We start from the raw sequence: 70,577 nt of genomic DNA, 5'->3' as shown, positions 1-70,577 counted from the left end.
GCGTCTCCCATCTCTCCCCCCCTGCATCTCCCATCTCTCCCCCCCTGCATCTCCCATCTCTCCCCCCCTGCATCTCCCATCTCTCTCCTCCCTGCATCTCCCATCTCTCTCCTCCCCTGCATCTCCCATCTCTCCCCCCTGCATCTCCCATCTCTCCCCCCCTGCATCTCCCATCTCTCTCCCCCCTGCATCTCCCATCTCTCTCCCCCTGCGTCTCCCATCTCTCTCTCCCCCCCTGCGTCTCCCATCTCTCTCTCCTCCCCTGCATCTCCCATCTCTCTCTCCCCCCTGCATCTCCCATCTCTCTCTCCCCCCTGCATCTCCCATCTCTCCCCCCCTGCATCTCCCATCTCTCCCCCCTGCATCTCCCATCTCTCTCCCCACCTGCATCTCCCATCTCCCCCCCTGCATCTCCCATCTCTCTCTCCTCCCTGCATCTCCCATCTCTCCCCCCTGCATCTCCCATCTCTCCCCCCCTGCATCTCCCATCTCTCCCCCCCTGCATCTCCCATCTCTCCCCCCTGCATCTCCCATCTCTCTCTCTCCCCCCCCCTGCATCTCCCATCTCTCTCCCCCCCTGCATCTCCCATCTCTCTCTCCCCCCCTGCATCTCACATCTCTCCCCCTGCATCTCCCATCTCTCTCCCCCCTGCGTCTCCCATCTCTCTCCCCCCTGCATCTCCCATGTCTCCCCCCTGCATCTCCCATCTCTCCCCCCCTGCATCTCCCATCTCTCCCCCTGCATCTCCCATTTCTCCCCCCCTGCATCTCTCATCTCTCCCCCCCCTGCATCTCCCATCTCTCCCCCCCTGCTTCTCCCATCTCTCTCCCCCTGCATCTCCCATCTCTCCCCCCCCTGCATCTCCCATCTCCCCCCCTGCGTCTCCCATCTCTCTCTCCCCCCCTGCATCTCCCATCTCTCCCCCCCTGCATCTCCTATCTCTCTCCCCCCCTGCGTCTCCCATCTCTCTCCCCCCTGCGTCTCCCATCTCTCTCTCCCCCCCTGCGTCTCCCATCCCCCCCCCCTGCATCTCCCATCTCTCTCCCCCCTGCATCTCCCATATCTCTCCTCCCCTGCATCTCCCATCTCTCTCTCCCCCCCCTGCATCTCCCATCTCTCCCCCCCCTGCATCTCCCATCTCCCTCTCCCCCCCTGCATCTCCCATCTCTCCCCCTCTGCATCTCCCATCTCTCTCTCCCCCCCTGCATCTCCCATCTCTCTCCCCCCCCTGCATCTCCCATCTCTCTCTCCCCCCTGCGTCTCCCATCTCTCTCTCCCCCCATGCATCTCCCATCTCTCTCCCCCCTGCATCTGCCATCTCTCCACCCCTGCATCTCCCATCTCTCTCTACCCCCCTGCATCTCCCATCTCTCTCTCCCCCCCTGCATCTCCCATCTCTCTCTCCCCCCCTGCATCTCCCATCTCTCCCCTGCATCTCCCATCTCTCTCTACCCCCTGCATCTCCCCCCTGCATCTCCCCCCTGCATCTCCCATCTCTCTCCTCCCCCCGCATCTCCCATCTCTCTCCCCCTGCATCTCCCATCTCTCTCCCCCCCTGCATCTTCCATATTTCTCTCCTCCCCTGCATCTCCCATCTCTCTCTCCCCCCTGCGTCTCCCATCTCTCTCTCCCCCCCTGCATCTCCCATCTCTCCCCCCCTGCATCTCCCATCTATCTCCCCCCCTGCGTCTCCCATCTCTCTCCCCCCCTGCGTCTCCCATCTCTCTCTCACCCCCTGCGTCTCCCATCTCCCCCCCTGCATCTCCCATCTCTCTCCCCCCTGCATCTCGCATCTCTCTCCTCCCCTGCATCTCCCATCTCTCTCTCCCCCCCTGCATCTCCCATCTCTCCCCCCCTGCATCTCCCATCTCCCTCTCCCCCCCTGCATCTCCCATATCTCCCCCCCTCTGCATCTCCCATCTCTCTCCCCCCCTGCATCTCCCATCTCTCTCCCTCCCTGCATCTCCCATCTCTCTCTCCCCCCTGCGTCTCCCATCTCTCTCTCCCCCCATGCATCTCCCATCTCTCTCCCCCCTGCATCTGCCATCTCTCCACCCCTGCATCTCCCATCTCTCTCTCCCCCCCTGCATCTCCCATCTCTCTCTCCCCCCCTGCATCTCCCATCTCTCTCTCCCCCCCTGCGTCTCCCATCTCTCCCCTGCATCTCCCATCTCTCTCTCCCCCCTGCATCTCCCCCCTGCATCTCCCATCTCTCTCCTCCCCCGCATCTCCCATCTCTCTCCCCCTGCATCTCCCATCTCTCTCCCCCCCCTGCATCTTCCATATTTCTCTCCTCCCCTGCATCTCCCATCTCTCTCTCCCCCCCTGCATCTCCCATCTCTCATCTCCCCCACCTGCATCTCCCATCTCTCTCTCCCCCCTGCATCTCCCATCTCTCTCTCCCCCCTGCATCTCCCATCATTCCCCCCCTGCATCTCCCATCTCTCCCCCCATCTCTCCCCCCTGCATCTCCCATCTCTCATCTCCCCCACCTGCATCTCCCATCTCTCTCTCCCCCCCCTGCATCTCCTATCTCTCACCCCCTGCATCTCCCATCCCCCCCTGCATCTCCCATCTACCCCCCCCTGCATCTCCCATCTCTTCCCCCCTGCATCTCCCATCTCTCTCTCCCCCTCTGCATCTCCCATCTCTCCCCCGCTGCGTCTCCCATCACTCTCTCCCCCCCTGCATCTCCCATCTATCCCCCCCTGCATCTCCCATCTCTCTCCCCCCCGCATCTCCCATCTCTCTCTCCCCCCCTGCATCTCCCATCTCTCTCTCCCCCCCTGCATCTCCCATCTCTCCCCCCCTGCATCTCCCATCTCTCTCTCCCCCATGCATCTCCCATCTCTCTCCCCCCTGCATCTCCCATCTCTCCCCCCCTGCATCTCCCATCTCTCCCCCCCTGCATCTCCCATCTCTCCCCCCCTGCATCTCCCATCTCTCTCTCCCCCTGCATCTCCCATCTCTCCCCCCTGCAACTCCCATCTCTCCCCCCTGCATTTCCCATCTCTCTCTCCCCCCTGCATCTCCCATCTCTCCCCCCCCTGCATCTCCCATCTCTCCCCCCTGCATCTCCCATCTCTCTCCCCCCCCTGCATCTCCCATCTCTCCCCCCTGCATCTCCCATCTCCCCCCCCTGCATCTCCCATCTCTCTCTCCTCCCTGCATCTCCCATCTCTCCCCCCTGCATCTCCCATCTCTCCCCCCCTGCATCTCCCATCTCCCCCCCGGCATCTCCCATCTCTCTCCCCCCTGCATCTCCCATCTCTCTCCTCCCCTGCATCTCCCATCTCTCTCTCCCCCCCTGCATCTCCCATCTCTCCCCCCCTGCATCTCCCATCTCCCTCTCCCCCCCTGCATCTCCCATCTCTCCCCCTCTGCATCTCCCATCTCTCTCTCCCCCCCTGCATCTCCCATCTCTCTCCCCCCCTGCATCTCCCATCTCTCTCTCCCCCCTGCGTCTCCCATCTCTCTCTCCCCCCATGCATCTCCCATCTCTCTCCCCCCTGCATCTGCCATCTCTCAACCCCTGCATCTCCCATCTCTCTCTACCCCCCTGCATCTCCCATCTCTCTCTCCCCCCCTGCATCTCCCATCTCTCTCTCCCCCCCTGCATCTCCCATCTCTCCCCTGCATCTCCCATCTCTCTCTCCCCCCTGCATCTCCCCCCTGCATCTCCCCCCTGCATCTCCCATCTCTCTCCTCCCCCGCATCTCCCATCTCTCTCCCCCTGCATCTCCCATCTCTCTCCCCCCCTGCATCTTCCATATTTCTCTCCTCCCCTGCATCTCCCATCTCTCTCTCCCCCCTGCGTCTCCCATCTCTCTCTCCCCCCCTGCATCTCCCATCTCTCCCCCCCTGCATCTCCCATCTCTCTCCCCCCCTGCGTCTCCCATCTCCCCGCCCTGCATCTCCCATCTCTCTCCCCCCTGCATCTCGCATCTCTCTCCTCCTCTGCATCTCCCATCTCTCTCTCCCCCCCTGCATCTCCCATCTCTCCCCCCTGCATCTCCCATCTCCCTCTCCCCCCCTGCATCTCCCATCTCTCCCCCCTCTGCATCTCCCATCTCTCTCTCCCCCCTGCATCTCCCATCTCTCTCCCTCCCTGCATCTCCCATCTCTCTCTCCCCCCTGCGTCTCCCATCTCTCTCTCCCCCCATGCATCTCCCATCTCTCTCCCCCCTGCATCTGCCATCTCTCCACCCCTGCATCTCCCATCTCTCTCTCCCCCCCTGCATCTCCCATCTCTCTCTCCCCCCTGCATCTCCCATCTCTCTCTCCCCCCCTGCATCTCCCATCTCTCCCCTGCATCTCCCATCTCTCTCTCCCCCCTGCATCTCCCCCCTGCATCTCCCATCTCTCTCCTCCCCCGCATCTCCCATCTCTCTCCCCCTGCATCTCCCATCTCTCTCCCCCCCTGCATCTTCCATATTTCTCTCCTCCCCTGCATCTCCCATCTCTCTCTCCCCCCCTGCATCTCCCATCTCTCATCTCCCCCACCTGCATCTCCCATCTCTCTCTCCCCCCTGCATCTCCCATCTCTCTCTCCCCCTGCATCTCCCATCATTCCCCCCCTGCATCTCCCATCTCTCCCCCCTGCATCTCCCATCTCTCATCTCCCCCACCTGCATCTCCCATCTCTCTCTCCCCCCCCTGCATCTCCTATCTCTCCCCCCCTGCATCTCCCATCCCCCCCTGCATCTCCCATCTCCCCCCCTGCATCTCCCATCTCTTCCCCCCTGCATCTCCCATCTCTCTCTCCCCCGCTGCATCTCCCATCTCTCCCCCGCTGCGTCTCCCATCACTCTCTCCCCCCCTGCATCTCCCATCTATCCCCCCCTGCATCTCCCATGTCTCTCCCCCCCGCATCTCCCATCTCTCTCTCCCCCCCTGCATCTCCCATCTCTCTCTCCCCCCCTGCATCTCCCATCTCTCCCCCCCTGCATCTCCCATCTCTCTCTCCCCCATGCATCTCCCATCTCTCTCCCCCCTGCATCTCCCATCTCTCCCCCCCTGCATCTCCCATCTCTCCCCCCCTGCATCTCCCATCTCTCCCCCCCTGCATCTCCCATCTCTCTCTCCCCCTGCATCTCCCATCTCTCCCCCCTGCATCTCCCATCTCTCCCCCCTGCATTTCCCATCTCTCTCTCCCCCCTGCATCTCCCATCTCTCCCCCCCCTGCATCTCCCATCTCTCCCCCCTGCATCTCCCATCTCTCTCCCCCCCCTGCATCTCCCATATCTCCCCCCTGCATCTCCCATCTCCCCCCCCTGCATCTCCCATCTCTCTCTCCTCCCTGCATCTCCCATCTCTCCCCCCTGCATCTCCCATCTCTCCCCCCCTGCATCTCCCATCTCTCCCCCCCTGCATCTCCCATCTCTCTCCCCCCCGCATCTCCCATCTCTCTCCCCCCCTGCATCTCCCATCTCTCTCCCTCCCTGCATCTCCCATCTCTCTCTCCCCCCTGCATCTCCCATCTCTCCCCCCTGCATCTCCCATCTCTCTCCCCCCTGCGTCTCCCATCTCTCTCCCCCCCTGCATCTCCCATCTCTCCCCCCCTGCATCTCCCATCTCTCCCCCCCTGCATCTCCCATCTCTCCCCCCTGCATCTCCCATCTCTCCCCCCCTGCATCTCCCATCTCTCCCCCCCTGCATCTCCCATCTCTCCCCCCCTGCATCTCCCATCTCTCCCCCCTGCGTCTCCCATATCTCTCCCCCTGCATCTCCCATCTCTCCCCCCCTGCATCTCCCATCTCCCCCCCTGCGTCTCCCATCTCTCTCTCCCCCCCTGCATCTCCCATCTCTCCCACGCTGCATCTCCCATCTCTCTCCCCCCTGCGTCTCCCATCTCTCTCCCCCCCTGCGTCTCCCATCTCTCTCTCCCCCCCTGCGTCTCCCATCTCCCCCCCCTGCATCTCCCATCTCCCTCTCCCCCCCTGCATCTCCCATCTCTCCCCCCTCTGCATCTCCCATCTCTCTCTCCCCCCTGCATCTCCCATCTCTCTCCCCCCTGCATCTCCCATCTCTCTCTCCCCCCTGCATCTCCCATCTCTCTCTCCCCCCATGCATCTCCCATCTCTCTCCCCCCTGCATCTGCCATCTCTCCACCCCTGCATCTCCCATCTCTCTCTACCCCCCTGCATCTCCCATCTCTCTCTCCCCCCCTGCATGTCCCATCTCTCTCTCCCCCCCTGCATCTCCCATCTCTCCCCTGCATCTCCCATCTCTCTCTCCCCCCTGCATCTCCCCCCTGCATCTCCCATCTCTCTCCTCCCCCGCATCTCCCATCTCTCTCCCCCTGCATCTCCCATCTCTCTCCCCCCCTGCATCTTCCATCTTTCTCTCCTCCCCTGCATCTCCCATCTCTCTCTCCCCCCCTGCATCTCCCATCTCTCCCCCCCTGCATCTCCCATCATTCCCCCCCTGCATCTCCCATCTCTCCCCCCCTGCATCTCCCATCTCTCATCTCCCCCACCTGCATCTCCCATCTCTCTCTCCCCCCTGCATCTCCCATCCCCCCCTGCATCTCCCATCCCCCCCTGCATCTCCCATCTCCCACCCTGCATCTCCCATCTCTTCCCCCCTGCATCTCCCATCTCTCTCTCCCCCGCTGCATCTCCCATCTCTCCCCCGCTGCGTCTCGCATCACTCTCTCCCCCCCTGCATCTCCCATCTATCCCCCCTGCATCTCCCATCTCTCTCCCCCCGCATCTCCCATCTCTCTCTCCCCCCTGCATCTCCCATCTCTCTATCCCCATCTGCATCTCCCATCTCTCCCCCCCTGCATCTCCCATCATTCCCCCCCTGCATCTCCCATCTCTCCCCCCCTGCATCTCCCATCTCTCATCTCCCCCACCCTGCATCTCCCATCTCTTTCTCCCCCCATGCATCTCCCATCTCTCCCCCCCTGCATCTCCCATCTCTCATCTCCCCCACCTGCATCTCCCATCTCTCTCTCCCCCCCTGCATCTCCCATCTCTCCCCCCCTGCATCTCCCATCTCTCCCCCCCCTGCGTCTCCCATCTCTCCCCCCCTGCATCTCCCATCTCTCCCCCCCTGCATCTCCCATCTCTCCCCCCCTGCATCTCCCATCTCTCTCCTCCCCTGCATCTCCCATCTCTCTCCTCCCCTGCATCTCCCATCTCTCCCCCCTGCATCTCCCATCTCTCCCCCCCTGCATCTCCCATCTCTCTCCCCCCTGCATCTCCCATCTCTCTCTCCCCCTGCGTCTCCCATCTCTCTCTCCCCCCCTGCGTCTCCCATCTCTCTCTCCTCCCCTGCATCTCCCATCTCTCTCTCCCCCCTGCATCTCCCATCTCTCTCTCCCCCCTGCATCTCCCATCTCTCCCCCCCCTGCATCTCCCATCTCTCCCCCCTGCATCTCCCATATCTCTCCCCCCCTGCATCTCCCATCTCTCCCCCCTGCATCTCCCATCTCCCCCCCCTGCATCTCCCATCTCTCTCTCCTCCCTGCATCTCCCATCTCTCCCCCCTGCATCTCCCATCTCTCCCCCCCTGCATCTCCCATCTCTCCCCCCTGTATCTCCCATCTCTCCCCCCTGCATCTCCCATCTCTCTCCCCCCCCTGCATCTCCCATCTCTCTCCCCCCCTGCATCTCCCATCTCTCTCTCCCCCCCTGCATCTCACATCTCTCCCCCCTGCATCTCCCATCTCTCTCCCCCCTGCGTCTCTCATCTCTCTCCTCCCCTGCATCTCCCATGTCTCCCCCCCTGCATCTCCCATCTCTCCCCCCCTGCATCTCCCATCTCTCTCTCCCCCCTGCATCTCCCATCTCTCTTCCCCCTGCATCTCCCATCTCTCTCTCCCCCTGCGTCTCCCATCTCTCTCTCCCCCCCTGCGCCTCCCATCTCTCTCTCCTCCCCTGCATCTCCCATCTCTCCCCCTCTGCATCTCCCATCTCTCTCTCCCCCCCTGCATCTCCCATCTCTCTCCCCCCCTGCATCTCCCATCTCTCTCTCCCCCCTGCGTCTCCCATCTCTCTCTCCCCCCATGCATCTCCCATCTCTCTCCCCCCTGCATCTGCCATCTCTCAACCCCTGCATCTCCCATCTCTCTCTACCCCCCTGCATCTCCCATCTCTCTCTCCCCCCCTGCATCTCCCATCTCTCTCCCCCCCTGCATCTCCCATCTCTCTCCCCCCCTGCATCTCCCATCTCTCTCCCTCCCTGCATCTCCCATCTCTCTCTCCCCCCTGCATCTCCCATCTCTCCCCCCTGCATCTCCCATCTCTCTCCCCCCTGCGTCTCCCATCTCTCTCCCCCCCTGCATCTCCCATCTCTCCCCCCCTGCATCTCCCATCTCTCCCCCCTGCATCTCCCATCTCTCCCCCCCTGCATCTCCCATCTCTCCCCCCCTGCATCTCCCATCTCTCCCCCCCTGCATCTCCCATCTCTCCCCCCCTGCATCTCCCATCTCTCCCCCCTGCGTCTCCCATATCTCTCCCACTGCATCTCCCATCTCTCCCCCCCTGCATCTCTCATCTCCCCCCCTGCGTCTCCCATCTCTCTCTCCCCCCCTGCATCTCCCATCTCTCCCACCCTGCATCTCCCATCTCTCTCCCCCCTGCGTCTCCCATCTCTCTCCCCCCCTGCGTCTCCCATCTCTCTCTCCCCCCCTGCGTCTCCCATCTCCCCCCCCTGCATCTCCCATCTCTCTCCCCCCTGCATCTCCCATCTCTCTCCTCCCCTGAATCTCCCATCTCTCTCTCCCCCCCTGCATCTCCTATCTCTCCCCCCCTGCATCTCCCATCTCCCTCTCCCCCCTGCATCTCCCATCTCTCCCCCCTCTGCATCTCCCATCTCTCTCTCCCCCCTGCATCTCCCATCTCTCTCCCCCCTGCATCTCCCATCTCTCTCTCCCCCCCTGCATCTCCCATCTCTCCCCTGCATCTCCCATCTCTCTCTCCCCCCTGCATCTCCCCCCTGCATCTCCCATCTCTCTCCTCCCCCGCATCTCCCATCTCTCTCCCCCTGCATCTCCCATCTCTCTCCCCCCCCTGCATCTTCCATCTTTCTCTCCTCCCCTGCATCTCCCATCTCTCTCTCCCCCCCTGCATCTCCCATCTCTCATCTCCCCCACCTGCATCTCCCATCTCTCTCTCCCCCCTGCATCTCCCATCTCTCCCCCCTGCATCTCCCATCATTCCCCCCCTGCATCTCCCATCTCTCCCCCCCTGCATCTCACATCTCTCATCTCTCCCACCTGCATCTCCCATCTCTCTCTCCCCCCTGCATCTCCCATCCCCCCCTGCATCTCCCATCCCCCCCTGCATCTCCCATCTCCCCCCCTGCATCTCCCATCTCTTCCCCCCTGCATCTCCCATCTCTCTCTCCCCCGCTGCATCTCCCATCTCTCCCCCGCTGCGTCTCGCATCACTCTCTCCCCCCCTGCATCTCCCATCTATCCCCCCTGCATCTCTCATCTCTCTCCCCCCGCATCTCCCATCTCTCTCTCCCCCCTGCATCTCCCATCTCTCTCTCCCCATCTGCATCTCCCATCTCTCCCCCCCTGCATCTCCCATCATTCCCCCCCTGCATCTCCCATGTCTCCCCCCCTGCATCTCCCATCTCTCCCCCCCTGCATCTCCCATCTCTCTCTCCCCCCTGCATCTCCCATCTCTCTTCCCCCTGCATCTCCCATCTCTCTCTCCCCCCTGCATCTCCCATCTCTCTCTCCCCCCATGTATCTCCCATCTCTCTCCCCCCTGCATCTGCCATCTCTCCACCCCTGCATCTCCCATCTCTCTCTACCCCCCTGCATCTCCCATCTCTCTCCCCCCCCCTGCATCTCCCATCTCTCTCTCCCCCCTGCATCTCCCATCTCTCCCCTGCATCTCCCATCTCTCTCTCCCCCCTGCATCTCCCCCCTGCATCTCCCATCTCTCTCCTCCCCCGCATCTCCCATCTCTCTCCCCCTGCATCTCCCATCTCTCTCCCCCCCCTGCATCTTCCATCTTTCTCTCCTCCCCTGCATCTCCCATCTCTCTCTCCCCCCCTGCATCTCCCATCTCTCATCTCCCCCACCTGCATCTCCCATCTCTCTCTCCCCCCTGCATCTCCCATCTCTCCCCCCCTGCATCTCCCATCATTCCCCCCCTGCATCTCCCATCTCTCCCCCTCTGCATCTCCCATCTCTCATCTCCCCCACCTGCATCTCCCATCTCTCTCTCCCCCCTGCATCTCCCATCCCCCCCTGCATCTCCCATCCCCCCCTGCATCTCCCATCTCCCCCTCTGCATCTCCCATCTCTTCCCCCCTGCATCTCCCATCTCTCTCTCCCCCGCTGCATCTCCCATCTCTCCCCCGCTGCGTCTCGCATCACTCTCTCCCCCCCTGCATCTCCCATCTATCCCCCCCTGCATCTCCCATCTCTCTCCCCCCCGCATCTCCCATCTCTCTCTCCCCCCTGCATCTCACATCTCTCTCCCCATCTGCATCTCCCATCTCTCCCCCCCTGCATCTCCCATCATTCCCCCCCTGCATCTCCCATCTCTCCCCCCCTGCATCTCCCATCTCTCATCTCCCCCCCCCTGCATCTCCCATCTCTTTCTCCCCCCATGCATCTCCCATCTCTCCCTCCCTGCATCTCCCATCTCTCATCTCCCCCACCTGCATCTCCCATCTCTCTCTCCCCCCCTGCATCTCCCATCTCTCCCCCCCTGCATCTCCCATCTCTCCCCCCCCTGCGTCTCCCATCTCTCCCCCCCTGCATCTCCCATCTCTCCCCCCCTGCATCTCCCATCTCTCCCCCCCTGTATCTCCCATCTCTCTCCTCCCCTGCATCTCCCATCTCTCTCCTCCCCTGCATCTCCCATCTCTCCCCCCTGCATCTCCCATCTCTCCCCCCCTGCATCTCCCATCTCTCTCCCCCCTGCATCTCCCATCTCTCTCTCCCCCTGCGTCTCCCATCTCTCTCTCCCCCCCTGCGTCTCCCATCTCTCTCTCCTCCCCTGCATCTCCCATCTCTATCTCCCCCCTGCATCTCCCATCTCTCTCTCCCCCCTGCATCTCCCATCTCTCCCCCCCCTGCATCTCCCATCTCTCCCCCCGGCATCTCCCATCTCTCTCCCCCCCTGCATCTCCCATCTCTCCCCCCTGCATCTCCCATCTCCCCCCCCTGCATCTCCCATCTCTCTCTCCTCCCTGCATCTCCCATCTCTCCCCCCTGCATCTCCCATCTCTCCCCCCCTGCATCTCTCATCTCTCCCCCCCTGCATCTCCCATCTCTCCCCCCTGCATCTCCCATCTCTCTCCCCCCCCTGCATCTCCCATCTCTCTCCCCCCCTGCATCTCCCATCTCTCTCTCCCCCCCTGCATCTCACATCTCTCCCCCCTGCATCTCCCATCTCTCTCCCCCCTGCGTCTCCCATCTCTCTCCCCCCCTGCATCTCCCATGTCTCCCCCCCTGCATCTCCCATCTCTCCCCCCCTGCATCTCCCATCTCTCCCCCTGCATCTCCCATCTCTCCCCCCCTGCATCTCCCATCTCTCCCCCCTGCATCTCCCATCTCTCCCCCCCTGCGTCTCACATCTCTCTCCCCCTGCATCTCCCATCTCTCCCCCCCTGCATCTCCCATCTCCCCCCCTGTGTCTCCCATCTCTCTCTCCCCCCTGCATCTCCCATCTCTCCCCCCCTGCATCTCCCATCTCTCTCCCCCCCTGCGTCTCCCATCTCTCTCCCCCCTGCGTCTCCCATCTCTCCCCCCCTGCGTCTCCCATCTCCCCCCCTGCATCTCCCATCTCTCTCCCCCCTGCATCTCCCATCTCTCTCCTCCCCTGCATCTCCCATCTCTCTCTCCCCCCCTGCATCTCCCATCTCTCCCCCCTGCATCTCCCATCTCCCTCTCCCCCCCTGCATCTCCCATCTCTCCCCCTCTGCATCTCCCATCTCTCTCTCCCCCCCTGCATCTCCCATCTCTCTCCCCCCCTGCATCTCCCATCTCTCTCTCCCCCCTGCGTCTCCCATCTCTCTCTCCCCCCATGCATCTCCCATCTCTCTCCCCCCTGCATCTGCCATCTCTCCACCCCTGCATCTCCCATCTCTCTCTACCCCCCTGCATCTCCCATCTCTCTCTCCCCCCCTTCATCTCCCATCTCTCTCTCCCCCCCTGCATCTCCCATCTCTCCCCTGCATCTCCCATCTCTCTCTCCCCCCTGCATCTCCCCCCTGCATCTCCCCCCTGCATCTCCCATCTCTCTCCTCCCCCGCATCTCCCATCTCTCTCCCCCTGCATCTCCCATCTCTCTCCCCCCCTGCATCTTCCATATTTCTCTCCTCCCCTGCATCTCCCATCTCTCTCTCCCCCCTGCGTCTCCCATCTCTCTCTCCCCCCCTGCATCTCCCATCTCTCCCCCCCTGCATCTCCCATCTCTCTCCCCCCCTGCGTCTCCCATCTCTCTCCCCCCCTGCGTCTCCCATCTCTCTCTCCCCCCCTGCGTCTCCCATCTCCCCCCCCTGCATCTCCCATCTCTCTCCCCCCTGCATCTCGCATCTCTCTCCTCCCCTGCATCTCCCATCTCTCTCTCCCCCCCTGCATCTCCCATCTCTCCCCCCCTGCATCTCCCATCTCCCTCTCCCCCCCTGCATCTCCCATCTCTCCCCCCTCTGCATCTCCCATCTCTCTCTCCCCCCCTGCATCTCCCATCTCTCTCCCTCCCTGCATCTCCCATCTCTCTCTCCCCCCTGCGTCTCCCATCTCTCTCTCCCCCCATGCATCTCCCATCTCTCTCCCCCCTGCATCTGCCATCTCTCCACCCCTGCATCTCCCATCTCTCTCTCCCCCCCTGCATCTCCCATCTCTCTCTCCCCCCCTGCATCTCCCATCTCTCTCTCCCCCCCTGCATCTCCCATCTCTCCCCTGCATCTCCCATCTCTCTCTCCCCCCTGCATCTCCCATCTCTCTCCTCCCCCGCATCTCCCATCTCTCTCCCCCTGCATCTCCCATCTCTCTCCCCCCCTGCATCTTCCATATTTCTCTCCTCCCCTGCATCTCCCATCTCTCTCTCCCCCCTGCATCTCCCATCTCTCTCTCCCCCCTGCATCTCCCATCTCTCATCTCCCCCACCTGCATCTCCCATCTCTCTCTCCCCTTGCATCTCCCATCTCTCTCTCCCCCTGCATCTCCCATCATTCCCCCCCTGCAACTCCCATCTCTCCCCCCTGCATCTCCCATCTCTCATCTCCCCCACCTGCATCTCCCATCTCTCTCTCCCCCCCTGCATCTCCCATCTCTCTCCCCCCTGCATCTCCCATCTCTCTCTCCCACCTGCATCTCCCATCTCTCTCTCCCCCCATGCATCTCCCATCTCTCTCCCCCCTGCATCTCCCATCTCTCTCTCCCACCTGCATCTCCCATCTCTCTCTCCCCCCATGCATCTCCCATCTCTCTCCCCCCTGCATCTGCCATCTCTCCACCCCTGCATCTCCCATCTCTCTCTACCCCCTGCATCTCCCATCTCTCTCTCCCCCCTGCATCTCCCATCTCTCTCTCCCCCCCTGCATCTCCCATCTCTCCCCTGCATCTCCCATCTCTCTCTCCCCCCTGCATCTCCCCCCTGCATCTCCCATATCTCTCCTCCCCCGCATCTCCCATCTCTCTCCCCCTGCATCTCCCATCTCTCTCCCCCCCCTGCATCTTCCATCTTTCTCTCCTCCCCTGCATCTCCCATCTCTCTCTCCCCCCCTGCATCTCCCATCTCTCATCTCCCCCACCTGCATCTCCCATCTCTCTCTCCCCCCTGCATCTCCCATCTCTCCCCCCCTGCATCTCCCATCATTCACCCCCTGCATCTCCCATCTCTCCCCCCCTGCATCTCCCATCTCTCATCTCCCCCACCTGCATCTCCCATCTCTCTCTCCCCCCTGCATCTCCCATCCCCCCCTGCATCTCCCATCCCCCCCTGCATCTCCCATCTCCCCCCCTGCGTCTCCCATCTCTCTCTCCCCCCCTGCATCTCCCATCTCTCCCCCCCTGCATCTCCCATCTCTCTCCCCCCCTGCGTCTCCCATCTCTCTCCCCCCTGCGTCTCCCATCTCTCTCTCCCCCCCTGCGTCTCCCATCTCCCCCCCTGCATCTCCCATCTCTCTCCCCTCTGCATCTCCCATCTCTCTCCTCCCCTGCATCTTCCATATTTCTCTCCTCCCCTGCATCTCCCATCTCTTTCTCCCCCCCTGCATCTCCCATCTCTCATCTCCCCCACCTGCATCTCCCATCTCTCTCTCCCCCCTGCATCTCCCATCTCTCTCTCCCCCCTGCATCTCCCATCTCTCTCTCCCCCTGCATCTCCCATCATTCCCCCCCTGCATCTCCCATCTCTCCCCCCTGCATCTCCCATCTCTCATCTCCCCCACCTGCATCTCCCATCTCTCTCTCCCCCCCTGCATCTCCTATCTCTCCCCCCCTGCATCTCCCATCCCCCCCTGCATCTCCCATCTCCCCCCCTGCATCTCCCATCTCTTCCCCCCTGCATCTCCCATCTCTCTCTCCCCCGCTGCATCTCCCATCTCTCCCCCGCTGCGTCTCCCATCACTCTCTCCCCCCCTGCATCTCCCATCTATCCCCCCCTGCATCTCCCATCTCTCTCCCCCCGCATCTCCCATCTCTCTCTCCCCCCCTGCATCTCCCATCTCTCTCTCCCCCCCTGCATCTCCCATCTCTCCCCCCCTGCATCTCCCATCTCTCTCTCCCCCATGCATCTCCCATCTCTCTCCCCCCTGCATCTCCCATCTCTCCCCCCCTGCATCTCCCATCTCTCCCCCCCTGCATCTCCCATCTCTCCCCCCCTGCATCTCCCATCTCTCTCTCCCCCTGCATCTCCCATCTCTCCCCCCTTCTTCTCCCATCTCTCCCCCCTGCATTTCCCATCTCTCTCTCCCCCCTGCATCTCCCATCTCTCCCCCCCCCCTGCATCTCCCATCTCTCCCCCCTGCATCTCCAAACTCTCTCCCCCCCCTGCATCTCCCATCTCTCCCCCCTGCATCTCCCATCTCTCTCTCCCCCCCTGCAACTCCCATCTCTCCCCCCCTGCATCTCCCATCTCCCTCTCCCCCCCTGCATCTCCCATCTCTCCCCCCTCTGCATCTCCCATCTCTCTCTCCCCCCCTGCATCTCCCATCTCTCTCCCTCCCTGCATCTCCCATCTCTCTCTCCCCCCTGCGTCTCCCATCTCTCTCTCCCCCCATGCATCTCCCATCTCTCTCCCCCCTGCATCTGCCATCTCTCCACCCCTGCATCTCCCATCTCTCTCTCCCCCCCTGCATCTCCCATCTCTCTCTCCCCCCCTGCATCTCCCATCTCTCTCTCCCCCCCTGCATCTCCCATCTCTCCCCTGCATCTCCCATCTCTCTCTCCCCCCTGCATCTCCCCCCTGCATCTCCCATCTCTCTCCTCCCCCGCATCTCCCATCTCTCTCCCCCTGCATCTCCCATCTCTCTCCCCCCCTGCATCTTCCATATTTCTCTCCTCCCCTGCATCTCCCATCTCTCTCTCCCCCCCTGCATCTCCCATCTCTCATCTCCCCCACCTGCATCTCCCATCTCTCTCTCCCCCCTGCATCTCCCATCTCTCTCTCCCCCTGCATCTCCCATCATTCCCCCCCTGCATCTCCCATCTCTCCCCCCTGCATCTCCCATCTCTCATCTCCCCCACCTGCATCTCCCATCTCTCTCTCCCCCCCTGCATCTCCTATCTCTCCCCCCCTGCATCTCCCATCCCCCCCTGCATCTCCCATCTCCCCCCCTGCATCTCCCATCTCTTCCCCCCTGCATCTCCCATCTCTCTCTCCCCCGCTGCATCTCCCATCTCTCCCCCGCTGCGTCTCCCATCACTCTCCCCCCCTGCATCTCCCATCTATCCCCCCCTGCATCTCCCATCTCTCTCTCCCCCCCGCATCTCCCATCTCTCTCTCCCCCCCTGCATCTCCCATCTCTCTCTCCCCCCCTGCATCTCCCATCTCTCCCCCCCTGCATCTCCCATCTCTCTCTCCCCCATGCATCTCCCATCTCTCTCCCCCCTGCATCTCCCATCTCTCCCCCCCTGCATCTCCCATCTCTCCCCCCCTGCATCTCCCATCTCTCCCCCCCTGCATCTCCCATCTCTCTCTCCCCCTGCATCTCCCATCTCTCCCCCCTGCATCTCCCATCTCTCCCCCCTGCATTTCCCATCTCTCTCTCCCCCCTGCATCTCCCATCTCTCCCCCCCCTGCATCTCCCATCTCTCCCCCCTGCATCTCCCATCTCTCTCCCCCCCCTGCATCTCCCATCTCTCCCCCCTGCATCTCCCATCTCCCCCCCCTGCATCTCCCATCTCTCTCTCCTCCCTGCATCTCCCATCTCTCCCCCCTGCATCTCCCATCTCTCCCCCCCTGCATCTCCCATCTCTCCCCCCCTGCATCTCCCATATCTCTCCCCCCCTGCATCTCCCATCTCTCTCCCCCCCTGCATCTCCCATCTCTCTCCCTCCCTGCATCTCCCATCTCTCTCTCCCCCCCTGCATCTCCCATCTCTCCCCCCTGCATCTCCCATCTCTCTCCCCCCTGCGTCTCCCATCTCTCTCCCCCCCTGCATCTCCCATCTCTCCCCCCCTGCATCTCCCATCTCTCCCCCCCTGCATCTCCCATCTCTCCCCCCTGCATCTCCCATCTCTCCCCCCTGCATCTCCCATCTCCACCCCCTGCATCTCCCATCTCTCCCCCCTGCATCTCCCATCTCTCCCCCCTGCATCTCCCATCTCCACCCCCTGCATCTCCCATCTCTCCCCCCCTGCATCTCCCATCTCTCCCCCCTGCGTCTCCCATCTCTCTCCCCCTGCATCTCCCATCTCTCCCCCCCCTGCATCTCCCATCTCCCCCCCTGCGTCTCCCATCTCTCTCTCCCCCCCTGCATCTCCCATCTCTCCCACCCTGCATCTCCCATCTCTCTCCCCCCTGCATCTCCCATCTCTCTACCCCCCTGCGTCTCCCATCTCTCTCTCCCCCCCTGCGTCTCCCATCTCCCCCCCCTGCATCTCCCATCTCTCTCCCCCCTGCATCTCCCATCTCTCTCCTCCCCTGCATCTCCCATCTCTCTCTCCCCCCCTGCATCTCCCATCTCTCCCCCCCTGCATCTCCCATCTCCCTCTCCTCCCCTGCATCTCCCATCTCTCCCCCCTCTGCATCTCCCATCTCTCTCTCCCCCCCTGCATCTCCCATCTCTCTCCCCCCTGCATCTCCCATCTCTCTCTCCCCCCTGCATCTCCCATCTCTCTCTCCCCCCATGCATCTCCCATCTCTCTCCCCCCTGCATCTGCCATCTCTCCACCCCTGCATCTCCCATCTCTCTCTACCCCCCTGCATCTCCCATCTCTCTCTCCCCCCTGCATCTCCCATCTCTCTCTCCCCCCTGCATCTCCCATCTCTCCCCTGCATCTCCCATCTCTCTCTCCCCCCTGCATCTCCACCCTGCATCTCCCATCTCTCTCCTCCCCCGCATCTCCCATCTCTCTCCCCCTGCATCTCCCATCTCTCTCCCCCCCCTGCATCTTCCATCTTTCTCTCCTCCCCTGCATCTCCCATCTCTCTCTCCCCCCCTGCATCTCCCATCTCTCATCTCCCCCACCTGCATCTCCCATCTCTCTCTCCCCCCTGCATCTCCCATCTCTCCCCCCCTGCATCTCCCATCATTCCCCCCCTGCATCTCCCATCTCTCCCCCCCTGCATCTCCCATCTCTCATCTCCCCCACCTGCATCTCCCATCTCTCTCTCCCCCCTGCATCTCCCATCCCCCCCTGCATCTCCCATCCCCCCCTGCATCTCCCATCTCCCCCCCTGCATCTCCCATCTCTTCCCCCCTGCATCTCCCATCTCTCTCTCCCCCGCTGCATCTCCCATCTCTCCCCCGCTGCGTCTCGCATCACTCTCTCCCCCCCTGCATCTCCCATCTATCCCCCCCTGCATCTCCCATCTCTCTCCCCCCCGCATCTCCCATCTCTCTCTCCCCCCTGCATCTCCCATCTCTCTCTCCCCATCTGCATCTCCCATCTCTCCCCCCCTGCATCTCCCATCATTCCCCCCCTGCATCTCCCATCCCCCCCTGCATCTCCCATCTCCCCCCCTGCATCTCCCATCTCTTCCCCCCTGCATCTCCCATCTCTCTCTCCCCCGCTGCATCTCCCATCTCTCCCCCGCTGCGTCTCCCATCACTCTCTCCCCCCCTGCATCTCCCATCTATCCCCCCCTGCATCTCCCATATCTCTCCCCCCGCATCTCCCATCTCTCTCTCCCCCCTGCATCTCCCATCTCTCTCTCCCCCCCTGCATCTCCCATCTCTCCCCCCCTGTATCTCCCATCTCTCTCTCCCCCATGCATCTCCCATCTCTCTCCCCCCCTGCATCTCCCATCTCTCCCCCCCTGCATCTCCCATCTCTCCCCCCTGCATCTCCCATCTCTCCCCCCCTGCATCTCCCATCTCTCTCTCCCCCTGCATCTCCCATCTCTCCCCCCTGCATCTCCCATCTCTCCCCCCTGCATCTCCCATCTCTCTCTCCCCCTGCATCTCCCATCTCTATCTCCCCCTGCGTCTCCCATCTCTCTCTCCCCCTGCGTCTCCCATCTCTCTCTCCCCCTGCATCTCCCATCTCTCCCCCCCTGCATCTCCCATCTCTCTCCCCCCCCTGCGTCTCCCATCTCTCTCTCCCCCTGCATCTCCCATCTCTCTCTCCCCCCTGCATCTCCCATCTCTCCCCCCCTGCATCTCCCATCTCTCTCCCCCCCCTGCATCTCCCATCTCTCCCTCCCTGCATCTCCCATCTCTCCCCCCCTGCATCTCCCATCTCTCCCCCCTGCATCACCCATCTCTCCCCCCTACATCTCCCATCTCTCTCTCCCCCATGCATCTCCCATCTCTCCCCCCTGCATCTCCCATCTCTCCCCCCCTGCATCTCCCATCTCTCTCTCCCCCTGCATCTCCCATCTCTCTCTCCCCCTGCGTCTCCCATCTCTCCCCCCCTGCATCTCCCATCTCTCTCTCCCCCTGCATCTCCCATCTCTCCCCCCTGCATCTCCCATCTCTCCCCCCCTGCATCTCCCATCTCTCTCTCCCCCTGCATCTCCCATCTCTCCCCCCCTGCATCTCCCATCTCTCTCTCCCCCTGCATCTCCCATCTCTCCCCCCTGCATCTCCCATCTCTCTCTCCCCCTGCATCTCCCATCTCTCTCTCCCCCTGCATCTCCCATCTCTCTCTCCCCCTGCGTCTCCCATCTCTCTCTCCCCCTACATCTCCCATCTCTCCCCCCCTGCATCTCCCATCTCTCTCCCCCCCTGCGTCTCCCATCTCTCTCTCCCCCTGCATCTCCCATCTCTCTCTCTCCCCCTGCATCTCCCATCTCTCCCCCCCTGCATCTCCCATCTCTCTCCCCCCCCCTGCATCTCCCATCTCTCCCTCCCTGCATCTCCCATCTCTCCCCCCTGCATCTCCCATCTCTCCCCCCTGCATCTCCCATCTCTCCCCCCTACATCTCCCATCTCTCAATCCCCCATGCATCTCCCATCTCTCTCCCCCCCTGCATCTCCCATCTCTCCCCCCCTACATCTCCTATCTCTCCCCCCCTGCATCTCCCATCTCTCCCCCCCTGCATCTCCCATCTCTCTCTCCCCCTGCATCTCCCATCTCTCTCTCCCCCTGCGTCTCCCATCTCTCTCTCCCCCTGCATCTCCCATCTCTCCCCTCCTGCATCTCCCATCTCTCTCTCCCCCATGCATCTCCCATCTCTCTCCCCCCCTGCGTCTCCCATCTCTCCCCCCCTGCATCTCCCATCTCTCCCCCCCTGCATCTCCCATCTCTCCCCCCTGCATCTCCCATCTCTCTCTCCCCCTGCATCTCCCATCTCTCCCCCCTGCATCTCCCATCTCTCCCCCCCTGCATCTCCCATCTCTCTCTCCCCCTGCATCTCCCATCTCTCTCTCCCCCTGCGTCTCCCATCTCTCTCTCCCCCTGCATCTCCCATCTCTCCCCCCTGCATCTCCCATCTCTCTCTCCCCCCTGCATCTCCCATCTCTCCCCCCCCTGCATCTCCCATCTCTCTCCCCCCCTGCATCTCCCATCTCTCCCTCCCTGCATCTCCCATCTCTACCCCCTGCATCTCCCATCTCTCTCCCCTGCATCTCCCATCTCTCCCCCCTACATCTCCCATCTCTCTCTCCCCCCTGCGTTTCCCATCTCTCTCTCCCCCCCTGCGTCTCCCATCTCTCTCTCCTCCCCTGCATCTCCCATCTCTCTCTCCCCCCTGCATCTCCCATCTCTCTCTCCCCCCTGCGTCTCCCATCTCTCTCTCCCCCTGCATCTCCCATCTCTCCCCCCCTGCATCTCCCATCTCTCCGTCCCTGCATCTCCCATCTCTCCGTCCCTGCATCTCCCATCTCTCCCCCCCCTGCATCTCCCATCTCTCTCTCCTCCCCTGCATCTCCCATCTCTCCCTCCCCCTGCATCTCCCATCTCTCTCTCCCCCCTGCTTCTCCCATCTCTCCCCCCCTGCATCTCCCATCTCTCCCCCCCTGCATCTCCCATCTCTCCCCCCCTGCATCTCCCATCTCTCCCCCCCTGCATCTCCCATCTCTCCCCCCCCTGCATCTTCCATCTATCTCTCCCCCCTGCGTCTCCCATCTCTCTCTCCCCCCCTGCGTCTCCCATCTCTCCCCCCCTGCGTCTCCCATCTCTCTCTCCTCCCCTGCATCTCCCATCTCTCCCTCCCCCTGCATCTCCCATCTCTCTCTCCCCCCCTGCATCTCCCATCTCTCCCTCCCCCTGCATCTCCCATCTCTCTCTCCCCCCCTGCATCTCCCATCTCTCCCCCCCCTTCATCTCCCATCTCTCCCCCCCCTGCATCTCCCACCTCTCCCCCCCTGCATCTCCCATCTCTCCCCCCCCTGCATCTCCCATCTCTCTCTCCCCTGCATCTCCCATCTCTCCCCCCTTGCATCTCCCATCTCTCCCCCCTACATCTCCCATCTCTCTCTCCCCCCTGCGTTTCCCATCTCTCTCTCCCCCCCTGCGTCTCCCATCTCTCTCTCCTCCCCTGCATCTCCCATCTCTCTCCCCCCTGCATCTCCCATCTCTCTCTCCCCCCTGCGTCTCCCATCTCTCTCTCCCCCTGCATCTCCCATCTCCCCCAACCCCTGCATGTCCCATCTCTCCGTCCCTGAATCTCCCATCTCTCCGTCCCTGCATCTCCCATCTCTCCCCCCCCTGCATCTCCCATCTCTCTCTCCTCCCCTGCATCTCCCATCTCTCCCCCCCCTGCATCTCCCATCTCTCCCCCCTGCATCTCCCACCTCTCCCCCCCTGCATCTCCCATCTCTCTCTCCTCCCCTGCGTCTCCCATCTCTCTCTCCCCCTGCATCTCCCATCTCTCCCCCCTGCATCTCCCATCTCTCTCTCCCCCCTGCATCTCCCATCTCTCCCCCCCCTGCATCTCCCATCTCTCTCCCTGCATCTCCCATCTCTACCCCCTGCATCTCCCATCTCTCCCCCCTGCATCTCCCATCTCTCCCCCCTACATCTCCCATCTCTCTCTCCCCCCTGCGTTTCCCATCTCTCTCTCCCCCCCTGCGTCTCCCATCTCTCTCTCCTCCCCTGCATCTCCCATCTCTCTCTCCCCCCTGCATCTCCCATCTCTCTCTCCCCCCTGCGTCTCCCATCTCTCTCTCCCCCTGCATCTCCCATCTCTCCCCCCCTGCATCTCCCATCTCTCCGTCCCTGCATCTCCCATCTCTCCGTCCCTGCATCTCCCATCTCTCCCCCCCCTGCATCTCCCATCTCTCTCTCCTCCCCTGCATCTCCCATCTCTCCCTCCCCCTGCATCTCCCATTTCTCTCTCCCCCCTGCTTCTCCCATCTCTCCCCCCCTGCATCTCCCATCTCTCCCCCCCTGCATCTCCCATCTCTCCCCCCCTGCATCTCCCATCTCTCCCCCCCTGCATCTCCCATCTCTCCCCCCCCTGCATCTTCCATCTATCTCTCCCCCCTGCGTCTCCCATCTCTCTCTCCCCCCCTGCGTCTCCCATCTCTCCCCCCCTGCGTCTCCCATCTCTCTCTCCTCCCCTGCATCTCCCATCTCTCCCTCCCCCTGCATCTCCCATCTCTCTCTCCCCCCCTGCATCTCCCATCTCTCCCTCCCCCTGCATCTCCCATCTCTCTCTCCCCCCCTGCATCTCCCATCTCTCCCCCCCCTTCATCTCCCATCTCTCCCCCCCCTGCATCTCCCATCTCTCCCCCCCTGCATCTCCCATCTCTCCCCCCCCCCCTGCATCTCCCATCTCTCTCTCCCCTGCATCTCCCATCTCTCCCCCCCTGCATCTCCCATGTCTCCCCCCCTGCATCTCCCATCTCTCCCCCCTGCATCTCCCACCTCTCCCCCCCTGCATCTCCAATCTCTCTCTCCTCCCCTGCATCTCCCATCTCTCCCTCCCCTGCATCTCCCATCTCTCCCCCCCTGCATCTCCCATCTCTCCCCCCCTGCATCTCCCATCTCTCCCCCCTGCGTCTCCCATCTCTCTCCCCCCCCTGCATCTCCCATCTCTCCCCCCTGCATCACCCCCTGCATCTCCCATCTCTCCCCCCCTGGATCTCCCATCTCTCCCCCCCTGCATCTTCCATCTCTCTCCCCCCTGCATCTCCCATCTCTCCCCCCCCCCTGCATCTCCCATCTCTCCCCCCCTGCATCTCCCATCTCTCTCTCCCCCTGCATCTCCCATCTCTCTCTCCCCCTGCGTCTCCCATCTCTCTCTCCCCCTGCATCTCCCATCTCTCCCCTCCTGCATCTCCCATCTCTCTCTCCCCCATGCATCTCCCATCTCTCTCCCCCCCTGCGTCTCCCATCTCTCCCCCCCTGCATCTCCCATCTCTCCCCCCCTGCATCTCCCATCTCTCCCCCCTGCATCTCCCATCTCTCTCTCCCCCTGCATCTCCCATCTCTCCCCCCTGCATCTCCCATCTCTCCCCCCCTGCATCTCCCATCTCTCTCTCCCCCTGCATCTCCCATCTCTCTCTCCCCCTGCGTCTCCCATCTCTCTCTCCCCCTGCATCTCCCATCTCTCCCCCCTGCATCTCCCATCTCTCTCTCCCCCCTGCATCTCCCATCTCTCCCCCCCCCTGCATCTCCCATCTCTCTCCCCCCCTGCATCTCCCATCTCTCCCTCCCTGCATCTCCCATCTCTACCCCCTGCATCTCCCATCTCTCTCCCCTGCATCTCCCATCTCTCCCCCCTACATCTCCCATCTCTCTCTCCCCCCTGCGTTTCCCATCTCTCTCTCCCCCCCTGCGTCTCCCATCTCTCTCTCCTCCCCTGCATCTCCCATCTCTCTCTCCCCCCTGCATCTCCCATATCTCTCTCCCCCCTGCGTCTCCCATCTCTCTCTCCCCCTGCATCTCCCATCTCTCCCCCCCTGCATCTCCCATCTCTCCGTCCCTGCATCTCCCATCTCTCCGTCCCTGCATCTCCCATCTCTCCCCCCCCTGCATCTCCCATCTCTCTCTCCTCCCCTGCATCTCCCATCTCTCCCTCCCCCTGCATCTCCCATCTCTCTCCCCCCTGCTTCTCCCATCTCTCCCCCCCTGCATCTCCCATCTCTCCCCCCCTGCATCTCCCATCTCTCCCCCCCTGCATCTCCCATCTCTCCCCCCCTGCATCTCCCATCTCTCCCCCCCCTGCATCTTCCATCTATCTCTCCCCCCTGCGTCTCCCATCTCTCTCTCCCCCCCTGCGTCTCCCATCTCTCCCCCCCTGCGTCTCCCATCTCTCTCTCCTCCCCTGCATCTCCCATCTCTCCCTCCCCCTGCATCTCCCATCTCTCTCTCCCCCCCTGCATCTCCCATCTCTCCCTCCCCCTGCATCTCCCATCTCTCTCTCCCCCCCTGCATCTCCCATCTCTCCCCCCCCTTCATCTCCCATCTCTCCCCCCCCTGCATCTCCCACCTCTCCCCCCCTGCATCTCCCATCTCTCCCCCCCCTGCATCTCCCATCTCTCTCTCCCCTGCATCTCCCATCTCTCCCCCCCTGCATCTCCCACCTCTCCCCCCCTGCATCTCCCACCTCTCCCCCCCTGCATCTCCCATCTCTCTCTCCTCCCCTGCGTCTCCCATCTCTCTCTCCCCCTGCATCTCCCATCTCTCCCCCCTGCATCTCCCATCTCTCTCTCCCCCCTGCATCTCCCATCTCTCCCCCCCCTGCATCTCCCATCTCTCTCCCTGCATCTCCCATCTCTACCCCCTGCATCTCCCATCTCTCCCCCCTGCATCTCCCATCTCTCCCCCCTACATCTCCCATCTCTCTCTCCCCCCTGCGTTTCCCATCTCTCTCTCCCCCCCTGCGTCTCCCATCTCTCTCTCCTCCCCTGCATCTCCCATCTCTCTCTCCCCCCTGCATCTCCCATCTCTCTCTCCCCCCTGCGTCTCCCATCTCTCTCTCCCCCTGCATCTCCCATCTCTCCCCCCCTGCATCTCCCATCTCTCCGTCCCTGCATCTCCCATCTCTCCGTCCCTGCATCTCCCATCTCTCCCCCCCCTGCATCTCCCATCTCTCTCTCCTCCCCTGCATCTCCCATCTCTCCCTCCCCCTGCATCTCCCATCTCTCTCTCCCCCCTGCTTCTCCCATCTCTCCCCCCTGCATCTCCCATCTCTCCCCCCCTGCATCTCCCATCTCTCCCCCCCTGCATCTCCCATCTCTCCCCCCCTGCATCTCCCATCTCTCCCCCCCCTGCATCTTCCATCTATCTCTCCCCCCTGCGTCTCCCATCTCTCTCTCCCCCCCTGCGTCTCCCATCTCTCCCCCCCTGCGTCTCCCATCTCTCTCTCCTCCCCTGCATCTCCCATCTCTCCCTCCCCCTGCATCTCCCATCTCTCTCTCCCCCCCTGCATCTCCCATCTCTCCCTCCCCCTGCATCTCCCATCTCTCTCTCCCCCCCTGCATCTCCCATCTCTCCCCCCCCTTCATCTCCCATCTCTCCCCCCCCTGCATCTCCCATCTCTCCCCCCCTGCATCTCCCATCTCTCCCCCCCCCCTGCATCTCCCATCTCTCTCTCCCCTGCATCTCCCATCTCTCCCCCCCTGCATCTCCCATGTCTCCCCCCCTGCATCTCCCATCTCTCCCCCTGCATCTCCCACCTCTCCCCCCCTGCATCTCCAATCTCTCTCTCCTCCCCTGCATCTCCCATCTCTCCCTCCCCTGCATCTCCCATCTCTCCCCCCCTGCATCTCCCATCTCTCCCCCCCTGCATCTCCCATCTCTCCCCCCTGCGTCTCCCATCTCTCTCCCCCCCCTGCATCTCCCATCTCTCCCCCCTGCATCACCCCCTGCATCTCCCATCTCTCCCCCCCTGGATCTCCCATCTCTCCCCCCCTGCATCTTCCATCTCTCTCCCCCCTGCATCTCCCATCTCTCCCCCCCCCCTGCATCTCCCATCTCTCCCCCCCTGCATCTCCCATCTCTCTCTCCCCCTGCATCTCCCATCTCTCTCTCCCCCTGCGTCTCCCATCTCTCTCTCCCCCTGCATCTCCCATCTCTCCCCTCCTGCATCTCCCATCTCTCTCTCCCCCATGCATCTCCCATCTCTCTCCCCCCCTGCGTCTCCCATCTCTCCCCCCCTGCATCTCCCATCTCTCCCCCCCTGCATCTCCCATCTCTCCCCCCTGCATCTCCCATCTCTCTCTCCCCCTGCATCTCCCATCTCTCCCCCCTGCATCTCCCATCTCTCCCCCCCTGCATCTCCCATCTCTCTCTCCCCCTGCATCTCCCATCTCTCTCTCCCCCTGCGTCTCCCATCTCTCTCTCCCCCTGCATCTCCCATCTCTCCCCCCTGCATCTCCCATCTCTCTCTCCCCCCTGCATCTCCCATCTCTCCCCCCCCTTCATCTCCCATCTCTCTCCCCCCCTGCATCTCCCATCTCTCCCTCCCTGCATCTCCCATCTCTACCCCCTGCATCTCCCATCTCTCTCCCCTGCATCTCCCATCTCTCCCCCCTACATCTCCCATCTCTCTCTCCCCCCTGCGTTTCCCATCTCTCTCTCCCCCCCTGCGTCTCCCATCTCTCTCTCCTCCCCTGCATCTCCCATCTCTCTCTCCCCCCTGCATCTCCCATATCTCTCTCCCCCCTGCGTCTCCCATCTCTCTCTCCCCCTGCATCTCCCATCTCTCCCCCCCTGCATCTCCCATCTCTCCGTCCCTGCATCTCCCATCTCTCCGTCCCTGCATCTCCCATCTCTCCCCCCCCTGCATCTCCCATCTCTCTCTCCTCCCCTGCATCTCCCATCTCTCCCTCCCCCTGCATCTCCCATCTCTCTCCCCCCTGCTTCTCCCATCTCTCCCCCCCTGCATCTCCCATCTCTCCCCCCCTGCATCTCCCATCTCTCCCCCCCTGCATCTCCCATCTCTCCCCCCCTGCATCTCCCATCTCTCCCCCCCCTGCATCTTCCATCTATCTCTCCCCCCTGCGTCTCCCATCTCTCTCTCCCCCCCTGCGTCTCCCATCTCTCCCCCCCTGCGTCTCCCATCTCTCTCTCCTCCCCTGCATCTCCCATCTCTCCCTCCCCCTGCATCTCCCATCTCTCTCTCCCCCCCTGCATCTCCCATCTCTCCCTCCCCCTGCATCTCCCATCTCTCTCTCCCCCCCTGCATCTCCCATCTCTCCCCCCCCTTCATCTCCCATCTCTCCCCCCCCTGCATCTCCCACCTCTCCCCCCCTGCATCTCCCATCTCTCCCCCCCCTGCATCTCCCATCTCTCTCTCCCCTGCATCTCCCATCTCTCCCCCCCTGCTTCTCCCATCTCTCCCCCCTACATCTCCCATCTCTCTCTCCCCCCTGCGTTTCCCATCTCTCTCTCCCCCCCTGCGTCTCCCATCTCTCTCTCCTCCCCTGCATCTCCCATCTCTCTCCCCCCTGCATCTCCCATCTCTCTCTCCCCCCTGCGTCTCCCATCTCTCTCTCCCCCTGCATCTCCCATCTCCCCCCCCTGCATCTCCCATCTCTCCGTCCCTGCATCTCCCATCTCTCCGTCCCTGCATCTCCCATCTCTCCCCCCCCTGCATCTCCCATCTCTCTCTCCTCCCCTGCATCTCCCATCTCTCCCCCCCCTGCATCTCCCATCTCTCCCCCCTGCATCTCCCACCTCTCCCCCCCTGCATCTCCCATCTCTCTCTCCTCCCCTGCGTCTCCCATCTCTCTCTCCCCCTGCATCTCCCATCTCTCCCCCCTGCATCTCCCATCTCTCTCTCCCCCCTGCATCTCCCATCTCTCCCCCCCCTGCATCTCCCATCTCTCTCCCCCCCTGCATCTCCCATCTCTCCCTCCCTGCATCTCCCATCTCTACCCCCTGCATCTCCCATCTCTCCCCCCTGCATCTCCCATCTCTCCCCCCTACATCTCCCATCTCTCTCTCCCCCCTGCGTTTCCCATCTCTCTCTCCCCCCCTGCGTCTCCCATCTCTCTCTCCTCCCCTGCATCTCCCATCTCTCTCTCCCCCTGCATCTCCCATCTCTCTCTCCCCCCTGCGTCTCCCATCTCTCTCTCCCCCTGCATCTCCCATCTCTCCCCCCCTGCATCTCCCATCTCTCCGTCCCTGCATCTCCCATCTCTCCGTCCCTGCATCTCCCATCTCTCCCCCCCCTGCATCTCCCATCTCTCTCTCCTCCCCTGCATCTCCCATCTCTCCCTCCCCCTGCATCTCCCATCTCTCTCTCCCCCCTGCTTCTCCCATCTCTCCCCCCCTGCATCTCCCATCTCTCCCCCCCTGCATCTCCCATCTCTCCCCCCCTGCATCTCCCATCTCTCCCCCCCTGCATCTCCCATCTCTCCCCCCCCTGCATCTTCCATCTATCTCTCCCCCCTGCATCTCCCATCTCTCTCTCCCCCCCTGCGTCTCCCATCTCTCCCCCCCTGCGTCTCCCATCTCTCTCTCCTCCCCTGCATCTCCCATCTCTCCCTCCCCCTGCATCTCCCATCTCTCTCTCCCCCCCTGCATCTCCCATCTCTCCCTCCCCCTGCATCTCCCATCTCTCTCTCCCCCCCTGCATCTCCCATCTCTCCCCCCCCTTCATCTCCCATCTCTCCCCCCCCTGCATCTCCCATCTCTCCCCCCCTGCATCTCCCATCTCTCCCCCCCCTGCATCTCCCATCTCTCTCTCCCCTGCATCTCCCATCTCTCCCCCCCTGCATCTCCCATGTCTCCCCCCCTGCATCTCCCATCTCTCCCCCCTGCATCTCCCACCTCTCCCCCCCTGCATCTCCAATCTCTCTCTCCTACCCTGCATCTCCCATCTCTCCCTCCCCTGCATCTCCCATCTCTCCCCCCCTGCATCTCCCATCTCTCCCCCCCTGCATCTCCCATCTCTCCCCCCTGCGTCTCCCATCTCTCTCCCCCCCCTGCATCTCCCATCTCTCCCCCCTGCATCACCCCCTGCATCTCCCATCTCTCCCCCCCTGGATCTCCCATCTCTCCCCCCCTGCATCTTCCATCTCTCTCCCCCCTGCTTCTCCCATCTCTCCCCCCCCCCTGCATCTCCCATCTCTCCCCCCTGCATCTCCCCCCCTGCATCTCCCATCTCTCCCCCCCTGCATCTCCCATCTCTCCCCCCCCCTGCATCTTCCATCTCTCCCCCCTGCATCTCCCATCTCTACCCCCCCCGAAATCTCCCATCTCTCTCCACCCCTGCATCTCCCATCTCTCTCCCCCCCTTGCATCTCCCATCTCTCCCCCCCTCCATCTCCCATCTCTTCCCCCCTGCATCTCCCATCTCTCTCTCCCCCGCTGCATCTCCCATCTCTCCCCCGCTGCATCTCCCATCACTCTCTCCCCCCCTGCATCTCCCATCTATCCCCCCCTGCATCTCCCATCTCTCTCCCCCCGCATCTCCCATCTCTCTCTCCCCCCTGCATCTCCCATCTCTCTCTCCCCCCCTGCATCTCCCATCTCTCCCCCCCTGCATCTCCCATCTCTCTCTCCCCCATGCATCTCCCATCTCTCTCCCCCCTGCATCTCCCATCTCTCCCCCCCTGCATCTCCCATCTCTCCCCCCCTGCATCTCCCATCTCTCCCCCCCTGCATCTCCCATCTCTCTCTCCCCCTGCATCTCCCATCTCTCCCCCCTGCATCTCCCATCTCTCCCCCCTGCATTTCCCATCTCTCTCTCCCCCCTGCATCTCCCATCCCTCCCCCCCCTGCATCTCCCATCTCTCCCCCCTGCATCTCCCATCTCTCTCCCCCCCTGCATCTCCCATCTCTCCCCCCCTGCATCTCCCATCTCTCCCCCCCCTGCATCTTCCATCTATCTCTCCCCCCTGCGTCTCCCATCTCTCTCTCCCCCCCTGCGTCTCCCATCTCTCCCCCCCTGCGGCTGCCATCTCTCTCTCCTCCCCTGCATCTCCCATCTCTCCCTCCCCCTGCATCTCCCATCTCTCTCTCCCCCCCTGCATCTCCCATCTCTCCCTCCCCCTGCATCTCCCATCTCTCTCTCCCCCCCTGCATCTCCCATCTCTCCCCCCCCCCTTCATCTCCCATCTCTCCCCCCCCTGCATCTCCCACCTCTCCCCCCCTGCATCTCCCATCTCTCCCCCCCCTGCATCTCCCATCTCTCTCTCCCCTGCATCTCCCATCTCTCCCCCCCTGCATCTCCCATCTCTCCCCCCCTACATCTCCCATCTCTCTCTCCCCCCTGCGTTTCCCATCTCTCTCTCCCCCCCTGCGTCTCCCATCTCTCTCTCCTCCCCTGCATCTCCCATCTCTCTCCCCCCTGCATCTCCCATCTCTCTCTCCCCCCTGCGTCTCCCATCTCTCTCTCCCCCTGCATCTCCCATCTCCCCCCCCCCCCTGCATCTCCCATCTCTCCGTCCCTGAATCTCCCATCTCTCCGTCCCTGCATCTCCCATCTCTCCCCCCCCTGCATCTCCCATCTCTCTCTCCTCCCCTGCATCTCCCATCTCTCCCCCCCCTGCATCTCCCATCTCTCCCCCCTGCATCTCCCACCTCTCCCCCCCCTGCATCTCCCATCTCTCTCTCCTCCCCTGCGTCTCCCATCTCTCTCTCCCCCTGCATCTCCCATCTCTCCCCCCTGCATCTCCCATCTCTCTCTCCCCCCTGCATCTCCCATCTCTCCCCCCCCTGCATCTCCCATCTCTCTCCCTGCATCTCCCATCTCTACCCCCTGCATCTCCATCTCTCCCCCCCTGCATCTCCCATCTCTCCCCCCTACATCTCCCATCTCTCTCTCCCCCCTGCGTTTCCCATCTCTCTCTCCCCCCCTGCGTCTCCCATCTCTCTCTCCTCCCCTGCATCTCCCATCTCTCTCTCCCCCCTGCATCTCCCATCTCTCTCTCCCCCCTGCGTCTCCCATCTCTCTCTCCCCCTGCATCTCCCATCTCTCCCCCCCCTGCATCTCCCATCTCTCCGTCCCTGCATCTCCCATCTCTCCGTCCCTGCATCTCCCATCTCTCCCCCCCCTGCATCTCCCATCTCTCTCTCCTCCCCTGCATCTCCCATCTCTCCCTCCCCCTGCATCTCCCATCTCTCTCTCCCCCCTGCTTCTCCCATCTCTCCCCCCCCTGCATCTCCCATCTCTCCCCCCCTGCATCTCCATCTCTCCCCCCCTGCATCTCCCATCTCTCCCCCCCTGCATCTCCCATCTCTCCCCCCCCTGCATCTTCCATCTATCTCTCCCCCCTGCGTCTCCCATCTCTCTCTCCCCCCCTGCGTCTCCCATCTCTCCCCCCCTGCGTCTCCCATCTCTCTCTCCTCCCCTGCATCTCCCATCTCTCCCTCCCCCCTGCATCTCCCATCTCTCTCTCCCCCCCTGCATCTCCCATCTCTCCCTCCCCCTGCATCTCCCATCTCTCTCTCCCCCCCTGCATCTCCCATCTCTCCCCCCCCTTCATCTCCCATCTCTCCCCCCCCTGCATCTCCCATCTCTCCCCCCCTGCATCTCCCATCTCTCCCCCCCCCTGCATCTCCCATCTCTCTCTCCCCTGCATCTCCCATCTCTCCCCCCCCTGCATCTCCCATGTCTCCCCCCCTGCATCTCCCATCTCTCCCCCCTGCATCTCCCACCTCTCCCCCCCTGCATCTCCAATCTCTCTCTCCTCCCCTGCATCTCCCATCTCTCCCTCCCCTGCATCTCCCATCTCTCCCCCCCTGCATCTCCCATCTCTCCCCCCCTGCATCTCCCATCTCTCCCCCCTGCGTCTCCATCTCTCTCCCCCCCCTGCATCTCCCATCTCTCCCCCCTGCATCACCCCCCTGCATCTCCCATCTCTCCCCCCCTGGATCTCCATCTCTCCCCCCCTGCATCTTCCATCTCTCTCCCCCCTGCATCTCCCATCTCTCCCCCCCCCCTGCATCTCCCATCTCTCCCCCCCCTGCATCTCCCATCTCTCTCTCCCCCCTGCATCTCCCATCTCTCTCTCCCCCTGCGTCTCCCATCTCTCTCTCCCCCTGCATCTCCCATCTCTCCCCTCCTGCATCTCCCATCTCTCTCTCCCCCATGCATCTCCCATCTCTCTCCCCCCCTGCGTCTCCCATCTCTCCCCCCCCTGCATCTCCCATCTCTCCCCCCCTGCATCTCCCATCTCTCCCCCCTGCATCTCCCATCTCTCTCTCCCCCCTGCATCTCCCATCTCTCCCCCCTGCATCTCCCATCTCTCCCCCCCTGCATCTCCCATCTCTCTCTCCCCCTGCATCTCCCATCTCTCTCTCCCCCTGCGTCTCCCATCTCTCTCTCCCCCCTGCATCTCCCCATCTCTCCCCCCCTGCATCTCCCATCTCTCTCTCCCCCCTGCATCTCCCATCTCTCCCCCCCCTGCATCTCCCATCTCTCTCCCCCCCTGCATCTCCCATCTCTCCCTCCCTGCATCTCCCATCTCTACCCCCTGCATCTCCCATCTCTCTCCCCTGCATCTCCCATCTCTCCCCCCTACATCTCCCATCTCTCTCTCCCCCCTGCGTTTCCCATCTCTCTCTCCCCCCCTGCGTCTCCCATCTCTCTCTCCTCCCCTGCATCTCCCATCTCTCTCTCCCCCTGCATCTCCCATATCTCTCTCCCCCCTGCGTCTCCCATCTCTCTCTCCCCCTGCATCTCCCATCTCTCCCCCCCTGCATCTCCCATCTCTCCGTCCCTGCATCTCCCATCTCTCCGTCCCTGCATCTCCCATCTCTCCCCCCCCTGCATCTCCCATCTCTCTCTCCTCCCCTGCATCTCCCATCTCTCCCTCCCCCTGCATCTCCCATCTCTCTCTCCCCCCTGCTTCTCCCATCTCTCCCCCCCTGCATCTCCCATCTCTCCCCCCCTGCATCTCCCATCTCTCCCCCCCTGCATCTCCCATCTCTCCCCCCCTGCATCTCCCATCTCTCCCCCCCCTGCATCTTCCATCTATCTCTCCCCCCTGCGTCTCCCATCTCTCTCTCCCCCCCTGCGTCTCCCATCTCTCCCCCCCTGCGTCTCCCATCTCTCTCTCCTCCCCTGCATCTCCCATCTCTCCCTCCCCCTGCATCTCCCATCTCTCTCTCCCCCCCTGCATCTCCCATCTCTCCCTCCCCCTGCATCTCCCATCTCTCTCTCCCCCCCTGCATCTCCCATCTCTCCCCCCCCTTCATCTCCCATCTCTCCCCCCCCTGCATCTCCCACCTCTCCCCCCCTGCATCTCCCATCTCTCCCCCCCTGCATCTCCCATCTCTCTCTCCCCTGCATCTCCCATCTCTCCCCCCCTGCATCTCCCATCTCTCCCCCCTACATCTCCCATCTCTCTCTCCCCCCTGCGTTTCCCATCTCTCTCTCCCCCCCTGCGTCTCCCATCTCTCTCTCCTCCCCTGCATCTCCCATCTCTCTCCCCCCTGCATCTCCCATCTCTCTCTCCCCCCTGCGTCTCCCATCTCTCTCTCCCCCTGCATCTCCCATCTCCCCCCCCCCTGCATCTCCCATCTCTCCGTCCCTGCATCTCCCATCTCTCCGTCCCTGCATCTCCCATCTCTCCCCCCCCCTGCATCTCCCATCTCTCCCCCCCCTGCATCTCCCATCTCTCTCTCCTCCCCTGCATCTCCCATCTCTCCCCCCCCTGCATCTCCCATCTCTCCCCCCTGCATCTCCCACCTCTCCCCCCCTGCATCTCCCATCTCTCTCTCCTCCCCTGCGTCTCCCATCTCTCTCTCCCCCTGCATCTCCCATCTCTCCCCCCTGCATCTCCCATCTCTCTCTCCCCCCTGCATCTCCCATCTCTCCCCCCCCTGCATCTCCCATCTCTCTCCCCCCCTGCATCTCCCATCTCTCCCTCCCTGCATCTCCCATCTCTACCCCCTGCATCTCCCATCTCTCCCCCCTGCATCTCCCATCTCTCCCCCCTACATCTCCCATCTCTCTCTCCCCCTGCGTTTCCCATCTCTCTCTCCCCCCCTGCGTCTCCCATCTCTCTCTCCTCCCCTGCATCTCCCATCTCTCTCTCCCCCCTGCATCTCCCATCTCTCTCTCCCCCCTGCGTCTCCCATCTCTCTCTCCCCCTGCATCTCCCATCTCTCCCCCCCTGCATCTCCCATCTCTCCGTCCCTGCATCTCCCATCTCTCCGTCCCTGCATCTCCCATCTCTCCCCCCCCCTGCATCTCCCATCTCTCTCTCCTCCCCTGCATCTCCCATCTCTCCCTCCCCCTGCATCTCCCATCTCTCTCTCCCCCCTGCTTCTCCCATCTCTCCCCCCCTGCATCTCCCATCTCTCCCCCCCTGCATCTCCCATCTCTCCCCCCCTGCATCTCCCATCTCTCCCCCCCTGCATCTCCCATCTCTCCCCCCCCTGCATCTTCCATCTATCTCTCCCCCCTGCGTCTCCCATCTCTCTCTCCCCCCCTGCGTCTCCCATCTCTCCCCCCCTGCGTCTCCCATCTCTCTCTCCTCCCCTGCATCTCCCATCTCTCCCTCCCCCTGCATCTCCCATCTCTCTCTCCCCCCCTGCATCTCCCATCTCTCCCTCCCCCTGCATCTCCCATCTCTCTCTCCCCCCCTGCATCTCCCATCTCTCCCCCCCCTTCATCTCCCATCTCTCCCCCCCCTGCATCTCCCATCTCTCCCCCCCTGCATCTCCCATCTCTCCCCCCCCCTGCATCTCCCATCTCTCTCTCCCCTGCATCTCCCATCTCTCCCCCCCTGCATCTCCCATGTCTCCCCCCCTGCATCTCCCATCTCTCCCCCCTGCATCTCCCACCTCTCCCCCCCTGCATCTCCAATCTCTCTCTCCTCCCCTGCATCTCCCATCTCTCCCTCCCCTGCATCTCCCATCTCTCCCCCCCTGCATCTCCCATCTCTCCCCCCCTGCATCTCCCATCTCTCCCCCCTGCGTCTCCCATCTCTCTCCCCCCCCTGCATCTCCCATCTCTCCCCCCTGCATCACCCCCTGCATCTCCCATCTCTCCCCCCCTGGATCTCCCATCTCTCCCCCCCTGCATCTTCCATCTCTCTCCCCCCTGCATCTCCCATCTCTCCCCCCCCCTGCATCTCCCATCTCTCCCCCCTGCATCTCCCCCCCTGCATCTCCCATCTCTCCCCCCCTGCATCTCCCATCTCTCCCCCCCCCCTGCATCTTCCATCTCTCCCCCCTGCATCTCCCATCTCTACCCCCCCCGAAATCTCCCATCTCTCTCCACCCCTGCATCTCCCATCTCTCTCCCCCCCTTGCATCTCCCATCTCTCCCCCCCTCCATCTCCCATCTCTTCCCCCCTGCATCTCCCATCTCTCTCTCCCCCGCTGCATCTCCCATCTCTCCCCCGCTGCATCTCCCATCACTCTCTCCCCCCCTGCATCTCCCATCTATCCCCCCCTGCATCTCCCATCTCTCTCCCCCCCGCATCTCCCATCTCTCTCTCCCCCCCTGCATCTCCCATCTCTCTCTCCCCCCCTGCATCTCCCATCTCTCCCCCCCTGCATCTCCCATCTCTCTCTCCCCCATGCATCTCCCATCTCTCTCCCCCCTGCATCTCCCATCTCTCCCCCCCTGCATCTCCCATCTCTCCCCCCCCTGCATCTCCCATCTCTCCCCCCCTGCATCTCCCATCTCTCTCTCCCCCTGCATCTCCCATCTCTCCCCCCTGCATCTCCCATCTCTCCCCCCTGCATTTCCCATCTCTCTCTCCCCCCTGCATCTCCCATCCCTCCCCCCCCTGCATCTCCCATCTCTCCCCCCTGCATCTTCCATCTCTCTCCCCCCCCCCTGCATCTCCCATCTCTCCCCCCTGCATCTCCCATCTCCCCTCCCTGCATCTCCCATCTCTCTATCCTCCCTGCATCTCCCATCTCTCCCCCCTGCATCTCCCATCTCTCCCCCCCTGCATCTCCCATCTCTCTCTCCCCCCTGCATCTCCCATATCTCCCCCCTGCATCTCCCATCTCTCTCCCCCCCTGCATCTCCCATCTCTCTCCCCCCCCTGCATCTCCCATCTCTCTCTCCCCCCCTGCATCTCCCATCTCTCCCCCCTGCATCTCCCCCCTGCATCTCCCATCTCCCCCCCTGCATCTCCCATCTCTCTCCCCCCTGCGTCTCCCATATCTCTCCCCCCCTGCATCTCCCATCTCTCCCCCCCTGCATCTCCCATCTCTCCCCCCCTGCATCTCCCATCTCCCCCCCTGCATCTCCCATCTCTCCCCCCCTGCATCTCCCATCTCTCCCCCCCTGCATCTCCCATCTCCCCCCCTGCATCTCCCATCTCTCTCCCCCCTGCGTCTCTCATCTCTCTCCCCCCCTGCATCTCCCATCTCTCCCCCCCTGCATCTCCCATCTCTCCCCCCCTGCATCTCCCATCTCCCCCCCTGCATCTCCCATCTCTCCCCCCCTGCATCTCCCATCTCTCCCCCCCTGCATCTCCCATCTCTCCCCCCCTGCGTCTCCCATCTCTCTCCCTCTGCATCTCCCATCTCTCCCTCCCCCCCTGCATCTCCCATCTCTCCCCCCCTGCATCTCCCATCTCTCTCCCCACCTGCGTCTCCCATCTCTCTCCCCCCCTGCGTCTCCCATCTCCCCCCCCCCCTGCATCTCCCATCTCTCTCCCCCCTGCATCTCCCATCTCTCTCCTCCCCTGCATCTCCCATCTCTCTCTCCCCCCCTGCATCTCCCATCTCTCCCCCCTGCATCTCCCATCTCCCTCTCCCCCCCTGCATCTCCCATCTCTCCCCCCTCTGCATTTCCCATCTCTCCCCCCCTGCATCTCCCATCATTCCCCCCCTGCATCTCCCATCTCTCCCCCCCTGCATCTCCCATCTCTCATCTCCCCCCCCCTGCATCTCCCATCTCTTTCTCCCCCCCTGCATCTCCCATCTCCCCCCCCTGCATCTCCCATCTCTCATTTCCCCCACCTGCATCTCCCATCTCTCTCTCCCCCCCTGCATCTCCCATCTCTCCCCCCCTGCATCTCCCATCCCCCCCCTGCATCTCCCATCTCCCCCCCTGCATCTCCCATCTCTTCCCCCCTGCATCTCCCATCTCTCTGTCCCCCGCTGCATCTCTATCTCTCCCCCGCTGTTTCTCCCATCACTCTCTCCCCCCCTGCATCTCCCATCTATCCCCCCCTGCATCTCCCATCTCTCTCCCCCCGCATCTCCCATCTCTCTCTCCCCCACCTGCATCTCCCATCTCTCTCTCCCCCCCTGCATCTCCCATCTCTCCCCCCCTGCATCTCCCATCTCTCTCTCCCCCATGCATCTCCCATCTCTCTCCCCCCCTGCATCTCCCATCTCTCCCCCCCTGCATCTCCCATCTCTCCCCCCTGCATCTCCCATCTCTCCCCCCCTGCATCTCCCATCTCTCTCTCCCCTTGCATCTCCCATCTCTCCCCCCTGCATCTCCCATCTCTCCCCCCCCTGCATCTCCCATCTCTCTCTCCCCCTGCATCTCCCATCTCTATCTCCCCCTGCGTCTCCCATCTCTCTCTCCCCCTGCGTCTCCCATCTCTCTCTCCCCCTGCATCTCCCATCTCTCCCCCCCTGCATCTCCCATCTCTCTCCCCCCCTGCGTCTCCCATCTCTCTCTCCCCCTGCATCTCCCATCTCTCTCTCCCCCCTGCATCTCCCATCTCTCCCCCCCTGCATCTCCCATCTCTCTCCCCCCCCCTGCATCTCCCATCTCTCCCATCTCTCCCCCCCTGCATCTCCCATCTCTCTCCCCCCCCTGCATCTCCCATCTCTCCCTCCCTGCATCTCCCATCTCTCCCCCCCTGCATCTCCCATCTCTCCCCCCTGCATCTCCCATCTCTCCCCCCTACATCTCCCATCTCTCTCTCCCCCATGCATCTCCCATCTCTCTCCCCCCCTGCATCTCCCATCTCTCCCCCCCCTACATCTCCCATCTCTCCCCCCTGCATCTCCCATCTCTCCCCCCCTGCATCTCCCATCTCTCTCTCCCCCTGCATCTCCCATCTCTCCCCCCTGCATCTCCCATCTCTCCCCCACTGCATCTCCCATCTCTCTCTCCCCCTGCATCTCCCATCTCTCTCTCCCCCTGCGTCTCCCATCTCTCCCCCCCTGCATCTCCCATCTCTCTCTCCCCCTGCATCTCCCATCTCTCCCCCCTGCATCTCCCATCTCTCCCCCCCTGCATCTCCCATCTCTCTCTCCCCCTGCATCTCCCATCTCTCCCCCCCTGCATCTCCCATCTCTCTCTCACCCTGCATCTCCCATCTCTCCCCCCTGCATCTCCCATCTCTCTCCCCTGCATCTCGCATCTCTCCCCCCCCTGCATTTCCCATCTCTCCCCCCCTGCATCTCCCATCTCTCTCCCCCCCCCTGCATCTCCCATCTCTCCCTCCCTGCATCTCCCATCTCTCCCCCCCTGCATCTCCCATCTCTCCCCCCTGCATCTCCCATCTCTCCCCCCTACATCTCCCATCTCTCTCTCCCCCATGCATCTCCCATCTCTCTCCCCCCCTGCATCTCCCATCTCTCCCCCCCTACATCTCCTATCTCTCCCCCCCTGCATCTCCCATCTCTCCCCCCCTTCATCTCCCATCTCTCTCTCCCCTGCATCTCCCATCTCTCCCCCCTGCATCTCCCATCTCTCCCCCCCTGCATCTCCCATCTCTCTCTCCCCCTGCATCTCCCATCTCTCTCTCCCCCTGCGTCTCCCATCTCTCTCTCCCCCTGCATCTCCCATCTCTCCCCCCCTGCATCTCCCATCTCTCTCTCCCCCATGCATCTCCCATCTCTCTACCCCCCTGCGTCTCCCATCTCTCCCCCCTGCATCTCCCATCCCCCCCCTGCATCTCCCATCTCCCCCCTGCATCTCCCATCTCTTCCCCCCTGCATCTCCCATCACTCTCTCCCCCCCTGCATCTTCCATCTATCCCCCCCTGCATCTCCCATCTCTCTCCCCCCGCATCTCCCATCTCTCTCTCCCCCACCTGCATCTCCCATCTCTCTCTCCCCCCCTGCATCTCCCATCTCTCCCCCACTGCATCTCCCATCTCTCTCTCCCCCATGCATCTCCCATCTCTCTCCCCCCCTGCATCTCCCATCTCTCCCCCCCTGCATCTCCCATCTCTCCCCCCTGCATCTCCCATCTCTCCCCCCCTGCATCTCCCATCTCTCTCTCCCCTTGCATCTCCCATCTCTCCCCCCTGCATCTCCCATCTCTCCCCCCCTGCATCTCCCATCTCTCTCTCCCCCTGCATCTCCCATCTCTATCTCCCCCTGCGTCTCCCATCTCTCTCTCCCCCTGCGTCTCCCATCTCTCTCTCCCCCTGCATCTCCCATCTCTCCCCCCCTGCATCTCCCATCTCTCTCCCCCCCTGCGTCTCCCATCTCTCTCTCCCCCTGCATCTCCCATCTCTCTCTCCCCCCTGCATCTCCCATCTCTCCCCCCCTGCATCTCCCATCTCTCTCCCCCCCCCTGCATCTCCCATCTCTCCCATCTCTCCCCCCCTGCATCTCCCATCTCTCTCCCCCCCCTGCATCTCCCATCTCTCCCTCCCTGCATCTCCCATCTCTCCCCCCCTGCATCTCCCATCTCTCCCCCCTGCATCTCCCATCTCTCCCCCCTACATCTCCCATCTCTCTCTCCCCCATGCATCTCCCATCTCTCTCCCCCCCTGCATCTCCCATCTCTCCCCCCCTACATCTCCCATCTCTCCCCCCTGCATCTCCCATCTCTCCCCCCCTGCATCTCCCATCTCTCTCTCCCCCTGCATCTCCCATCTCTCCCCCCTGCATCTCCCATCTCTCCCCCCCTGCATCTCCCATCTCTCTCTCCCCCTGCATCTCCCATCTCTCTCTCCCCCTGCGTCTCCCATCTCTCCCCCCCTGCATCTCCCATCTCTCTCTCCCCCTGCATCTCCCATCTCTCCCCCCTGCATCTCCCATATCTCCCCCCCTGCATCTCCCATCTCTCTCTCCCCCTGCATCTCCCATCTCTCCCCCCCTGCATCTCCCATCTCTCTCTCCCCCTGCATCTCCCATCTCTCCCCCCTGCATCTCCCATCTCTCTCCCCTGCATCTCCCATCTCTCTCTCCCCCTGCATCTCCCATCTCTCTCTCCCCCTGCGTCTCCCATCTCTCTCTCCCCCTGCATCTCCCATCTCTCCCCCCTGCATCTCCCATCTCTCTCCCCCCCCTGCGTCTCCCATCTCTCTCTCCCCCTGCATCTCCCATCTCTCTCTCCCCCCCCTGCATCTCCCATCTCTCCCCCCCTGCATCTCCCATCTCTCCCCCCCCCTGCATCTCCCATCTCTCCCTCCCTGCATCTCCCATCTCTCCCCCCCTGCATCTCCCATCTCTCCCCCCTGCATCTCCCATCTCTCCCCCCTACATCTCCCATCTCTCTCTCCCCCATGCATCTCCCATCTCTCTCCCCCCCTGCATCTCCCATCTCTCCCCCCCTACATCTCCTATCTCTCCCCCCCTGCATCTCCCATCTCTCCCCCCCTTCATCTCCCATCTCTCTCTCTCCCCTGCATCTCCCATCTCTCCCCCCTGCATCTCCCATCTCTCCCCCCCTGCATCTCCCATCTCTCTCTCCCCCTGCATCTCCCATCTCTCTCTCCCCCTGCGTCTCCCATCTCTCTCTCCCCCTGCATCTCCCATCTCTCCCCCCCTGCATCTCCCATCTCTCTCTCCCCCATGCATCTCCCATCTCTCTACCCCCCTGCGTCTCCCATCTCTCCCCCCTGCATCTCCCATCTCTCCCCCCCTGCATCTCCCATCTCTCCCCCCTGCATCTCCCATCTCTCTCTCCCCCTGCATCTCCCATCTCTCCCCCCTGCATCTCCCATATCTCCCCCCCTGCATCTCCCATCTCTCTCTCCCCCTGCATCTCCCATCTCTCCCCCCTGCATCTCCCATCTCTCCCCCCTGCATCTCCCATCTCTCTCTCCCCCTGCATCTCCCATCTCTCTCTCCCCCTGCGTCTCCCATCTCTCTCTCCCCCTGCATCTCCCATCTCTCTCTCCCCCTGCGTCTCCCATCTCTCTCTCCCCCTGCATCTCCCATCTCTCCCCCCCTGCATCTCCCATCTCTCTCCCCCCCCTGCATCTCCCATCTCTCTCCCCCTGCATCTCCTATCTCTCTCTCCCCCCCTGCATCTCCCATCTCTCCCCCCCCTGCATCTCCCATCTCTCTCCCCCCCTGCATCTCCCATCTCTCCCTCCCTGCATCTCCCATCTCTACCCCCTGCATCTCCCATCTCTACCCCCTGCATCTCCCATCTCTCCCCCCTACATCTCCCATCTCTCTCTCCCCCCTGCGTCTCCCATCTCTCTCTCCCCCCCTGCGTCTCCCATCTCTCTCTCCTCCCCTGCATCTCCCATCTCTCTCTCCCCCCTGCATATCCCATCTCTCTCTCCCCCCCTGCGTCTCCCATCTCTCTCTCCCCCTGCATCTCCCATCTCTCCCCCCCTGCATCTCCCATCTCTCCGTCCCTGCATCTCCCATCTCTCCGTCCCTGCATCTCCCATCTCTCCCCCCCTGCATCTCCCATCTCTCTCTCCTCCCCTGCATCTCCCATCTCTCCCTCCCCCTGCATCTCCCATCTCTCTCTCCCCCCTGCTTCTCCCATCTCTCCCCCCCTGCATCTCCCATCTCTCCCCCCCTGCATCTCCCATCTCTCCCCCCCTGCATCTCCCATCTCTCCCCCCCTGCATCTCCCATCTCTCCCCCCCCTGCATCTTCCATCTATCTCTCCCCCCTGCGTCTCCCATCTCTCTCTCCCCCCCTGCGTCTCCCATCTCTCCCCCCTGCATCTCCCATCTCTCTCTCCCCCCCCTGCGTCTTCCATCTCTCTCTCCTCCCCTGCATCTCCCATCTCTCCCTCCCCCTGCATCTCCCATCTCTCTCTCCCCCCCTGCATCTCCCATCTCTCCCTCCCCCTGCATCTCCCATCTCTCTCTCCCCCCCTGCATCTCCTCATCTCTCCCCCCCCTGCATCTCCCATCTCTCCCCCCCCTGCATCTCCCATCTCTCCCCCCCTGCATCTCCCATCTCTCCCCCCCCTGCATCTCCCATCTCTCTCTCCCCTGCATCTCCCATCTCTCCCCCCCCTGCATCTCCCATGTCTCCCCCCCCTGCATCTCCCATCTCTCCCCCCTGCATCTCCCACCTCTCCCCCCCCTGCATCTCCCATCTCTCTCTCCTCCCCTGCATCTCCCATCTCTCCCTCCCCCTGCATCTCCCATCTCTCTCTCTCCCCCCCTGCATCTCCCATCTCTCCCCCCCCCTGCATCTCCCATCTCTCCCCCCCTGCACCTCCCATCTCTCCCCCCTGCATCTCCCATCTCTCCCCCCTGCGTCTCCCATCCCTCTCCCCCCCCTGCATCTCCCATCTCTCCCCCCTGCATCACCCCCTGCATCTCCCATCTCTCCCCCCTGCATCTCCCATCTCTCCCCCCCTGCATCTTCCATCTCTCTCCCCCCTGCATCTCCCATCTCTCTCCCCCCCTGCATCTCCCATCTCTCTCCCCCCCTGCATCTCCCATCTCTCCCCCCTGCATCTCCCCCCCTGCATCTCCCATATCTCCCCCCCTGCATCTCCCATCTCTCCCCCCCCTGCATCTTCCATCTCTCCCCCCCTGCATCTCCCATCTCTACCCCCCCCCGAAATCTCCCATCTCTCTCCACCCCTGCATCTCCCATCTCTCCCCCCCTGCATCTCCCTTCTCTCCCCCCCTGCATCTCCCATCTCTCTCCCCCCCTTGCATCTCCCATCTCTCCCCCCCTCCATCTCCCATCTCTTCTCCCCTGCATCTCCCATCTCTCTCTCCCCCGCTGCATCTCCCATCTCTCCCCCGCTGCGTCTCCCATTACTCTCTCCCCCCCTGCATCTCCCATCTATACCCCCCTGCATCTCCCATCTCTCTCCCCCCCGCATCTCCCATCTCTCTCTCCCCCCCTGCATCTCCCATCTCTCTCTCCCCCCCTGCATCTCCCATCTCTCCCCCCCTGCATCTCCCATCTCTCCCCCCTGCATCTCCCATCTCTCTCTCCCCATGCATCTCCCATCTCTTCCCCCCTGCATCTCCCATCTCTCCCCCCCTGCATCTTCCATCTCTCCCCCCCTGCATCTCCCATCTCTCCCCCCCTGCATCTCCCATCTCTCTCTCCCCCTGCATCTCCCATCTCTCCCCCCTGCATCTCCCATCTCTCTCCCCTGCATTTCCCATCTCTCTCTCCCCCCTGCATCTCCCATATCTCCCCCCCTGCATCTCCCATCTCTCCCCCGTGCATCTCCCATCTCTCTCCCCCCCATGCATCTCCATCTCTTCCCCCTGCATCTCCCATCTCCCCCCCCTGCATCTCCCATCTCTCCCTCCTCCCTGCATCTCCCATCTCTCCCCCCTGCATCTCCCATCTCTCCCCCCCTGCATCTCCCATCTCTCCCCCCCTGCATCTTCCATCTCTCTCTCCCCCCTGCATCTCCCATCTCTCCCCCCTGCATCTCCCATCTCTCTCCCCCCCTGCATATCCCATATCTCTCCCCCCTGCATCTCCCATCTCTCTCTCCCCCCCTGCATCTCCCATCTCTCCCCCCTGCATCTCCCCCCTGCATCTCCCATCTCCCCCCCTGCATCTCCCATCTCTCTCCCCCCTGCCTCTCCCATATCTCCCCCCTGCATCTCCCATCTCTCCCCCCCTGCATCTCCCATCTCTCCCCCCCTGCATCTCCCATCTCTCCCCCCCTGCATCTCCCATCTCCCCCCCTGCATCTCCCATCTCTCCCCCCCTGCATCTCCCATCTCTCCCCCCCTGCATCTCCCATCTCCCCCCCTGCATCTCCCATCTCTCCCCCCCTGCATCTCCCATCTCTCCCCCCCTGCATCTCCCATCTCTCCCCCCTGCGTCTCCCATCTCTCTCCCTCTGCATCTCCCATCTCTCCCCCCCTGCATCTCCCATCTCCCCCCCCTGCGTCTCCCATCTCTCCCCCCCTGCATCTCCCATCTCTCCCCCCCTGCATCTCCCATCTCTCCCCCCTGCATCTCCCATCTCTCTCCCCCCCTGCATCTCCCATATCTCTCCCCCCTGCATCTCCCATCTCTCTCTCCCCCCCTGCATCTCCCATCTCTCCCCCCTGCATCTCCCCCCTGCATCTCCCATCTCCCCCCCTGCATCTCCCATCTCTCTCCCCCCTGCCTCTCCCATATCTCCCCCCTGCATCTCCCATCTCTCCCCCCCTGCATCTCCCATCTCTCCCCCCCTGCATCTCCCATATCTCCCCCCCTGCATCTCCCATCTCTCCCCCCCTGCATCTCCCATCTCTCCCCCCCTGCATCTCCCATCTCCCCCCCTGCATCTCCCATCTCTCCCCCCCTGCATCTCCCATCTCTCCCCCCCTGCATCTCCCATCTCTCCCCCCTGCGTCTCCCATCTCTCTCCCTCTGCATCTCCCATCTCTCCCCCCCTGCATCTCCCATCTCCCCCCCTGCGTCTCCCATCTCTCCCCCCCTGCATCTCCCATCTATCCCCCCCTGCATCTCCCATCTCTCTCCCCACCTGCGTCTCCCATCTCTCTCCCCCCCTGCGTCTCCCATCTCTCTCTCCCCCCCTGTATCTCCCATCTCCCCCCCCTGCATCTCCCATCTCTCTCCCCCCTGCATCTCCCATCTCTCTCCCCCCTGCATCTCCCATATCTCTCCTCCCCTGCATCTCCCATCTCTCTCTCCCCCCCTGCATCTCCCATCTCTCCCCCCCTGCATCTCCCATCTCTCCCCCCCCCTGCATCTCCCATCTCTACCCCCCCCCGAAATCTCCCATCTCTCTCCACCCCTGCATCTCCCATCTCTCCCCCCCTGCATCTCCCTTCTCTCCCCCCCTGCATCTCCCAACTCTCTCCCCCCCTTGCATCTCCCATCTCTCCCCCCCTCCATCTCCCATCTCTTCCCCCCTGCATCTCCCATCTCTCTCTCCCCCGCTGCATCTCCCATCTCTCCCCCGCTGCGTCTCCCATTACTCTCTCCCCCCCTGCATCTCCCATCTATCCCCCCCTGCATCTCCCATCTCTCTCCCCCCCGCATCTCCCATCTCTCTCTCCCCCCCTGCATCTCCCATCTCTCTCTCCCCCCCTGCATCTCCCATCTCTCCCCCCCTGCATCTCCCATCTCTCCCCCCTGCATCTCCCATCTCTCTCTCCCCCATGCATCTCCCATCTCTTCCCCCCTGCATCTCCCATCTCTCCCCCCCTGCATCTTCCATCTCTCCCCCCCTGCATCTCCCATCTCTCCCCCCCTGCATCTCCCATCTCTCTCTCCCCCTGCATCTCCCATCTTTCCCCCCTGCATCTCCCATCTCTCCCCCCTGCATTTCCCATCTCTCTCTCCCCCCTGCATCTCCCATCTCTCCCCCCCTGCATCTCCCATCTCTCCCCCGTGCATCTCCCATCTCTCTCCCCCCCCTGCATCTCCCATCTCTTCCCCCTGCATCTCCCATCTCCCCCCCCTGCATCTCCCATCTCTCCCTCCTCCCTGCATCTCCCATCTCTCCCCCCTGCATCTCCCATCTCTCCCCCCCTGCATCTCCCATCTCTCCCCCCCTGCATCTCCCATCTCTCTCTCCCCCCTGCATCTCCCATCTCTCCCCCCTGCATCTCCCATCTCTCTCCCCCCCTGCATCTCCCATATCTCTCCCCCCTGCATCTCCCATCTCTCTCTCCCCCCCTGCATCTCCCATCTCTCCCCCCTGCATCTCCCCCCTGCATCTCCCATCTCCCCCCCTGCATCTCCTATCTCTCTCCCCCCTGCCTCTCCCATATCTCCCCCCTGCATCTCCCATCTCTCCCCCCCTGCATCTCCCATCTCTCCCCCCCTGCATCTCCCATCTCTCCCCCCCTGCATCTCCCATCCCCCCCCCTGCATCTCCCATCTCTCCCCCCCTGCATCTCCCATCTCTCCCCCCCTGCATCTCCCATCTCCCCCCCTGCGTCTCCCATCTCTCCCCCCCTGCATCTCCCATCTCTCCCCCCCTGCATCTCCCATCTCTCTCCCCACCTGCGTCTCCCATCTCTCCCCCGCTGCGTCTCCCATTACTCTCTCCCCCCCTGCATCTCCCATCTATCCCCCCCTGCATCTCCCATCTCTCTCCCCCCGCATCTCCCATCTCTCTCTCCCCCCCTGCATCTCCCATCTCTCCCCCCCTGCATCTCCCATCTCTCCCCCCCTGCATCTCCCATCTCTCCCCCCTGCATCTCCCATCTCTCTCTCCCCCATGCATCTCCCATCTCTTCCCCCCTGCATCTCCCATCTCTCCCCCCCTGCATCTTCCATCTCTCCCCCCCTGCATCTCCCATCTCTCCCCCCCTGCATCTCCCATCTCTCTCTCCCCCTGCATCTCCCATCTCTCCCCCCTGCATCTCCCATCTCTCTCCCCTGCATTTCCCATCTCTCTCTCCCCCCTGCATCTCCCATCTCTCCCCCCCTGCATCTCCCATCTCTCCCCGTGCATCTCCCATCTCTCTCCCCCCCCTGCATCTCCCATCTCTTCCCCCTGCATCTCCCATCTCCCCCCCCCTGCATCTCCCATCTCTCCCTCCTCCCTGCATCTCCCATCTCTCCCCCCTGCATCTCCCATCTCTCCCCCCCTGCATCTCCCATCTCTCCCCCCCTGCATCTCCCATCTATCCCCCCCTGCATCTCCCATCTCTCTCCCCCCCGCATCTCCCATCTCTCTCTCCCCCCCTGCATCTCCCATCTCTCTCTCCCCCCCTGCATCTCCCATCTCTCCCCCCCTGCATCTCCCATCTCTCCCCCCCTGCATCTCCCATCTCTCTCTCCCCCATGCATCTCCCATCTCTTCCCCCCTGCATCTCCCATCTCTCCCCCCCTGCATCTTCCATCTCTCCCCCCCTGCATCTCCCATCTCTCCCCCCCTGCATCTCCCATCTCTCTCTCCCCCTGCATCTCCCATCTTTCCCCCCTGCATCTCCCATCTCTCCCCCCTGCATTTCCCATCTCTCTCTCCCCCCTGCATCTCCCATCTCTCCCCCCCTGCATCTCCCATCTCTCCCCCGTGCATCTCCCATCTCTCTCCCCCCCCTGCATCTCCCATCTCTTCCCCCTGCATCTCCCATCTCCCCCCCCTGCATCTCCCATCTCTCCCTCCTCCCTGCATCTCCCATCTCTCCCCCCTGCATCTCCCATCTCTCCCCCCCTGCATCTCCCATCTCTCCCCCCCTGCATCTCCCATCTCTCTCTCCCCCCTGCATCTCCCATCTCTCCCCCCTGCATCTCCCATCTCTCTCCCCCCCTGCATCTCCCATATCTCTCCCCCCTGCATCTCCCATCTCTCTCTCCCCCCCTGCATCTCCCATCTCTCCCCCCTGCATCTCCCCCCTGCATCTCCCATCTCCCCCCCTGCATCTCCTATCTCTCTCCCCCCTGCCTCTCCCATATCTCCCCCCTGCATCTCCCATCTCTCCCCCCCTGCATCTCCCATCTCTCCCCCCCTGCATCTCCCATCTCTCCCCCCCTGCATCTCCCATCCCCCCCCTGCATCTCCCATCTCTCCCCCCCTGCATCTCCCATCTCTCCCCCCCTGCATCTCCCATCTCCCCCCCTGCGTCTCCCATCTCTCCCCCCCTGCATCTCCCATCTCTCCCCCCCTGCATCTCCCATCTCTCTCCCCACCTGCGTCTCCCATCTCTCCCCCGCTGCGTCTCCCATTACTCTCTCCCCCCCTGCATCTCCCATCTATCCCCCCCTGCATCTCCCATCTCTCTCCCCCCGCATCTCCCATCTCTCTCTCCCCCCCTGCATCTCCCATCTCTCCCCCCCTGCATCTCCCATCTCTCCCCCCCTGCATCTCCCATCTCTCCCCCCTGCATCTCCCATCTCTCTCTCCCCCATGCATCTCCCATCTCTTCCCCCCTGCATCTCCCATCTCTCCCCCCCTGCATCTTCCATCTCTCCCCCCCTGCATCTCCCATCTCTCCCCCCCTGCATCTCCCATCTCTCTCTCCCCCTGCATCTCCCATCTCTCCCCCCTGCATCTCCCATCTCTCTCCCCTGCATTTCCCATCTCTCTCTCCCCCCTGCATCTCCCATCTCTCCCCCCCTGCATCTCCCATCTCTCCCCCGTGCATCTCCCATCTCTCTCCCCCCCCTGCATCTCCCATCTCTTCCCCCTGCATCTCCCATCTCCCCCCCCCTGCATCTCCCATCTCTCCCTCCTCCCTGCATCTCCCATCTCTCCCCCCTGCATCTCCCATCTCTCCCCCCCTGCATCTCCCATCTCTCCCCCCCTGCATCTCCCATCTCTCTCTCCCCCCTGCATCTCCCATCTCTCCCCCTGCATCTCCCATCTCTCTCCCCCCCTGCATCTCCCATATCTCTCCCCCCTGCATCTCCCATCTCTCTCTCCCCCCCTGCATCTCCCATCTCTCCCCCCTGCATCTCCCCCCTGCATCTCCCATCTCCCCCCCTGCATCTCCCATCTCTCTCCCCCCTGCCTCTCCCATATCTCCCCCCTGCATCTCCCATCTCTCCCCCCCTGCATCTCCCATCTCTCCCCCCCTGCATCTCCCATCTCTCCCCCCCTGCATCTCCCATCTCCCCCCCTGCATCTCCCATCTCTCCCCCCCTGCATCTCCCATCTCTCCCCCCCTGCATCTCCCATCTCCCCCCCTGCATCTCCCATCTCTCCCCCCCTGCATCTCCCATCTCTCCCCCCCTGCATCTCCCATCTCTCCCCCCTGCGTCTCCCATATCTCTCCCTCTGCATCTCCCATCTCTCCCCCCCTGCATCTCCCATCTCCCCCCCTGCGTCTCCCATCTCTCCCCCCCTGCATCTCCCATCTCTCCCCCCCTGCATCTCCCATCTCTCTCCCCACCTGCGTCTCCCATCTCTCTCCCCCCTGCATCTCCCATCTCTCTCTCCCCCCCTGTGTCTCCCATCTCCCCCCCTGCATCTCCCATCTCTCTCCCCCCTGCATCTCCCATCTCTCTCCTCCCCTGCATCTCCCATCTCTCTCTCCCCCCCTGCATCTCCCATCTCTCCCCCCCTGCATCTCCCATCTCTCCCCCCCCCCTGCATCTTCCATCTCTCCCCCCCTGCATCTCCCATCTCTACCCCCCCCCGAAATCTCCCATCTCTCTCCACCCCTGCATCTCCCATCTCTCCCCCCCTGCATCTCCCTTCTCTCCCCCCCTGCATCTCCCATCTCTCTCCCCCCCTTGCATCTCCCATCTCTCCCCCCCTCCATCTCCCATCTCTTCCCCCCTGCATCTCCCATCTCTCTCTCCCCCGCTGCATCTCCCATCTCTCCCCCGCTGCGTCTCCCATTACTCTCTCCCCCCCTGCATCTCCCATCTATCCCCCCCTGCATCTCCCATCTCTCTCCCCCCCGCATCTCCCATCTCTCTCTCCCCCCCTGCATCTCCCATCTCTCTCTCCCCCCCTGCATCTCCCATCTCTCCCCCCCTGCATCTCCCATCTCTCCCCCCCTGCATCTCCCATCTCTCTCTCCCCCATGCATCTCCCATCTCTTCCCCCCTGCATCTCCCATCTCTCCCCCCCTGCATCTTCCATCTCTCCCCCCCTGCATCTCCCATCTCTCCCCCCCTGCATCTCCCATCTCTCTCTCCCCCTGCATCTCCCATCTTTCCCCCCTGCATCTCCCATCTCTCCCCCCTGCATTTCCCATCTCTCTCTCCCCCCTGCATCTCCCATCTCTCCCCCCCTGCATCTCCCATCTCTCCCCCGTGCATCTCCCATCTCTCTCCCCCCCCTGCATCTCCCATCTCTTCCCCCTGCATCTCCCATCTCCCCCCCCTGCATCTCCCATCTCTCCCTCCTCCCTGCATCTCCCATCTCTCCCCCCTGCATCTCCCATCTCTCCCCCCCTGCATCTCCCATCTCTCCCCCCCTGCATCTCCCATCTCTCTCTCCCCCCTGCATCTCCCATCTCTCCCCCCTGCATCTCCCATCTCTCTCCCCCCCTGCATCTCCCATATCTCTCCCCCTGCATCTCCCATCTCTCTCTCCCCCCCTGCATCTCCCATCTCTCCCCCCTGCATCTCCCCCCTGCATCTCCCATCTCCCCCCCTGCATCTCCCATCTCTCTCCCCCCTGCCTCTCCCATATCTCCCCCCTGCATCTCCCATCTCTCCCCCCCTGCATCTCCCATCTCTCCCCCCCTGCATCTCCCATCTCTCCCCCCTGCATCTCCCATCTCCCCCCCTGCATCTCCCATCTCTCCCCCCCTGCATCTCCCATCTCTCCCCCCCTGCATCTCCCATCTCCCCCCCTGCATCTCCCATCTCTCCCCCCCTGCATCTCCCATCTCTCCCCCCCTGCATCTCCCATCTCTCCCCCCTGCATCTCCCATCTCTCTCCCTCTGCATCTCCCATCTCTCCCCCCCTGCATCTCCCATCTCCCCCCCTGCGTCTCCCATCTCTCCCCCCCTGCATCTCCCATCTCTCCCCCCCTGCATCTCCCATCTCTCTCCCCACCTGCGTCTCCCATCTCTCTCCCCCCCTGCGTCTCCCATCTCTCTCTCCCCCCCTGCGTCTCCCATCTCCCCCCCCTGCATCTCCCATCTCTCTCCCCCCTGCATCTCCCATCTCTCTCCTCCCCTGCATCTCCCATCTCTCTCTCCCCCCCTGCATCTCCCATCTCTCCCCCCCTGCATCTCCCATCTCCCTCTCCCCCCCTGCATCTCCCATCTCTCCCCCCTCTGCATCTCCCATCTCTCTCTCCCCCCCTGCATCTCCCATCTCTCTTCCCCCCTGCGTCTCCCATCTCTCTCTACCCCCCTGCATCTCCCATCTCTCTCTCCCCCCCTGCATCTCCCATCTCTCTCTCCCCCCCTGCATCTCCCATCTCTCCCCTGCATCTCCCATCTCTCTCTCCCCCCTGCATCTCCCCCCTGCATCTCTCATCTCTCTCCTCCCCCGCATCTCCCATCTCTCTCCCCCTGCATCTCCCATCTCTCTCCCCCCCTGCATCTTCCATATTTCTCTCCTCCCCTGCATCTCCCATCTCTCTCTCCCCCCCTGCATCTCCCATCTCTCATCTCCCCCACCTGCATCTCCCATCTCTCTCTCCCCCCTGCATCTCCCATCTCTCTCTCCCCCCTGCATCTCCCATCATTCCCCCCCTGCATCTCCCATCTCTCCCCCCCTTCATCTCCCATCTCTCATCTCCCCCACCTGCATCTCCCATCTCTCTCTCCCCCCCTGCATCTCCTATCTCTCCCCCCCTGCATCTCCCATCCCCCCCTGCATCTCCCATCTCCCCCCCTGCATCTCCCATCTCTTCCCCCCTGCATCTCCCATCTCTCTCTCCCCTGCTGCATCTCCCATCTCTCCCCCGCTGCGTCTCCCATCACTCTCTCCCCCCCTGCATCTCCCATCTATCCCCCCCTGCATCTCCCATCTCTCTCCCCCCCGCATCTCCCATCTCTCTCTCCCCCCCTGCATCTCCCATCTCTCTCTCCCCCCCTGCATCTCCCATCTCTCCCCCCCTGCATCTCCCATCTCTCTCTCTCCCATGCATCTCCCATCTCTCTCCCCCCTGCATCTCCCATCTCTCCCCCCCTGCATCTCCCATCTCCCCCCCCTGCATCTCCCATCTCTCCCCCCTGCATCTCCCATCTCTCTCTCCCCCTGCATCTCCCATCTCTCCCCCCTGCATCTCCCATATCTCCCCCCTGCATTTCCCATCTCTCTCTCCCCCCTGCATCTCCCATATCTCCCCCCCCTGCATCTCCCATCTCTCCCCCCTGCACCTCCCATCTCTCTCCCCCCCCCTGCATCTCCCATCTCTCCCCCCTGCATCTCCCACCTCCCCCCCCTGCATCTCCCATCTCTCTCTCCTCCCTGCATCTCCCATCTCTCCCCCCTGCATCTCCCATCTCTCCCCCCCTGCATCTCCCATCTCTCCCCCCCTGCATCTCCCATCTCTCTCTCCCCCCTGCATCTCCCATCTCTCTCTCCCCCCTGCATCTCCCATCTCTCTCCCCCCCTGCATCTCCCATCTCTCTCCCCCCCTGCATCTCCCATCTCTCTCTCACCCCCTGCATCTCCCATCTCTCCCCCCTGCATCTCCCATCTCTCTCCCCCCTGCGTCTCCCATCTCTCTCCCCCCTGCATCTCCCATATCTCCCCCCTGCATCTCCCATCTCTCCCCCCCTGCATCTCCCATCTCTCCCCCCTGCATCTCCCATCTCTCCCCCCCTGCATCTCCCATCTCTCCCCCCCTGCGTCTCCCATCTCTCTCCCCCTGCATCTCCCATCTCTCCCCCCCTGCATCTCCCATCTACCCCCCTGCGTCTCCCATCTCTCTCTCCCCCCCTGCATCTCCCATCTCTCCCACCCTGCATCTCCCATCTCTCTCCCCCCCTGCGTCTCCCATCTCTCTCCCCCCCTGCGTCTCCCATCTCTCTCTCCCCCCCTGCGTCTCCCATCTCCCCCCCCCTGCATCTCCCATCTCTCTCCCCCCTGCATCTCCCATCTCTCTCCTCCCCTGCATCTCCCATCTCTCTCTCCCCCCCTGCATCTCCCATCTCTCCCCCCCTGCATCTCCCATCTCCCTCTCCCCCCTGCATCTCCCATCTCTCCCCCCTCTGCATCTCCCATCTCTCTCTCCCCCCTGCATCTCCCATCTCTCTCCCCCCTGCATCTCCCATCTCTCTCTCCCCCCTGCATATCCCATCTCTCTCTCCCCCCATGCATCTCCCATCTCTCTCCCCCCCTGCATCTGCCATCTCTCCACCCCTGCATCTCCCATCTCTCTCTACCCCCCTGCATCTCCCATCTCTCTCTCCCCCCCTGCATCTCCCATCTCTCTCTCCCCCCCTGCATCTCCCATCTCTCCCCTGCATCTCCCATCTCTCTCTCCCCCCTGCATCTCCCCCCTGCATCTCCCATCTCTCTCCTCCCCCGAATCTCCCATCTCTCTCCCCCTGCATCTCCCATCTCTCTCTCCCCCCCTGCGTCTCCCATCTCTCATCTCCCCCACCTGCATCTCCCATCTCTCTCTCCCCCCTGCATCTCCCATCTCTCCCCCCCTGCATCTCCCATCATTCCCCCCCTGCATCTCCCATCTCTCCCCCCCTGCATCTCCCATCTCTCATCTCCCCCACCTGCATCTCCCATCTCTCTCTCCCCCCTGCATCTCCCATCTCTCCCCCCCTGCATCTCCCATCTCTCCCCCCCTGCATCTCCCATCCCCCCTGCATCTCCCATCTCCCCCCCTGCATCTCCCATTTCTTCCCCCCTGCATCTCCCATCTCTCTCTCCCCCCCTGCATCTCCCATCTCTCTCCCCCCTGCATCTCCCATCTCTCTCTCCCCCCTGCATATCCCATCTCTCTCTCCCCCCATGCATCTCCCATCTCTCTCCCCCCCTGCATCTGCCATCTCTCCACCCCTGCATCTCCCATCTCTCTCTACCCCCCTGCATCTCCCATCTCTCTCTCCCCCCCTGCATCTCCCATCTCTCTCTCCCCCCCTGCATCTCCCATCTCTCCCCTGCATCTCCCATCTCTCTCTCCCCCCTGCATCTCCCCCCTGCATCTCCCATCTCTCTCCTCCCCCGAATCTCCCATCTCTCTCCCCCTGCATCTCCCATCTCTCTCTCCCCCCCTGCGTCTCCCATCTCTCATCTCCCCCACCTGCATCTCCCATCTCTCTCTCCCCCCTGCATCTCCCATCTCTCCCCCCCTGCATCTCCCATCATTCCCCCCCTGCATCTCCCATCTCTCCCCCCCTGCATCTCCCATCTCTCATCTCCCCCACCTGCATCTCCCATCTCTCTCTCCCCCCTGCATCTCCCATCTCTCCCCCCCTGCATCTCCCATCTCTCCCCCCCTGCATCTCCCATCCCCCCCTGCATCTCCCATCTCCCCCCCTGCATCTCCCATTTCTTCCCCCCTGCATCTCCCATCTCTCTCTCCCCCGCTGCATCTCCCATCTCTCCCCCGCTGCGTCTCGCATCACTCTCTCCCCCCCTGCATCTCCCATCTATCCCCCCCTGCATCTCTCATCTCTCTCCCCCCGCATCTCCCATCTCTCTCTCCCCCCTGCATCTCCCATCTCTCTCTCCCCCCCTTCATCTCCCATCTCTCCCCCCCTGCATCTCCCATCATTCCCCCCCTGCATCTCCCATCTCTCCCCCCCTGCATCTCCCATCTCTCATCTCCCCCCCCCTGCATCTCCCATCTCTTTCTCCCCCCCTGCATCTCCCATCTCTCCCCCCTGCATCTCCCATATCTCCCCCCCTGCATCTCCCATCTCTCATCTCCCCCACCTGCATCTCCCATCTCTCTCTCCCCCCCTACATCTCCCATCCCCCCCTGCATCTCCCATCCCCCCCTGCATCTCCCATCTCCCCCCCTGCATCTCCCATCTCTTCCCCCCTGCATCTCCCATCTCTCCCCCGCTGCGTCTCCCATCACTCTCTCCCCCCCTGCATCTCCCATCTATCCCCCCCTGCATCTCCCATCTCTCTCCCCCCTGCATCTCCCATCTCTCTCTCCCCCCCTGCATCTCCCATCTCTCCCCCCCTGCATCTCCCATCTCTCTCTCCCACATGCATCTCCCATCTCTCTCCCCCCCTGCATCTCCCATCTCTCCCCCCCTGCATCTCCCATCTCTCCCCCCCTGCATCTCCCATCTCTCCCCCCCTGCATCTCCCATCTCTCTCTCCCCCTGCATCTCCCATCTCTCCCCCCTGCATCTCCCATCTCTCCCCCCCTGCATCTCCCATCTCTCTCTCCCCCTGCATCTCCCATCTCTCTCTCCCCCTGCGTCTCCCATCTCTCTCTCCCCCTGCGTCTTCCATCTCTCTCTCCCCCTGCATCTCCCATCTCTCCCCCCCTGCATCTCCCATTTCTCTCCCCCCCTGCGTCTCCCATCTCTCTCTCCTCCTGCATCTCCCATCTCTCTCTCCCCCCTGCATCTCCCATCTCTCCCCCCCTGCATCTCCCATCTCTCTCCCCCCCCTGCATCTCCCATCTCTCCCTCCCTGCATCTCCCATCTCTCCCCCCCTGCATCACCCATCTCTCCCCCCTGCATCTCCCATCTCTCCCCCCTACATCTCCCATCTCTCTCTCCCCCATGCATCTCCCATCTCTCTCCCCCCCTGCATCTCCCATCTCTCCCCCCCTACATCTCCCATCTCTCCCCCCCTGCATCTCCCATCTCTCCCCCCCTGCATCTCCCATCTCTCTTTCCCCCTGCATCTCCCATCTCTCCCCCCTGCATCTCCCATCTCTCCCCCCCTGCATCTCCCATCTCTCTCTCCCCCTGCATCTCCCATCTCTCTCTCCCCCTGCGTCTCCCATCTCTCCCCCCCTGCATCTCCCATCTCTCTCTCCCCCTGCATCTCCCATCTCTCCCCCCTGCATCTCCCATCTCTCCCCCCCTGCATCTCCCATCTCTCTCTCCCCCTGCATCTCCCATCTCTCCCCCCCTGCATCTCCCATCTCTCTCTCCCCCTGCATCTCCCATCTCTCCCCCTGCATCTCCCATCTCTCTCTCCCCCTGCATCTCCCATCTCTCTCTCCCCCTGCATCTCCCATCTCTCTCTCCCCCTGCATCTCCCATCTCTCTCTCCCCCTGCGTCTCCCATCTCTCTCTCCCCCTGCATCTCCCATCTCTCCCCCCCTGCATCTCCCATCTCTCTCCCCCCCCTGCGTCTCCCATCTCTCTCTCCCCCTGCATCTCCCATCTCTCTCTCCCCCCCTGCATCTCCCATCTCTCCCCCCCTGCATCTCCCATCTCTTTCTCCCCCCCCTGCATCTCCCATCTCTCTCCCCCCCCTGCAACTCCCATCTCTCCCTCCCTGCATCTCCCATCTCTCCCCCTGCATCTCCCATCTCTCCCCCCTGCATCTCCCATCTCTCCCCCTACATCTCCCATCTCTCTCTCCCCCATGCATCTCCCATCTCTCTCCCCCCCTGCATCTCCCATCTCTCCCCCACTACATCTCCTATCTCTCCCCCCCTGCATCTCCCATCTCTCCCCCCCTGCATCTCCCATCTCTCTCTCCCCCATGCATCTCCCATCTCTCTCCCCCCCCCTGCATCTCCCATCTCTCCCCCCCTGCATCTCCCATCTCTCCCCCCCTGCATCTACCATCTCTCCCCCCTGCATCTCTCATCTCTCTCTCCCCCTGCATCTCCCATCTCTCCCGCCTGCATCTCCCATCTCTCCCCCCCTGCATCTCCCATCTCTCTCTCCCCCTGCATCTCCCATCTCTCTCTCCCCCTGCGTCTCCCATCTCTCTCTCCCCCTGCATCTCCCATCTCTCCCCCCCTACATCTCCCATCTCTCTCTCCCCCCTGCATCTCCCATCTCTCCCCCCCCTGCGTCTCCCATCTCTCTCTCCCCCTGCATCTCCCATCTCTCTCTCCCCCCCTGCATCTCCCATCTCTCCCCCCCCTGCATCTCCCATCTCTCTCCCCCCCTGCATCTCCCATCTCTCCCTCCCTGCATCTCCCATCTCTACCCCCTGCATCTCCCATCTCTCCCCCCTGCATCTCCCATCTCTCCCCCCTACATCTCCCATCTCTCTCTCCCCCCTGCGTCTCCCATCTCTCTCTCCCCCCCTGCGTCTCCCATCTCTCTCTCCTCCCCTGCATCTCCCATCTCTCTTTCCCCCCCTGCATCTCCCATCTCTCTCTCCCCCCCCTGCGTCTCCCATCTCTCTCTCCCCCTGCATCTCCCATCTCTCCCCCCCTGCATCTCCCATCTCTCCGTCCCTGCATCTCCCATCTCTCCGTCCCTGCATCTCCCATCTCTCCCCCCCCTGCATCTCCCATCTCTCTCTCCTCCCCTGCATCTCCCATCTCTCCCTCCCCCTGCATCTCCCATCTCTCTCTCCCCCCTGCTTCTCCCATCTCTCCCCCCCTGCATCTCCCATCTCTCTCTCCCCCCTGCATCTCCCCCCTGCATCTCCCATCTCTCTCCTCCCCCGAATCTCCCATCTCTCTCCCCCTGCATCTCCCATCTCTCTCTCCCCCCTGCGTCTCCCATCTCTCATCTCCCCCACCTGCATCTCCCATCTCTCTCTCCCCCCTGCATCTCCCATCTCTCCCCCCCTGCATCTCCCATCATTCCCCCCCTGCATCTCCCATCTCTCCCCCCCTGCATCTCCCATCTCTCATCTCCCCCACCTGCATCTCCCATCTCTCTCTCCCCCCTGCATCTCCCATCTCTCCCCCCCTGCATCTCCCATCTCTCCCCCCCTGCATCTCCCATCCCCCCCTGCATCTCCCATCTCCTCCCCTGCATCTCCCATTTCTTCCCCCCTGCATCTCCCATCTCTCTCTCCCCCGCTGCATCTCCCATCTCTCCCCCGCTGCGTCTCGCATCACTCTCTCCCCCCCTGCATCTCCCATCTATCCCCCCCTGCATCTCTCATCTCTCTCCCCCCGCATCTCCCATCTCTCTCTCCCCCCTGCATCTCCCATCTCTCTCTCCCCCCCTTCATCTCCCATCTCTCCCCCCCTGCATCTCCCATCATTCCCCCCCTGCATCTCCCATCTCTCCCCCCCTGCATCTCCCATCTCTCATCTCCCCCCCCTGCATCTCCCATCTCTTTCTCCCCCCCTGCATCTCCCATCTCTCCCCCCTGCATCTCCCATCTCTCCCCCCCTGCATCTCCCATCTCTCATCTCCCCCACCTGCATCTCCCATCTCTCTCTCTCCCCCTACATCTCCCATATCTCCCCCCCTGCATCTCCCATCCCCCCCTGCATCTCCCATCTCCCCCCCTGCATCTCCCATCTCTTCCCCCCTGCATCTCCCATCTCTCCCCCGCTGCGTCTCCCATCACTCTCTCCCCCCCTGCATCTACCATCTATCCCCCCCTGCATCTCCCATCTCTCTCCCCCCCGCATCTCCCATCTCTCTCTCCCCCCCTGCATCTCCCATCTCTCCCCCCCTGCATCTCCCATCTCTCTCTCCCCCATGCATCTCCCATCTCTCTCCCCCCCTGCATCTCCCATCTCTCCCCCCCTGCATCTCCCATCTCTCCCCCCTGCATCTCCCATCTCTCCCCCCCTGCATCTCCCATCTCTCTCTCCCCCTGCATCTCCCATCTCTCCCCCCTGCATCTCCCATCTCTCCCCCCCTGCATCTCCCATCTCTCTCTCCCCCTGCATCTCCCATCTCTCTCTCCCCCTGCGTCTCCCATCTCTCTCTCCCCCTGCGTCTTCCATCTCTCTCTCCCCCTGCATCTCCCATCTCTCCCCCCCTGCATCTCCCATTTCTCTCCCCCCCTGCGTCTCCCATCTCTCCCCCCCTGCATCTCCCATCTCTCCCCCCCTGCATCTCCCATCTCTCTTTCCCCCTGCATCTCCCATCTCTCCCCCCTGCATCTCCCATCTCTCCCCCCCTGCATCTCCCATCTCTCTCTCCCCCTGCATCTTCCATCTCTCTCTCCCCCTGCGTCTCCCATCTCTCCCCCCCTGCATCTCCCATCTCTCTCTCCCCCTGCATCTCCCATCTCTCCCCCCTGCATCTCCCATCTCTCCCCCCCTGCATCTCCCATCTCTCTCTCCCCCTGCATCTCCCATCTCTCCCCCCCTGCATCTCCCATCTCTCTCTCCCCCTGCATCTCCCATCTCTCCCCCTGCATCTCCCATCTCTCTCTCCCCCTGCATCTCCCATCTCTCTCTCCCCCTGCATCTCCCATCTCTCTCTCCCCCTGCATCTCCCATCTCTCTCTCCCCCTGCGTCTCCCATCTCTCTCTCCCCCTGCATCTCCCATCTCTCCCCCCCTGCATCTCCCATCTCTCTCCCCCCCCTGCGTCTCCCATCTCTCTCTCCCCCTGCATCTCCCATCTCTCTCTCCCCCCCTGCATCTCCCATCTCTCCCCCCCTGCATCTCCCATCTCTCTCCCCCCCCCTGCATCTCCCATCTCTCTCCCCCCCCTGCAACTCCCATCTCTCCCTCCCTGCATCTCCCATCTCTCCCCCCTGCATCTCCCATCTCTCCCCCCTGCATCTCCCATCTCTCCCCCTACATCTCCCATCTCTCTCTCCCCCATGCATCTCCCATCTCTCTCCCCCCCTGCATCTCCCATCTCTCCCCCACTACATCTCCTATCTCTCCCCCCCTGCATCTCCCATCTCTCCCCCCCTGCATCTCCCATCTCTCTCTCCCCCATGCATCTCCCATCTCTCTCCCCCCCCCTGCATCTCCCATCTCTCCCCCCCTGCATCTCCCATATCTCCCCCCCTGCATCTACCATCTCTCCCCCCTGCATCTCTCATCTCTCTCTCCCCCTGCATCTCCCATCTCTCCCGCCTGCATCTCCCATCTCTCCCCCCCTGCATCTCCCATCTCTCTCTCCCCCTGCATCTCCCATCTCTCTCTCCCCCTGCGTCTCCCATCTCTCTCTCCCCCTGCATCTCCCATCTCTCCCCCCCTGCATCTCCCATCTCTCTCCCCCCCCTGCGTCTCCCATCTCTCTCTCCCCCTGCATCTCCCATCTCTCTCTCCCCCCCTGCATCTCCCATCTCTCCCCCCCCTGCATCTCCCATCTCTCTCCCCCCCTGCATCTCCCATCTCTCCCTCCCTGCATCTCCCATCTCTCCCCCCTGCATCTCCCATCTCTCCCCCCTGCATCTCCCATCTCTCTCTCCCCCCTACATCTCCCATCTCTCTCTCCCCCCCTGCGTCTCCCATCTCTCTCTCCTCCCCTGCATCTCCCATCTCTCTTTCCCCCCCTGCATCTCCCATCTCTCTCTCCCCCCCTGCGTCTCCCATCTCTCTCTCCCCCTGCATCTCCCATCTCTCCCCCCCTGCATCTCCCATCTCTCCGTCCCTGCATCTCCCATCTCTCCGTCCCTGCATCTCCCATCTCTCCCCCCCCTGCATCTCCCATCTCTCTCTCCTCCCCTGCATCTCCCATCTCTCCCTCCCCCTGCATCTCCCATCTCTCTCTCCCCCCTGCTTCTCCCATCTCTCCCCCCCTGCATCTCCCATCTCTCCCCCCCTGCATCTCCCATCTCTCCCCCCCTGCATCTCCCATCTCTCCCCCCCTGCATCTCCCATCTCTCCCCCCCTGCATCTTCCATCTATCTCTCCCCCCTGCGTCTCCCATCTCTCTCTCCCCCCCTGCATCTCCCATCTCTCCCCCTGCATCTCCCATCTCTCTCTCCCCCTGCATCTCCCATCTCTCTCTCCCCCTGCATCTCCCATCTCTCTCTCCCCCTGCATCTCCCATCTCTCTCTCCCCCTGCGTCTCCCATCTCTCTCTCCCCCTGCATCTCCCATCTCTCCCCCCCTGCATCTCCCATCTCTCTCCCCCCCCTGCGTCTCCCATCTCTCTCTCCCCCTGCATCTCCCATCTCTCTCTCCCCCCCTGCATCTCCCATCTCTCCCCCCCTGCATCTCCCATCTCTTTCTCCCCCCCCTGCATCTCCCATCTCTCTCCCCCCCCTGCAACTCCCATCTCTCCCTCCCTGCATCTCCCATCTCTCCCCCTGCATCTCCCATCTCTCCCCCCTGCATCTCCCATCTCTCCCCCTACATCTCCCATCTCTCTCTCCCCCATGCATCTCCCATCTCTCTCCCCCCCTGCATCTCCCATCTCTCCCCCACTACATCTCCTATCTCTCCCCCCCTGCATCTCCCATCTCTCCCCCCCTGCATCTCCCATCTCTCTCTCCCCCATGCATCTCCCATCTCTCTCCCCCCCCCCTGCATCTCCCATCTCTCCCCCCCTGCATCTCCCATCTCTCCCCCCCTGCATCTACCATCTCTCCCCCCTGCATCTCTCATCTCTCTCTCCCCCTGCATCTCCCATCTCTCCCGCCTGCATCTCCCATCTCTCCCCCCCTGCATCTCCCATCTCTCTCTCCCCCTGCATCTCCCATCTCTCTCTCCCCCTGCGTCTCCCATCTCTCTCTCCCCCTGCATCTCCCATCTCTCCCCCCCTACATCTCCCATCTCTCTCTCCCCCCTGCATCTCCCATCTCTCCCCCCCCTGCGTCTCCCATCTCTCTCTCCCCCTGCATCTCCCATCTCTCTCTCCCCCCCTGCATCTCCCATCTCTCCCCCCCCTGCATCTCCCATCTCTCTCCCCCCCTGCATCTCCCATCTCTCCCTCCCTGCATCTCCCATCTCTACCCCCTGCATCTCCCATCTCTCCCCCCTGCATCTCCCATCTCTCCCCCCTACATCTCCCATCTCTCTCTCCCCCCTGCGTCTCCCATCTCTCTCTCCCCCCCTGCGTCTCCCATCTCTCTCTCCTCCCCTGCATCTCCCATCTCTCTTTCCCCCCCTGCATCTCCCATCTCTCTCTCCCCCCCCTGCGTCTCCCATCTCTCTCTCCCCCTGCATCTCCCATCTCTCCCCCCCTGCATCTCCCATCTCTCCGTCCCTGCATCTCCCATCTCTCCGTCCCTGCATCTCCCATCTCTCCCCCCCCTGCATCTCCCATCTCTCTCTCCTCCCCTGCATCTCCCATCTCTCCCTCCCCCTGCATCTCCCATCTCTCTCTCCCCCCTGCTTCTCCCATCTCTCCCCCCCTGCATCTCCCATCTCTCTCTCCCCCCTGCATCTCCCCCCTGCATCTCCCATCTCTCTCCTCCCCCGAATCTCCCATCTCTCTCCCCCTGCATCTCCCATCTCTCTCTCCCCCCTGCGTCTCCCATCTCTCATCTCCCCCACCTGCATCTCCCATCTCTCTCTCCCCCCTGCATCTCCCATCTCTCCCCCCCTGCATCTCCCATCATTCCCCCCCTGCATCTCCCATCTCTCCCCCCCTGCATCTCCCATCTCTCATCTCCCCCACCTGCATCTCCCATCTCTCTCTCCCCCCTGCATCTCCCATCTCTCCCCCCCCTGCATCTCCCATCTCTCCCCCCCTGCATCTCCCATCCCCCCCTGCATCTCCCATCTCCTCCCCTGCATCTCCCATTTCTTCCCCCCTGCATCTCCCATCTCTCTCTCCCCCGCTGCATCTCCCATCTCTCCCCCGCTGCGTCTCGCATCACTCTCTCCCCCCCTGCATCTCCCATCTATCCCCCCCTGCATCTCTCATCTCTCTCCCCCCGCATCTCCCATCTCTCTCTCCCCCCTGCATCTCCCATCTCTCTCTCCCCCCCTTCATCTCCCATCTCTCCCCCCCTGCATCTCCCATCATTCCCCCCCTGCATCTCCCATCTCTCCCCCCCTGCATCTCCCATCTCTCATCTCCCCCCCCTGCATCTCCCATCTCTTTCTCCCCCCCTGCATCTCCCATCTCTCCCCCCTGCATCTCCCATCTCTCCCCCCCTGCATCTCCCATCTCTCATCTCCCCCACCTGCATCTCCCATCTCTCTCTCTCCCCCTACATCTCCCATATCTCCCCCCCTGCATCTCCCATCCCCCCCTGCATCTCCCATCTCCCCCCCTGCATCTCCCATCTCTTCCCCCCTGCATCTCCCATCTCTCCCCCGCTGCGTCTCCCATCACTCTCTCCCCCCCTGCATCTACCATCTATCCCCCCCTGCATCTCCCATCTCTCTCCCCCCCGCATCTCCCATCTCTCTCTCCCCCCCTGCATCTCCCATCTCTCCCCCCCTGCATCTCCCATCTCTCTCTCCCCCATGCATCTCCCATCTCTCTCCCCCCCTGCATCTCCCATCTCTCCCCCCCTGCATCTCCCATCTCTCCCCCCTGCATCTCCCATCTCTCCCCCCCTGCATCTCCCATCTCTCTCTCCCCCTGCATCTCCCATCTCTCCCCCCTGCATCTCCCATCTCTCCCCCCTGCATCTCCCATCTCTCTCTCCCCCTGCATCTCCCATCTCTCTCTCCCCCTGCGTCTCCCATCTCTCTCTCCCCCTGCGTCTTCCATCTCTCTCTCCCCCTGCATCTCCCATCTCTCCCCCCCTGCATCTCCCATTTCTCTCCCCCCCTGCGTCTCCCATCTCTCCCCCCCTGCATCTCCCATCTCTCCCCCCCTGCATCTCCCATCTCTCTTTCCCCCTGCATCTCCCATCTCTCCCCCCTGCATCTCCCATCTCTCCCCCCCTGCATCTCCCATCTCTCTCTCCCCCTGCATCTTCCATCTCTCTCTCCCCCTGCGTCTCCCATCTCTCCCCCCCTGCATCTCCCATCTCTCTCTCCCCCTGCATCTCCCATCTCTCCCCCCTGCATCTCCCATCTCTCCCCCCCTGCATCTCCCATCTCTCTCTCCCCCTGCATCTCCCATCTCTCCCCCCCTGCATCTCCCATCTCTCTCTCCCCCTGCATCTCCCATCTCTCCCCTGCATCTCCCATCTCTCTCTCCCCCTGCATCTCCCATCTCTCTCTCCCCCTGCATCTCCCATCTCTCTCTCCCCCTGCATCTCCCATCTCTCTCTCCCCCTGCGTCTCCCATCTCTCTCTCCCCCTGCATCTCCCATCTCTCCCCCCCTGCATCTCCCATCTCTCTCCCCCCCCTGCGTCTCCCATCTCTCTCTCCCCCTGCATCTCCCATCTCTCTCTCCCCCCCTGCATCTCCCATCTCTCCCCCCCTGCATCTCCCATCTCTCTCCCCCCCCCTGCATCTCCCATCTCTCTCCCCCCCCTGCAACTCCCATCTCTCCCTCCCTGCATCTCCCATCTCTCCCCCCTGCATCTCCCATCTCTCCCCCCTGCATCTCCCATCTCTCCCCCTACATCTCCCATCTCTCTCTCCCCCATGCATCTCCCATCTCTCTCCCCCCCTGCATCTCCCATCTCTCCCCCACTACATCTCCTATCTCTCCCCCCCTGCATCTCCCATCTCTCCCCCCCTGCATCTCCCATCTCTCTCTCCCCCATGCATCTCCCATCTCTCTCCCCCCCCCTGCATCTCCCATCTCTCCCCCCCTGCATCTCCCATATCTCCCCCCCTGCATCTACCATCTCTCCCCCCTGCATCTCTCATCTCTCTCTCCCCCTGCATCTCCCATCTCTCCCGCCTGCATCTCCCATCTCTCCCCCCCTGCATCTCCCATCTCTCTCTCCCCCTGCATCTCCCATCTCTCTCTCCCCCTGCGTCTCCCATCTCTCTCTCCCCCTGCATCTCCCATCTCTCCCCCCCTGCATCTCCCATCTCTCTCCCCCCCCTGCGTCTCCCATCTCTCTCTCCCCCTGCATCTCCCATCTCTCTCTCCCCCCCTGCATCTCCCATCTCTCCCCCCCCTGCATCTCCCATCTCTCTCCCCCCCTGCATCTCCCATCTCTCCCTCCCTGCATCTCCCATCTCTCCCCCCTGCATCTCCCATCTCTCCCCCCTGCATCTCCCATCTCTCTCTCCCCCCTACATCTCCCATCTCTCTCTCCCCCCCTGCGTCTCCCATCTCTCTCTCCTCCCCTGCATCTCCCATCTCTCTTTCCCCCCCTGCATCTCCCATCTCTCTCTCCCCCCCTGCGTCTCCCATCTCTCTCTCCCCCTGCATCTCCCATCTCTCCCCCCCTGCATCTCCCATCTCTCCGTCCCTGCATCTCCCATCTCTCCGTCCCTGCATCTCCCATCTCTCCCCCCCCTGCATCTCCCATCTCTCTCTCCTCCCCTGCATCTCCCATCTCTCCCTCCCCCTGCATCTCCCATCTCTCTCTCCCCCCTGCTTCTCCCATCTCTCCCCCCCTGCATCTCCCATCTCTCCCCCCCTGCATCTCCCATCTCTCCCCCCCTGCATCTCCCATCTCTCCCCCCCTGCATCTCCCATCTCTCCCCCCCTGCATCTTCCATCTATCTCTCCCCCCTGCGTCTCCCATCTCTCTCTCCCCCCCTGCGTCTCCCATCTCTCCCCCCTGCATCTCCCATCTCTCTCTCCCCCCCTGCGTCTCCCATCTCTCTCTCCTCCCCTGCATCTCCCATCTCTCCCTCCCCCTGCATCTCCCATCTCTCTCTCCCCCCCTGCATCTCCCATCTCTTCCTCCCCCTGCATTTCCCATCTCTCTCTCCCCCCCTGCATCTCCCATCTCTCCCCCCACTGCATCTCCCATCTCTCCCCCCCTGCATCTCCCATCTCTCCCCCCCTGCATCTCCCATCTCTCCCCCCCTGCATCTCCCATCTCTCTCTCCCCTGCATCTCCCATCTCTCCCCCCCCTGCATCTCCCATATCTCCCCCCTGCATCTCCCACCTCTCCCCCCCTGCATCTCCCATCTCTCTCTCCTCCCCTGCATCTCCCATCTCTCCCTCCCCCTGCATCTCCCATCTCTCTCTCTCTCCCCCCCTGCATCTCCCATCTCTCCCCCCCTGCATCTCCCATCTCTCCCCCCCTGCATCTCCCATCTCTCCCCCCCTGCATCTCCCATCTCTCCCCCCTGCGTCTCCCATCTCTCTCCCCCCCCTGCATCTCCCATCTCTCCCCCCTGCATCACCCCCCTGCATCACCCATCTCCCCCCCCCTGCATCTCCCATCTCTCCCCCCCTGCATCTTCCATCTCTCTCCCCCCTGCATCTCCCATCTCTCTCCCCCCCTGCATCTCCCATCTCTCTCCCCCCCCTGCATCTCCCATCTCTCCCCCCTGCATCTCCCCCCTGCATCTCCCATCTCTCCCCCCCTGCATCTCCCATCTCTCCCCCCCCTGCATCTTCCATCTCTCCCCCCTGCATCTCCCATCTCTACCCCCCCCCCCCCGAAATCTCCCATCTCTCTCCACCCCTGCATCTCCCATCTCTCCCCCCCTGCATCTCCCATCTCTCCCCCCCCTGCATCTCCCATCTCTCTCCCCCCCTTGCATCTCCCTTCTCTCCCCCCCTCCATCTCCCATCTCTCCCCCCTGCATCTCCCCCCCTGCATCTCCCATCTCTCCCCCCCTGCATCTCCCATCTCCCCCCCTGCATCTCCCCCCTGCATTTCCCATCTCTCTCTCCCCCCTCTTCATCTCCCATCTCTCCCCCCCTCTGCATCTCCCATCTCTCCCCCCCTCTGCATCTCCCGCCCCCCCTCTGCATCCCCCGTCTCCCCCGATATCCTACCTCAGGCAAAGGCGGCGGAGGTGGCACTGTGGCACGCATTCACTAGCAGCAGGCACCAGAGGTTCCGCACTGCTAGCGAGCGACTGTGAGCGGGCTCTGGGGGGGGGGGGGAGAGCGAGACGGGGTACCGGGGGGAGGGAGAGTCGGGGGGAGGCAGTGCCAGGGACCGGAGGGGGAGCCGGGTGCCGGAGGGAGGGAGAACCGGGGTGCCAGGGGAGGGAGAACCGGGGTGCCGGAGGGAGAGCCGGGGGGAGGGGGAGCCGGAGGGAGGGAGTGCCGGGGGGAGGGGGAGCCGGAGGGAGGGAGAACCGGGGTGCCGGAGGGAGGGAAGGCAGGGGAGAGCGGGAGGCCACGTGGCCGCCCCTGCAACTGCTTTTTTGTCTCCGCATCCCATCCAATCCCCTGCGGCCCGGCATTCTAAAGCCCCGCCCCCGGCATTCCAACCAATCCCCTGCGGCCCAGAACTTTGAAAATACTTACAGTACCTGCCTCCGCCGCCGCCGACAAAAAACGGGACCAGGGAGAAAATCTGGGACATTACCGGGACGAACCGGCACCCGGGACAGGAGAGAAAAAAACGGGACCTCGGTCACCCTATATCTGTGTCTACTAAGTCATCCTATTATTCCATGTAACTGCTCCATATGACTCCTCCTGTTGCTCTATATAACTCCTTTACAGTACGTCACCATATGCCATAAATTTTCCCCCAGAGAGGTTACGGGCGGAGAAATATGAAAATTCAGGTGTTTAATCCCAAATCACACCTCTGTTGTATTCTGATTTCATAACTTCAGGGCAATTCCTTTATACAGTAGGATCTCCCAAGAGGGAGGAAAGGGGGCTCAAAGTATGTGGGATGCACTAATTAAGGAGACAACACAGACTAAATATAAATCTAAAAGCTCCTTTAAATAAAAGATAATAATAATGTTGCAGGAGGCACCCTAAGTCTTAGTATGAAGTCCATTCTAAAGTATATATATCTTGTGGAGGTGTAGAAGTCCCAATCAGGCAATGCAATATTGCAGATAAGTGCCCCAATGTCCAAAGACAACCTCCTATTACCAAGACAATTCAGATTGATAAAATAAGCCAGTACTCACATAGGAATGAACGATTTCTTCTCCTTTTGTGTAATCCGTTCTATTGTAAGGAGTCTTCACTTGCTGGGTGCCATCCCTGGTGTGCGTTGTGCTGTGGATGCAATCAGAGGAAAAAGGCAAAAAAGCCATAAGGTCGCCGCACCACTTCAAAGAATAAGCGAAGTGGGTAAACAATAAACGAATGTATTAAGGACAAAAACCGGAGAAAATCACACACATGTTTCGCCTAGTAAGGCTTTATCAAAGTGTACAAGAACCTTACCTCCTGCACTGAGTTATGTATGTTCCCCCGAACAAGGAAGTAATCCTCAGATTCGCGCCATACAGACTGATGTGATGATTGTCAGAATACATTAGAATATACCTATAATAAATATAGAATATTCAAACAAAAATTATCCAAAACAAACAATAGAGCAAAATCCAAAATGAAACTTAAGGGGCACCAAGGATATAACCAGACATGTATGACAGTACTTGTTATAAGATATCACATATATATGATTTGATGTAAATAAGAGTATGTAATAAAATAATACACCAAGTACATACAAAACATGCTATTACATTAAAAAAAACAGATTCCATGTGTCTATATCAGAACTTAACGGTCTATAATGAACAGAATTACAACAGACAAGAGAAAAACATAAAATTTAACCCCATCAATAGATGGGAGATAACTATATGAAATATCTGTGGTCCATATTGGACACAAGGAATCTTGCAAAAATATATCAATGGATGAAAACAGCTTTTTATATACCAGCATCATTGTTATTTAACAGCAATGCTGACAATTCCAATGGAAAACTAGAATAAGAGAGAGATGCACTGGTACAAGCGTATATCAAGGAAGGGGTTGGGGGGGGGGGGATACAAAAAGGAGGGTGTCGAAATAAAGAGAAAAATGATCACAAATGTGATGATGGGTATTTGCATTGATTATGAGAAATTATAAAAAATTACTGATGTCCCAGTCTACATTGAGACCTAAGGGAGTCCTAGTACGTAACATAAAAATCCAGTGCATCTCTCATCAAGTTGTTTAACACGATCACCACCTCCATTGTGGGATGGTATGTGTTCCATTCCTTTAAATGTAAACATGTGGAGTTCTCCCATAGGACAAGTAGCACCATGCTTAGATACCGGGTGGTTAAGATCTTTTTTCTTTATCAATCTGACATGTTCTTGAATGTTCCCCCCCCTGCATCTCCCATCTCTCCCCCCCCTGCATCTCCCATCTCTCCCCCCTGCATCTCCCATCTCTCCCCCCCTGCATCTCCCATCTCTCTCTCCCCCTGCATCTCCCATCTCTCTCTCCCCCTGCATCTCCCATCTCTCTCTCCCCCTGCATCTCCCATCTCTCTCTCCCCCTGCATCTCCCATCTCTCTCTCCCCCTGCATCTCCCATCTCTCTCTCCCCCTGCGTCTCCCATCTGTCTCTCCCCCTGCATCTCCCATCTCTCCCCCCCTGCATCTCCCATCTCTCTCCCCCCCCTGCGTCTCCCATCTCTCTCTCCCCCTGCATCTCCCATCTCTCTCTCCCCCCCTGCATCTCCCATCTCTCCCCCCCTGCATCTCCCATCTCTCTCCCCCCCCCTGCATCTCCCATCTCTCCCTCCCTGCATCTCCCATCTCTCCCCCCCTGCATCTCCCATCTCTCCCCCCTGCATCTCCCATCTCTCCCCCCTACATCTCCCATCTCTCTCTCCCCCATGCATCTCCCATCTCTCTCCCCCCCTGCATCTCCCATCTCTCCCCCACTACATCTCCTATCTCTCCCCCCCTGCATCTCCCATCTCTCCCCCCCTGCATCTCCCATCTCTCTCTCCCCCATGCATCTCCCATCTCTCTCCCCCCGTGCATCTCCCATCTCTCCCCCCCTGCATCTCCCATCTCTCCCCCCCTGCATCTCCCATCTCTCCCCCCTGCATCTCCCATCTCTCTCTCCCCCTGCATCTCCCATCTCTCCCGCCTGCATCTCTCATCTCTCCCCCCTGCATCTCCCATCTCTCTCTCCCCCTGCATCTCCCATCTCTCTCTCCCCCTGCGTCTCCCATCTCTCTCTCCCCCTGCATCTCCCATCTCTCCCCCCCTGCATCTCCCATATCTCTCCCCCCCCTGCGTCTCCCATCTCTCTCTCCCCCTGCATCTCCCATCTCTCTCCCCCCCTGCATCTCCCATCTCTCCCCCCCTGCATCTCCCATCTCTCTCCCCCCCCTGCATCTCCCATCTCTCTCCCCCCCCCTGCATCTCCCATCTCTCCCTCCCTGCATCTCCCATCTCTTCCCCCTGCATCTCCCATCTCTCCCCCCTGCATCTCCCATCTCTCCCCCCTACATCTCCCATCTCTCTCTCCCCCCTGCGTCTCCCATCTCTCTCTCCTCCCCTGCATCTCCCATCTCTCTCTCCCCCCCTGCATCTCCCATCTCTCTCTCCCCCCCTGCGTCTCCCATCTCTCTCTCCCTCTGCATCTCCCATCTCTCCCCCCCTGCATCTCCCATCTCTCCGTCCCTGCATCTCCCATCTCTCCGTCCCTGCATCTCCCATCTCTCCGTCCCTGCATCTCCCATCTCTCCCCCCCTGCATCTCCCATCTCTCCCCCCCTGCATCTCCCATCTCTCTCTCCTCCCCTGCATCTCCCATCTCTCCCTCCCCCTGCATCTCCCATCTCTCTCTCCCCCCTGCTTCTCCCATCTCTCCCCCCCTGCATCTCCCATCTCTCCCCCCCTGCATCTCCCATCTCTCCCCCCCTGCATCTCCCATCTCTCCCCCCCTGCATCTCCCATCTCTCCCCCCCTGCATCTTCCATCTATCTCTCCCCCCTGCGTCTCCCATCTCTCTCTCCCCCCCTGCGTCTCCCATCTCTCCCCCCTGCATCTCTCATCTCTCTCTCCCCCCCTGCGTCTCCCATCTCTCTCTCCTCCCCTGCATCTCCCATCTCTCCCTCCCCCTGCATCTCCCATCTCTCTCTCCCCCCCTGCATCTCCCATCTCTTCCTCCCCCTGCATTTCCCATCTCTCTCTCCCCCCCTGCATCTCCCATCTCTCCCCCCACTGCATCTCCCATCTCTCCCCCCCCTGCATCTCCCATCTCTCCCCCCCTGCATCTCCCATCTCTCCCCCCTGCATCTCCCATCTCTCTCTCCCCTGCATCTCCCATCTCTCCCCCCCCATGCATCTCCCATGTCTCCCCCCCCTGCATCTCCCATCTCTCCCCCCTGCATCTCCCACCTCTCCCCCCCTGCATCTCCCATCTCTCTCTCCTCCCCTGCATCTCCCATCTCTCCCTCCCCCTGCATCTCCCATCTCTCTCTCTCCCCCCCTGCATCTCCCATCTCTCCCCCCCTGCATCTCCCATCTCTCCCCCCCTGCATCTCCCATCTCTCCCCCCCTGCATCTCCCATCTCTCCCCCCTGCGTCTCCCATCTCTCTCCCCCCCCTGCATCTCCCATCTCTCCCCCCTGCATCTCCCATCTCTCCCCCCCTGCATCTTCCATCTCTCTCCCCCCCTGCATCTCCCATCTCTCTCCCCCCCCTGCATCTCCCATCTCTCCCCCCTGCATCTCCCCCCTGCATCTCCCATCTCTCCCCCCCTGCATCTCCCATCTCTCCCCCCCCTGCATCTTCCATCTCTCCCCCCCTGCATCTCCCATCTCTACCCCCCCCGAAATCTCCCATCTCTCTTCACCCCTGCATCTCCCATCTCTCCCCCCCTGCATCTCCCATCTCTCCCCCCCCTGCATCTCCCTTCTCTCTCCCCCCCTTGCATCTCCCATCTCTCCCCCCCTCCATCTCCCATCTCTCCCCCCTGCATCTCCCCCCCTGCATCTCCCATCTCTCCCCCCCTGCATCTCCCATCTCCCCCCCTGCATCTCCCCCCTGCATTTCCCATCTCTCTCTCCCCCCCTCTTCATCTCCCATCTCTCCCCCCCTCTGCATCTCCCATCTCTCCCCCCCTCTGCATCTCCCGCCCCCCCTCTGCATCCCCCGTCTCCCCCGATATCCTACCTCAGGCAAAGGCGGCGGAGGTGGCACTGTGGCACGCATTCACTAGCAGCAGGCACCAGAGGTTCCGCACTGCTA

Source organism: Ascaphus truei, chromosome 13, assembly GCF_040206685.1.
Source record: "Ascaphus truei isolate aAscTru1 chromosome 13, aAscTru1.hap1, whole genome shotgun sequence".
Lineage (NCBI taxonomy): Eukaryota > Metazoa > Chordata > Amphibia > Anura > Ascaphidae > Ascaphus > Ascaphus truei.
This window is presented reverse-complemented; position numbering follows the sequence as displayed.